The following is a 63,536-nucleotide window of genomic DNA, read 5'->3' on the forward strand; positions in this document are numbered from 1 at the left end:
AACAGCGTGATTCAATGATCCTCTCCAAACCCCCAACACCAAATTCACGGAGGAGAGGGAAAAGCTGCCAGTCACACAAGTGCGTGGAAGACGTCGGACCCGAGGTGATGCACCGATTCTGGGGGAGAGGCGCTGTTGGTGGATTCATGAGTGGCAGGTCTGGGTCGTGGATCCTCCATACGTCATGGATCTCGCTTCTACCTCAAATTCACTCGTGATTCTTCGCACCACCCTCCTGCTCGCCCCCGACAACCCACGTTCCGATGCTGTCATTCAGAGAGGGCATTGGCTTTAGACTGGGAAGAGAGGACATCCCTTTCTTGCTGAGCCGTTCGTCCACATCGCGCTTTTTGGTTGCTTTTCACAGCGTCTCTGTGTGGAACGGCAAGATGATGCGTCGTTTCTTGTATAGTCAACTTGTCTATGGCAGGCTAGCATCAGACTGAGCAAAATATCCGCACGGGGAGGATAGTGCAGGGTACGTGCGTTTGACTTGGCTGTCTGAAGAGAGCGCTAATGTGTGAGCGCTAACCTGACATGAAAAGATGGGGTCTATACTCATGGACTTCCAAGCAAAGAGCGGTCCTCTTCGGTGTTGCCAGGTCGTTTGCTCCACGGACACTGGGCTCGCGGCATTTCTATTCAATGTTTTCCTTTATGTGACCTCGAGCAACTGCTCACTACCACTTCCGCCTCTGGACTCCCTGGACCTAGCACAGCTCTGAATATGACTGGCGCTATTGGACACCATAGCAATATTGCACGGGGTAGGAGTCCTGCCGACTATTTACTGACTCGTCCGGCCCTTTACTAATGTCATACTGTTCAACAGCACATATTCGAATTCCTCGCAGGGAGAGCCGAGACCTTTGGATCATACAACAATGACACCCGTTCGAAGCCCAAGTGCGTCTCATTGATATTTATTTTGTAACCTTACTGAGATTCTTCAGGTGTTGGTGTTGGTACCGGCACAAGGTCCCAATAAGGAACAGGTATGATGTTAACTCCTTCATGCGACGTACACCAGAGCAGAACGACCCGATATGGCGACCGCGCAAAGGAGGAGTCGATACACAAGTAGTACACATTGCCCATATTGAAGCGGTTACCCCAGCAGCCGAAGACGCGAAGAACGGTGCCTAATGGTGGACCGATATACGACCCAGAGGACAAGGAAAGCATGTAGGGATTTGCCTTGATCTCGGTGAGACTCGTGCAATGAACGTACTCAGTCGTATATTGACGGTCTAAAAAGAAAGTTATCATGACCGAAGTCTATTGCCTGGCCTCTATGCCGAGGCAAATAGACACTTGGGGAATAGAACCGGCACAATTAATCAAGCCGAGATCCTTTGCCTGATTGTTGCTCGACAATTCGAACTTGTTCGTGGCTATGCCCATTGACCACGTCTCCCCAATAGACGCGTTAGAATTTCCTTGAAGCTAATATTTCCGTTTCCCTTCAACATCTCCCTGAGTGAAACAGGTAAGGTTGTCACTGGCTTTTGCGACGAGGCAACGGACTTGATGGAATACTAATCAGGGCGCTCGAAGGTGAACTTGGTCGACCTCCCCACCAGGCTGCTATACACAATATTTTCCAATATTCACGGAGAAAACGTTACGCTCAACTTAATATCTGTCTTGTTGGTAATCACATTCTTCTTTCAATTGCCCGTCCTTTATCTTTCGAGAGATAAACATTGCGTTCTCCTTACCCCTTCCTGAGATCCACCGTTTCTACTGTAATTTTCGCTCCATCTACTCTTTGGAAGTACAGATGTGTGGTGCTTCCTCCCATGGCCGAATTCCGTTCGTTAGAGGACAGATTCCTGTCGGGCAGCGGCGACTAGGTAGGTTCCTATTAGTGAACCCAATTATACAGATTTTTATTTTTATTAGTTCATCGCGATATTGAACCCTGAAAAAGCACCTCGTTTAGTTCACATCCACTTTCTTGTCGAAAGCAATGTTGATGCTATGGGTCAGATAGCCAAAAGATGTGGAGCACTCATAAAGACTCTGCAAACAGTTTTGTGGGCTAGTCAGATAACCGCAGGCTTGGAGCGAGATACTAAGGGGGGAAAATCATCCGTATGGAATCCAAGGCTTCTCAAGAACCAGCTTGGCTCGGGTTTGGGACTGCAGCAAGTGGATGGCGAAGAAAGGAGCAAGTTTTCAATATCATCCTACTCCGATACATCGGCTCATTGTAGAACATTGTTGTTGCGTATAACAGCTTTCAGGTCGCTGATAATTTATTGCAAAACTAAGGCGCTAGGACTCAAATTTTACGATTAAACCGATTCCGACTCGACCCTCATGGATATAACGATGGGCTAGTAGTCCGTTTGTCAGTTGTCGTTGAGTGAGTGTGCGATCCGCATACCATCTCCGTTCCTCTACTGCACTCGCATTCAGATGTAAATCTCAGCTGAGATTCACCTTTCGGTTCGAGGATCTCGGAAGACTGAATGTTCCGGAGCTCCTTTCGTGCATTGAGCCTAGATACTCGAGTAAGTCACCACAGAGTTCACGGATGATGGTTTTTGGTACGCACATCGCTAACAAAGAGTTGATAAACACTGTAAATAAGCAAATGTGTCAGAATCTGCGGATCTGTGATGAAGGACTGACGTCTGGGTTGCATGAGATCGATCGCAACGAATACGAGTGCATTTGGCCACATGAGAAACTGTGTCAATCATGAACTTGAGATCGGATAACATATAACGATTGGCATACTGTTATAAGAGTGGCTGTAGAGCACATGCTGCGCACCACGGTAAACCGGTTGAAAAGGTACATAGGTCGACTCTCACCTCGTAACCAACCCAGATATCAGGATCAGCCGCATCAGTGCAACCAACATCGCAATAGTACTGAGTTTACATGATGTCAACGTTGTGACCCAGGTATAAAACGTGTTAAATTACGGACCTGGGAAACGTAGAACTGGCCCGGCTTCTGTTCAGATAATAACACATAGCAATGGATATAATGAAAGTAACTCCTGTGATTGTCGAGAACACTGCGATGATTTCACTCTACTTTCAGATGAGATACATGATCAAAGAGGCGCGATGATGCTTACTTTGATAGATATTTTAATAGGGTCTTTTCTTGAGTTTCTATGGTCTCAGCCTCAGGCACAACTCAAGTGTATACTTAAGTGGCCGAATGTCAGTACACTTGAATCCCGTTGAATTTGTCACATAGCAACCTATACTATATACATTGTATTATGGACATTACACCCAGACAAGCACTTAAGCAACACACTTAAGCAAAACACTCATGCAGCCGTCACTTAAGCAGAATGCGCTCAAGTAACGATTGCTCAAGCGCGGCGCTTGAGCGGAGAACTTAATCGCCGCGCTTGAGTGGGAAAACTCGAGCCGCCGTTTCACTACACTAGATTTTTGGTGAGATCTCAGACTCAGTGCAAACGACTCCCAACGAACCTTATCACTCCCAAATAGCCTCCTAGGTCTTGGATAAACCACGATGATGCGGCCATCATCTTGAGGAGGGAGTTCGTTGCTGCTGTCACTGATTTCGCGCTAACCAAGTAAATCCAAATCGGAATGAAGGTCGTGAAGGGTTGTCGTTGCCAGAGCACGGTAGAGGCAAGGAACTAAGCAAGTCGTGCAGCAGCAGCGGAGAGCGAAGGACGTAGGGCTCATGTTGGTGCAGGAAAGAGAGAGGCCCGGTATGGCGCCAGACAATAGAAGTGCCGACAAGAGCACATTAAAAGTGGCTGACTGATCACAAGCCACTGCATTGTCATGCGCGACAGGGGCTGTGCTATGACGGGGGCCGCAGTATTATTGACCCGTAGATCCAATTGAACGAGTATTTAGATACCAAAGTACAGCTCGATTTCCTTGCGAACTATATTGTGAGTGCCAGTACGCACGCTCTTTGCTGTGTGAACCAAATATATACGAAATTACTCACGCCACTTATAAGCGCCCACCTCTCGCGGAATTTACCACCACTACCACCACTTTTTCCTACCACTTAGGTGCGAATCTCGTTAGAAACTACTCTGTAATAGTAAGTATTCTTTCCTTCGCCTATAGGCCACGCGTATTCACCCGTTTCAGATGGCAATGCTGCAACGCACCACAAAAACATCGCTCTTTCTATCAAGTAAGTGGTGTCGCGTTCAAGTGGATGAGAGTTCAACGGCGCCAACCAGATGGGTTATTCAACAAGCTCAGCAGTTCAGAGGCGAAGCAATGGCCATACCAGTTGCGTGTTCTGTCTATTCTTCCTCGTCTATCAAGACTCCATTTCCATAGGTCCATCTCAAGGGTCCGCAAGCAAAACGTTCATTGACTACTCGTACCACCGTTGATTTCAGCGGTGAGTGTTCATGCTCCTGAACATCGGAACATTGTCAATGACTCCTGCAGATTTGGCGAGCCTTCCCTCCGGTACCCACCTCATTGAATCCATCCAGGCATCCCTCCCTAGTGCATCGAGCATCAACGGCGGCGATACTGCAACCAATCAAGGCTCCGTCGACGGAGACGAGACGAGCAAAAGAACTCTGTCAATGACTCCGACGGATTTTGCGACCCATCCATCGGGTTCTCGCCTTACTGTCAATTTCGTCGACGCCCCCCTGCCTAGTGCGCGTACCATCAATGGCACTGATACTGGTGCTGATCGAGGCTCTGCCATGAGCGTCGCAATCCAGATGCAGCGTAACAATACTGAACCAGAGCTCGACGGCTTGGTCAAGCGCTTTTCAAAACGGTCGGCATTCTTATCTTTGTATGGATTACAACTGATGATATGAATGCACTTATAGAATCTACTGCAAAAAGAAGTAAAACCTCGGAAAAACCTCCGGAGGATGCGGCCCAGACCGAAGACGGATGGGTATGGATTCTATACAAGATAAGACACCCGGGCATGACAGGCGAAGACATCGAGCAATTGGAGCAAGAGGGTATGTATCCTACAGGTTTACAAGTTCACACTACTTACAAATATACCAAGTGATCGGGTAACTTTCTTCCGTGCAGAGGCAGAAAGGGATCGGTGGCTAGAACAGTGGGAAATCAAGATCGCCGAGTTCTTGAGGTGCATTCGGAGCCCTGGCCAATACGCGGTGACATGGAAGGTCCTCGCTTCGACAAATAAGTCACTCGGATTCAGGCAGTACGCTTTAGAGAAAGCCAATATGTACATGATGTTAGGAGCGAGGGCAAAGCAAGAATTCGAGACGTTGGGGTATGGGAACGTGCTGAACTGACCAGCAGATCAGACATTGGAAGATTTCATGGTAGCACAGCGACAGCAGTATGAAGATGAACCAGATGATTGGGAGGAAAGGGAAGAAGCTAGTAAGGAAATGAGGCCAAAGGTGCATAATGAGACGAAGGCAGAGGAAGAGAAGGTATTGATCATTGAGGATGCAGAGAGCGATGACGACCAGTAGAACAGTGTACAGCATTCTTAATTAGGCATTCTGTTTTCGGTAATAAGTGGCAATTGTAAAACCGAGTGGCACAATATAAAAGGATTGGGTCGGTCCATGCACTGTTGCCCTGTCGTTTCCTCCCTCCCACCATCATGCTTCTTTTTCCCTCGCTGTTTTCCCCTTCTCTAGTGGGGCCGTAATCTGGTATTCTGTAATGTGAGGTTAATTCTTTTTGCATGATATGGACAGTGACGCAAACTGATGGATGGCTGGTGGTGAAGAGATGAATGTTACTCTGGGATGTAGTGAGATATTTCGTTGCATAATTGCATGTCCCTGCAATGTCCCTGCAGCTAGCACTACTATGTTCACGAGCTATGTTGTTAGGGTGGGGTTGTAGTGAAAACGGGGAATGGGAATGGATGGAGCTGAACTACTTGAGCGCACACTCAAGGGATTCAGCACTTGAGTAGTCGTGTTTAAGTGTGCTGACTTAAATATTTTCACTTGATTCTGTAGACTTGAGCGTGCACTTGAGTGCATGTGCTCACTTCACTTAAGCGATGGTATTCGCGCAGAAGGGGTCGCAGTACATTTGGTGTTAGTTCTGGTTTTCGGTGTACTTCTATGCCAGAGCAAATTATACTTAAGCCGGCCTACTTGGGTGGCAGAACAGTCGGGACCATGAATACTTGAGATAAATCGATATTTTTATTGTTGATAGTAGAAATATCGGAGAAGTTGGAAACACCGTAGCTGTTGGAAGTGCTTGGATTATCGATGATAGGTAGTTTAATGACTCAATCTTACACTCCGTAAACTAGATCTGATGAGAAGAGGGACATGAATCGCAATGATCAACAAGAGCAGTACAAACTTACACGTTCCGGTGCCTATGGAAGTGAAGAGTCAATCACAGAGGCATATATTCAACAATTGGAAAGCACTCGAGGTTCACATACCGACATTACAAGCCATGATGAAGGCCTACGAGGGAAATATGGTTGAAAAGAATATGCGATAATCAGCAGGACGAGCTTACAAGAAACCAGGGTACAACTTGACTGAGGTGAAAGAGTTGTCGGACTGGCCATCAGCAGGTGTTAGCAAAGAGTCAATGCAAAGAGCCAATGAGCAACCTTTCCACAGTCGTACAGCATATATACTGCCCAAAGATGAGTTTTGATCAAGCAGCCAAATCTTAGGTAGTAACACATGCTTGGACTGCTATTTTGACCAAGGTCTAAACAGCATATCAATCTAGTTTTGTCTACGAGTTTAAGATTGGGGATACGCACTCCAAGAAGAATATGCAACTGCCCAGGTCAATGAGACATTAACTGCCATAGCCACAACTAGAAAGTCACGATACAAACCTTGCAGCTCCTGTCATTCCAGATTAAGTTAGGGAAACGATACAATGAATATTGAAATGTACCAAATGACATCAAGTTGATCCAAAGCTAGGAACTTGCCCACTATCCGAGTCTCGACGAGAAGGAAATATAACGCGTGAGTGCTAACCACAACATCTAGGGTATCCAGGACCCTGTACATAAACATAAGTGATCTAGGTCAACTCAGGAGTCGGAACTGCTCACCAAATGACTGCCACCTATTCATTAAACACCTCAAGCTCAACTGGGAGAATAAAAGTATATGCAATACGCACAACGAGTCGACAGATCCACCAGTCATTTGGGTATTGCTTGAAATACCAGATGGACTGGAGATTTAATATCCCGAATAGACTGCGCATCATGGTCTGGCATCAGTTGGGACAGATGGGTTTGAAGCTTACATGGCAGAAAGGATGGCCCCGATGAGAAGTATCCCAAATGTGGCACCGAGTAGCGGGATTGGTACAGGAGCTGATTCCATATGAAAAGAGGGGAATAGAGAACGAAAGAAAGAAAGAAGCTGCTGTTAAAGTAGTAGGACACGTAGATGGGATTTAAATATACTTGTTGATCATCACCCGAAGGTACAGTACAGTTGCAGACCCATGAGCTTCTGTAGATCTTTCTCATCATCACCTGTCAAGACTTGAGGATAGGCATCGATAAAATTCAGTCTCAGTTGCAAGACCGCGAAGAAGTAAATATCTCCCAGTGAGCTGGTCAGGGTTGTACTGCGGTTCAGGAAGAGGGTGATCTGCATGTTCTTGGTGAAAATTTTCAGCAGAGAAGAAAACATGTAAGACTGCGTTTCCCGCAATGATATGCCATCTTCTCCTCCACCTATTCACTACTCAGAGCTATTGGTTTGATTTCAGTGCAATAATGGACCAACAGGTGGCAATAATACATTCCTTCTGGTTCGTGCTCCACCCTTCAGAGAAGGAACACTTGGCGGTACATTATTTCGTCAAAGGCACCAATCTATGTTGATAAATTAAACCAAGATGATTGATGCATTAGGATGAAACTCACTGCTACACATATGATCGGCGAAAGCATAGAATGATTTGAAATTCCGACGTAGAAACAGCCGGTGATTGTTCTATAGAAAGATACAGTCCGTGTCGGCATGCACGTACATCGAAATAGGAAGTTGTATACCGCAAGGCATTTCTGGCGCTCACATCACTCCAACAAGCGCACCGCAGTCTTGCTACTCATCTCCATTCCAGAGGACATCATACGCACCTAACAGTCCAATGTGTGATTGATCCAAATATCAGTTGCCCAGGAGCACAGCTGGGCACAACGATTTGTTTCCTCTACATCATCATTGTCGAATCTCTCTTTGAGCCCCCGTGAGGAGACAAAGGTATCACGAACCAATATTCGTTGTTTGGTCATGTCACAGGCTCTACCAAAGGTGTCCTGTTCCCGAGATAGAATACTGCCAAGCCTGGAGCGTTGACGTGAGAATGGAAGAACCCGAATGAATGTGGAAGAAAACGGTTGAAGGCCCATCGATATCGGAACTGCTCATCCTTCCCTTCGAAGTTCGAGAAGTATCAAAGACAAAAGACATTGAGTAAAAACTATGTATAGCGCATCCGCGAATCAGAGTCGGAGACAAGGGAGAGCCAAGAGACGAGGAGAATCATGGAGCGGGCATCAGGCGGCATACTCTTCTTCCCTGTTGAGGTGTATTCCATCCAGGAGAGAAGATTGTTCGTACCGTCCAAGGAGGCGATGCAATTGTATGCAGGTGATAAAAATCAAATAATGGAAGACACTTTTAAAATCAGACAAAAACGCCAATCTGCGGGTCGAGCATTAGAAACATGTTGGCAGTTAGCATCATCTACATACCGCAGTCCAATGCTTGACAGTCCTACACAATGTTGCAAAGTGATCTAAAGAAGAGGATCAGGTATTACAAACCTGCGAGAGCGACCATACATGATCATTCCAGACTATAGAACACATACCGTCCCTCCCACCAGCGCATAGAACTCTTCCGCGTTGCATGTTCGCCGCATAACTAGTACAGAATGTCCGATTTCTTCGACATCTTCAACACCACGCTCCTGCTGGCAAGATATCGTGAAGTTTGAACCAATCTTCCCTCCTCGTCAGAAGCGGCTCATTCCCGAAATCCCAAGATGGCCAGCAATGAAAGGCAGGGAACATCTGCCCGTGATACGGGGCCAGAAACAAATGAGAAGAACTGCCAGAAGAAGAAAAAGCAATTCTAGGTGCTTCAAGGAATTACTCCCTCTTCTGAAGCTGCAAAACTTCTGGGTCGTTAGGGCTTGACCATATCTCGAGTTGTTTGAAAAACATGACTCATAGGCAGACACTATACATATTGTTAGTCTCTTCTTAGAGCCCGATTATATGCACTTACCTTTGGAGATCATATCACGAAATCCATGTATATGCAAAAAACAGGTGTCGACAACGTCTTCGTCTCTCTACGGCGCACGAAAAAGAAAAAAAAACTCGAGCTGGTGCGTCCATATTCTCTGTTTCTGGCGACGTTAAATCGCCAGCGGTCGCCTTTCCGTCAGTTGGCTGTTCCCAAGGACAATGATTCAGGAGTTCACGGAGGAAAGCGAGATCACGGTCGTTGTCGTGGTATAGTTCATACGTGTTTCTTCCTGAATCCCTTCAGATATAGAAAGGCAAAGAATACGAGAGAGGATAAGCCCGCGGGGAATGGAAGAAAGAGAATAATACTCAAGATTTTCAAATATCGTATGTCTGTCTCTGATAGTGTATCGGTTAGTACATGCAGCTAGGTTCGACTCCCAGTCAGAGCGTCCTGATAGAGGCTCTGATTTTTTGTCTTGATCTTCTTTTTCAATATTTGACTCTTGACTAGGTCCTGCTCACTAGGGTTACGCATGAAACCCTGGGTTTTGACACACCGCGGTTTCGGCTCAGTCGACCCCTGCCTGGAGATTTCGTGTCTGATCCACTGCATGTATAATCCTCTCAGTGATATGCCCCACTGAGCTCTATCTTGCTCCCGCTGTTTCTTCCTGGGCTAAGGCACAATCGACTAGTAGATGAGCACGTAGAGAGAGGGAGAACTCGCAATGTTACTGCTACCAATCCGCCAAAGAGCAGCGGAAATCCAGGGGTAGTACTTCATAAGAAAAGACATCACGATGTGAGCTATCATCACCTTCCCGTACGTGTCTCGACTTGGAGTATCCATTGATTCGGGTTTGACTAGGACTCCCGATGGAAGAGAATGAAGATGAAGAAAAGCGTGCCCTTTTTCTTCGTTCTTGGAGCTGACATCCGCCCGTCTCCTCTTGCATACAAAGGCAAATGGGCAGGACAAACCAACACCAACATCACGAAGCCTTCCAACATCACTCTGATAGAGCATCCGTTAATGCGTGCAGTGCCTGGGTTCGATCCCCAGTCAGAGAACTCAGCATAGAATGAAGTCAATCTAACTTTTCTTTTGCCTTGCGGATGAGTCTGACAATCGTTTGAAGTTTCCCATCCACCCGTAAAGTGGAGGAATGGTACCGTGTAGATTAGAACGCCTGCCTGGTAGGTAATTCGCCGATTCAGTGTAAACTATACTGTCATTACCCTACTCCTCTTTGGTGAGCATCTCTCTGCGTGGCATCGCATAATGAGAACGTAATGGTACACGACTACCCCCCTGATAGCAAAGAAGATTAGCAAGTCATCCAGAGACGGAAGCGTACTCACCCTAGTATGTCTCCATTCCGTTTTGTTCCTCAACGCGAACCATTTCCACTCTTCTGCGCACGCACTATCCGATGGCATTGGACCAGGGACTGGGAGGGAAAGTCGTACTTTGGGCATTGGTAGTACCTAGCAATCGCTCATTAGTCTTCTCTTCGACCCTCCAAGTGTGATGAACGTACGGAGACAGATGCCCCATGCCATGACCCCGCCGTGTTCTTCACCCAGCAGGACGAGGTTGATCTGGACGGCCGCAGGAGAACGTCATTCTTGAGGGCGAGCGACTCGAACAGAGACTCGCTCCTCTGCAACGTCCTGCAAATCACGCTATGGTCACGGTCCGTAGCGACACTGAGACGCGCGTCAGAGCGAGCGGCGGACATTGACATTTGGAGGACGGGGTACGATTCCGTATATTCGTCCAACCGCGAACCGGATCCAAGTCGTCCAACTGCAACGCCGGGTCCCGCCATCAAAACACACGCCACCCCCACTGATGCATTTTTCCAGACTATTCTTCCATCCAGCGAGCGACTGGCACAAAAAGCAACGTCGTCCCTAGCAAAACCAACTTGGCACCGAACTTGATAAGCAAGAGACGGTCCCGTTCGATTCGAAATGCGAGTACGTGGTTGTCGGTAGGGAACGTGGGTGATTGAAGGCGATACCATCTTCGCGATAGGAGTTCGTCCCTGCTTGGTATCCTATGAACGCTAGAGCCAGAATCGTGATGGTGTCAACGGGTGGTTGAGTGACATGCGGGTGAAAGAGACGCGACGTGACTGCTATTTTGGGAACTCGCCTCGTTCCTCCGCCTCAACGTGATCCTTAGCTTCACTGGACACTCTCCCTCACTTTCTCTTAGCCCTACTATCCTGAAAGCACCGCTTATGTGGACTGGCTATCGGTATCGTCCATAGCAGCTGCTTTCACCAGAGACTGCGTCGTCCTTCTGTATGAATTTGGTTAACGGAACAGGACCCCGATCGCAGGACAGCGTTTTCATCACAAGGTACGTGTTTTTGACTCGACAGTCTGAATAGAACACTAATGAGTGCTAGTGAGCGCTTTCCCGACACATATTACTGCCAATTCAAAGGGTAGCTGGCGCCGACTATGTGCTTCGCCGGTGTCGATGAACGAGCAAGGCCGTCGAGTCATGTATGCTCGAATCGAGATGAGGATCGGAATAGATTCGGACTCTGGAGGTAGCATGCTTGTTGCGGGCTGGTGGCTTCTTGTGCGTTAGTCTTGTCGAGGTCAGCTGAGTATCTAGGCCAGCTGCTGTTAGTGACGTCAAAAGGCTGGAAATGTAGGACAGGTCTCTTCCGGAGATGGGTTTCTCGTCTTGATCATTGACCACAAAGAATACCATCCTTATTCCAGAGAGAGAGGGAAAAAAACACATGGAGGACATTGTCTTTCATCGGGAGCCGAACCCGGACCGAAGCTGTGTAAACTGGGAGAAGGCAATGGGCCTCGAAAGTCGACTCCCGGTCAGAGAATTATACGTGTGGGGATGTGAGTTCTTGAGAGGGGCAGTAGGATAGATACCACCCCTTCAACCTTCAATAAAAATCGGGGACCCGGCAGCTGCCGCTACTGGATCTGGATCATAGCCACTTAAAGACGGTCTCGGAGTCACGGTCGTCTCAGTGATTGCAAACAACGATGGCCACCTCGCACATTCTGTCCAAAAAATCTGCACGACTAGAACGTGATACGTTCATTTTCTCGACAACGGCACCAACAAGATTGGTTCTTGGTGGGTATGACAATCAAGCCACCAGCACGACCTTTGACGAAATTTTACTTAGGACTGAATCAAAGCCTCACCCCGGTATCAAGCGCCACCCTCCACCGCTGGATACGCTTGATAGCTTGACGTGTCTCACCATTTACCTTTCATCCAGTCACCATATGCCGATTCGGTATACTGTCATATGCAATTGAACTGAAAGGCGAAGAAATCTCAGCGGCTTCTACGGAATCACTTCCCGCTGGCAACTACGCCTGGTATTGGCCAGGTACTCCGTTAACTTTTACCTTTATACATATTCATTACCAAGTGCAGATGGCAAGCAAGCCTTCCCTGAAATCACCGTGTTTACGCAACTTGCGTCATTTCCAGAAATGATGCCAGCCGGAAAGGATCTAGAGACCTTGGTATGGTTTTTCATTCACTTTATTCGTGCAAGCTCATCCTTAGGATTTGCCGCCCAGTTTGATGTGGTACCCCCTGTGGCAGAAGCTGTCATGCAAAGAGATCACCACCGGTGCTTCGTCACCGGTATTATGTCCCCAGACGACGTGGGGCTGGTATGGGTATTCCCGCCGGACTTCTTTTACCTAGCAAGTCCACCGATTCTCGTGCGACTTGGTGCTGACGGTATCGTAGTTATTCTACTACAAGACAGCTGAAGACCCGCCCCCACCCTCTCCCGAGTTCTTCAAGGTGGCATCCAATGCGGGATTCATGCACAAGCGTCTCATACCATTTTTTATCGGTAATGCTTTCAGCATTGATGTCGATGTAAGCCCTGACCCCTATTGCTATATGAACACGCGTGTACCTACTTATTTCTTCGTCAGGACGGTCATCGTGTCGTCGTCTTTCGAGACATGGGATCTGCCCAGTCACTGTTACCATCTCATATGGTCGGTAGAGACTGCGAGGGACTCCCAGCTGATAATTTTCTCAGAGAGCATTTTCGTGTCTCGATGCAGGTAAATCTCCTAGGCGGAGATATATGTGAAGATTATAACCACAATGACATCCTCGACATGATGGAGGAGTTGGGAGTTGAAGGAGAAGATTATGTGGAACCACCACCTTTGACCGATCCTAGATGGCAGACCGTGCTGGGAAAAGCAATTTTGGAGGATTTTCTGTTGTCCAAGGCTAGCGTGGCATGCCTAGATGACTTGGATGTGGATTGACGTATCATGAGCCTATGCACCCTTTGTTCTGAGTTCTATATAATACTGTATTAGCGGGGACCCTTGAAGTGTTGGATTGGCAGGGCTAATATACATCGAAACACGGTATGAGTCCGTATCTTTGGGCCACCGTAACAGGGATGGAAAAGGTTACTGCAAAGGTACCACAACAAGTATCCGCTGTTCGGTCGTATAGAAGGCTCTGTCGAAAGTGTCCTGTTCCCAAGATAGAATACTATCAAGGAGCATTGACGGCTCATTCCCGAATCCCAAGTTGGTAGCAATGAAGGACGGGAAACGTCTGCCCGTTATGCAGGGCTAGAAACAAACGGGCAGAGCTGCAAGACAGGCCACCATTCCAAGTGCCCCGCCCCCCACTCATTACTTCCCCTTCCGACTCGGAAGTTGAAAAGTGAGATTCGGGTTGTTAGGATTTGACCTTATCTGAAAAAGATGATTCATAGGCAGACACTATGCATATTGTTAGTCTTTTCTTAGGACCCAATCAGACGCGCTTACCTTTAGATATCATACCACGAAGTCCGTGTATACGCAAAGAACAGGTGTCGCCGACATCCTTGCTTCCCGAATCCCTACGGTGCATTCAAAAAAAAATCTCGAGCCGGTGCGCGTATATTCTCGGTTTCTGGCGGCGTTCAATCGCTAACTGTCGCCTTTGGATGGAATGACGTGTTGTCGAGGAAGGCGGTTCGGCAGATGCATGCAAGGTTGTCGCGGTGGTCCTACTCATACACATTTCTTCCCTTCAAGCATATAAAGACAAATAATACGAGACAAGAGGGAGGATAAACTCACCAGAAGGAATGGAAGACAGCGAAGAAGCGCTATGATTCCATAGTTGGTTTCAAGTTACTTAGTCCAAGTAGATGCACGTACCTGCCAAGGCCAACTCCCACCGACTGTTCCTCCTACCATGAGAACGGACTACTGCATCTTCAAATTGGGAGGCTGTGGGTGTGATAAAAGGAGCATCCTGGTGGTAGTGGAGCAGTTCGATATCTGATATAGACATTACTGAAATCCGGTTGAAGAAGCTCTTGTAGTGCATCAGTTAGTAGTAAATTTACTAACGTGGAAACACTGGGTTCGATTTCCAGTCGAAGCAGTTGTCTTTGGGTTCACTATTTTTGGTAGTATTACTTGACTTCTGTGCAAAATTTTATTTTGCGAGCGCCGAGCATCGTTCACCAGGGTTGCATACGAAACCCACAGTGCGGATTCGGGCAGTTAACCTCCTCAGTCGGTATTTTACCACCCCTGGACAGTGGAGGATTCATGTCTCTCAAACATAACCCTCTCCCGCCATTCCAAGTCCACTTTGCGTTGAAGAAACGACTCGAGTCTTGATGGGGTCTGGTTGTCTTTCAAAGCCGTATTCCTGCGCTAGTCAGTAAGGGTTGCAACGCTTGAAGAGACGAGACTCGTTCACACCATCCGTGTGTATTCTCGAACTTGGATTTGAGATATCGATGGGAGAGGATGTCATGGGTTTTTTTTTTTTTGGCCAGTAGATGCGTTTCGAGACCACCCATTCCTAAACAAACATTCACGTGGAGAATCCTGCGCACTGCCGCAGATGCGCCAATGGCCAATGCAGAAATGACACCTCATAAGAAAAGACATCACATTATTTGAGAAAGAGAGATGTCAGCTATAATCGTCTTTCCGTACGTATCTCGACTTGGAGTACCCATTACAGACCTTTAAATTAGTTCGGGTTCGACTCCCGATGGAAGATGAAGAAAAGCGTGCCTTTTTTCCCCTCGTTCTCCAGAGCTAGTGCTTTCTGTCGTTCGCCCGTTTCAAATTCCTCGCATAAAGAGGCAAATAGTCAGGCCAAGAAAGGAGGAGACCTGTTCTGCATCATGAAGCCTCCCAACACCACCCTGATGGAGCATTGGTTAATGCGTGCTGCGCCTGGGTTCGATCCCCAGTCAGAGAATAAGTCGGTGGACCAGATCTATCCTTTTCCTCCGCGGATGAGTACTACAATCGTTTGAAGTTTCTCGTCCATCCGTAAAGTGGAGAAATGGTAGCGTGTAGCCTGCCTAGTAGATAATTTGCCGAATGGGCGCAAGCTATCATGATACCGCTATTATTATGATCCCTCTCTGGATAACTCTTTAAACAGTATCATACGACTTAAATGTAGCGGTGCACGACTGCCCACCCTGATAGCAAAGAATGTTAGCAAGTCACCTAGCGATTCACCAAAAAGGGACGCAGCGTACTGACCTAATTATGTACCTACTCCAGTTTATATTGAGCCTGTATCTCATTTGACTATCGACCCGCCCAACAGCCATTGCCAATCCGACGATTTCGAATCAGGACTGGGAGACAGAGCCGCCCTTGGATCGTCAGTTGGCACTGGGTAACGCGGTCATTTGTTCAGCTGGTGCTAGCTCATCAGTCCTCTCTCTGAATTGCTGAGTCGCATACACGCACCCAGATGGATGGCTCAGAGCGCCCTGCATCATGATCCTGTCATTCTCTTCGCCCAGCAGGACGAGGCTGACCTGGACGGTCGCACGAGTACATCATTCTTCTTAAGGGCGAGCGACTGGTACGGAGACAGTACCATTTCCTGCATAGACAAATCGGCGCGACCCTGGTGAACGGCAGCGAGCCTAGAACACACGAAGGTGGGAACGACCCGCTCCGTCCTCTCCAATGACGTGCAAATCACGTTATGAACAAGGTCTGGACGCGTGTTTAGAGAGTGAGTGGTAGCCATCGACATTCGGAGGACGAGGTACGATTTTGTATGTTCGTCCAACCGCAAACCGGATTCAGGTCGTCCGACTGCAGCGCCAGCTACCTACTATCGAAGCATACATTGTCTCTCCATGTGGATGAATCGAGTGTGAGTGGTGGTGTTTTTGTAGATGGAAGGGTTAGAAGAAAGCGAGGGACAGTAGTGCACGTTCATGTTGAGGCGGAGGAATGATATGAGTTCCCAAAATGGCAGTTGCTGCGTCTCTTTCGTTCCGCCACGCGTATCACAAGTTTCAACCAACCTATGATCCCGTCGACACCACCACCACGATTTTCGCACCAACATTCACAGGATACCAAGGAGGGATGAACTAGTGTCTGTATCAGGAAGAAGGGCCCTGAAGGAAGCGACAAGCACCGATTCTGAAAGAGGCTGGGAGGAGGCTGGCTTTTGATTGGGCGTGGAACCTCCATGCGTCAAGCCATGGCTTCTCGCGTCAGGGTGGTTACATGCCAGCATATCGACGACGAGCATCCTCTCCTTTGGCTTTACCCATGATTCTTCCCATCTGTTCGCATCACCCTCCTATCCACGGAAATCGACAACCCATAACATGTAACACCGCGTACTCGAACGGGATCACGTCTTGGAGCTCATGAAGAGAAGGCGCTTGGGCTTCGAGAGTCGTTTAGACTAGAGGAGCCCCGGCTTCGACATCTCTTTCCTGCACTAGACGAGCTGTTCGTCCATACCGCATTGTTCGTGTTCCTCCTTCGGCACCAGGCGGGGTCCGTGTAGTTCTCCCTGGGGACAGCGTTGTTTTTCATTGAACCGGGTAGAAGGGTACGTGCATCTGACTCGGCAGTCTGAAGAGAACACTGACGACTGAGTGCTAGCCTGACTCTTTTTACTACCAATGCGAGGGATGGCTGGTGGCGACTGTGTACACCGCCAATAGTGAGGGTCTTTAGGTCAGTATCCTTCATTCCCTAGTGAACCTATTCTAACTTTCATCCGGTATCAGCACGAGGAAGAGTTATGACTACACGCAAAATGCGTCGTTTCCCTGCATGCAATGAAGAATATCGACTCGGGCGATTCCCTCGACTCTGTCAACCTTCGTCCGCACACAACTTAGCTTCGAGGAACAGGCGCCACTCGCTCCATAACGTCTGTATTGCACACCGGCATTCGGTGTTGCGTGAGAGGGTTCGACTCCCCGTCAGAAAATTCAGTATCCTTTCTCGGTAATTTTTTTGCTTTCCGTTTCGAGGTTACGGGTTGTCTCCCGCGCGCGGGAGGGCAAGATTCGTATACCTGTGACCGTAGGAGTAAAAACCTGTATCGACATGGGATGAGCTCTGACTGGGAATCGAACCCGGCTGTGTAGATATACTATCCGCAAACCTACTAGAATGGGATTGACGGACGGTACTCATCTGTAAGTCAGCACGCAGTATTATTCCCTGTCCAAACACGCTGCCTGGCTCGATATACATTCCCCTGGTTAACGATTGGCGTAGAGCCGCATCACGATTTGGAATGACTGGAGAGGTATGGAGAGATGATAGAGGCAAGGCAATTTCTGCTATCTTCTCCTTGGCTTGAAGGTGGGTTTGAGGCGGAATATGCAATGAAACGCGATAACGGCTTGCGATCTTCCCAATGCATGATGGTACTTGGAGAAGACAACTCGCTATTGAAATCGTGATGGTATTTACAAAGTAGTGGGTGCTAAAATAAAAAATACGGATGTCCAAATCCGTGTAGTGAGATAGTTCGTCTACACCACACAATGGCGGATTAACACGTCCACGAAGCCTACAACCGCCCCAGCAATTAGCACCCAACCCTCAAAAAAAAAAAAACTGAACCAAACACGCACATCTTTCGTAGCACCAAGCGTTCCAACGCGGCAAGCCAAGATACTCAGCAACAATCACGAGGTTGTAGCCTGCGCCTTGTAGGACCTCGAAAGCATGCGGGAGAATGGCGGTGCTAGTAGTTTCTAGGTGAATCACAGTTAGATGTAAAGTAAGAAGTTAGGCTGGCAACTACTCACCAACAGTCTCATGGTTCAGAGTCAAGATCGTGTTAGGCCGCTTAGCCACGGTGGATCGCAGAGTCTCCAGAATGATACGAGAAACTGAGAGGGAGAAAAAAGGAGAAATCACACTCTGATTACTTGCAAGACGTTATCGTTGGAACTGCTGAGTGGAGGTCGCATAAACGCGATTTTGACTCCGAGGATTTTCTCCAGGGTCGCTGCAAAGTCTGAGTTGGCAAATCCATTATCGATTGGCGAGGAACGTACTATGTGAACACTATCGACATCCCAAAATCAGAAATCTCATGCTATCGAGCTAAGCTAACATACCTTGGTCAGAGGGCAGCATAACCAGATCTTTATGCGATCGTGTATACCTGTATACAAAGTCAACCAAATTCGCCATTCACTGGGGAGTAGATACTCACGAAGCGACCTGATGACCCCTCCAGATCGCTGCTACCTCCGCGTCTCCGTATATACATCCACTACCCTCACAACATTTACAGTTGGTCCAATCTGGACAGTTCGGGCGTGAGTTAGATCCGGTATGAGATGGTACAGACTAACGAGGAACGTCCCCCTTGGCGCCTTTTGCCGCTTGCATTGACGATGTTCTGCCTGGAGACCCGAAGCCGTGAGTGATGCGTCGAATAAGTCAGGTGTGAACGGCGTACAAATAGATGTCGTCCTACGCAGCGTCAATGTATGGTGCGAAGACTCGTTTATATACATACCTAAGTGAGAGCAGCGGTTTTCGGAACAGATCACACCACCACCGGACTGTCGTTTTGTGGTGCTGGTTTTGGCATCGGCACAAGGTCCCAATAAGGAACAGCCGGGTCCACTGGCAAGCTTGCCATGCGCTGTGGCCACAAGGCTCGTGGGGTGTGAAAGAGCGGTAGCAGTGGCCAATGCGAAGTGGAGGATAACATCTTGAAGTAGATTGGGCTGAGGGAAGTTTGGATACGGAGACGAGGGAAGGCAATCGGGCCTTTTATTACTGCACATAACTGCTGCTCAGACATAAAAGGCAGTAATCACAGTCTAAGTTAGCGGTCAGCGCCTTTCTGAGGTCTCAGATCCCGAGGCGGTTGTCATAAGTAGCAAATATCTCGCCACTCGTGGGAGAAATCCCATGGAACTCTGACCATTTGGCGATTCTATGTCAACCGCAGAAAGGTCTGGCCGCTCCATAGCCAGGAGAAAGACATATCTGGCCCCGGGGGGTCGAAATAGAATTGGGATGTCAAGCCATCGAACCATGTTATTGCAAATCGTGATGGCCGTGCTTCCGTTTGGGCTGAGTACCTTGGACACTGGACAGGGAATGCTCAGCCTTCCCCCTACTGGGGCTAGAACCGACATCGACCTATTACCCCCCGCGCGTGTTGAGAGACAAGCAAAATTTCCCACACACGTACGTATAATTTTCTGATAGGGGGTCGAACCCCTCTCTCGCATCAGTACCGAATGCCGATGTGAATCCAGACATATAGGACTTTGCTGTGTTGGTGATGTCTGCTAGCGCTCATTCCCTGACTCAGTTGTCTCTGAATCTATGGATCTCGAGCTTGAGCTGATAGCGTGACCAGGAGAGAAAGAGGCACGGACGAAGAAGGTTAATCGTCTAAATCAGGTTGTTTCATTCAGCTGCGGTACCGTACCGAGAACAAACAGGGATTGATGTACGTTGCTTCCTCGAACTTGAAGGTGCAGCGTTGGGGCCATCATAACTCTCTTCAGCATGCTGATACCAGATAAAAGTCAGAATAAGCTCACCAGAGATATGAAGGGGACTGACCTCGACAAGACTAGTGCACAAGGAGCTACCAGACCGAAACAAGCATCCCTATCTCCAAAGTGCAATCCCATTATTATCAGAGTCTCGATTTGAGCTCGACGGCCTTGCTCGTTCATCTACATCGGTGAGGTACATAGTCAGTGCCAGAAATCCTTAGAATTGTACTAAAACCAGTCGGGCTAGCGCCCACATTAGTGTTCTCTTCACACTGTCGAGGTAAAGACATACAAACGTTGTTCTGCTATCGGGCCCTGCTGGACGATGCGGTCCCCGGTGAAAACAGCTGCTATGGATGATCTAGGTAGTAGCCAGTCCGCATGAGTGGTGGTTTCAGCATGGTAGGGTTGGGAGAAAGCGAGGGAGAATGATGCACAATGACATCAATCATGTTGAGGAAGGTGAGTTCCCAAAATGGCAGTTGCGTCTTTTTCACTCGCGTGACCGTCGTTCAACCACCTGTTGAGTCTTGAGACCAACACATTTTTGGGATTTCTCTGTGCTGTTCACACAACCCTCCGAAGATAGTCTCGCCTTCAATAACCCGCGTTCCCCATAGACGTCGCGTATTCGCATTTTGAACCGAATGGGACCGTCTCTTGGTGCCAAGTTGGTTTTGCTGGGGGCGATGTTGCTATTTACAGCTGCCAGTCTCTCGCTCGCTAGATGGGAGATGACCAGGACTCACAAAGAATAGTCTGTAAAATGCGCCAGAGTGTTGTGTATGCTTTGATGGTGGGACCCGGCGTGGCAGCTGGACGACTTGAATCCAGTTCACGGTTGGACGAACATAGCATATGCAATCATAACCCGCTTCTCCGAATGTCGATGACCGCCACTCGCTCTCAATGGTACGTGTTCAAGTGCTGCTACCGACCTTGTCCATAGCGTGATTTCCAGGACGTTGGAGAGGAGCCAGTCATTCCCATCTCTGCGTTTCTAGCGAGCCTGAGCTGCCGTTTATCAGGATCGCGCCGTACGATCTCTGTACCAGTCTGTAGCCCTCTGGAAGACGTGTGACTGTCCAGATCAACCTCGCCCTGCTAGGTGAACACTGAACAGAATGTCGAGATCATGACGTAGGGCGCTCCGTCTGGGTACGTGCATCTGACTTAGCAGTCCGGAGAAGAGACTAATGAGCGACCGCTAGCTACTACCAAGGCCCAAAGTGTGACTTTCCCTCTGAGTCCCTGGTTCAATGCCGTCGAATAGTGTGCACGTAGAGGGTTGGGAATGGAAGTTCGCGTTGAGGAACAAAATGGAATGGAGACATACTTGGGTCCGTACGCTTCGTCTCTGGATCTCTTTGGTGACTCGCTAACCTTTCTTTGCTATCAGGGGTGGGCTCTCGCGCACCATTGCGTTCTCATTATATGATGCTGCGCGGGAAGATGCTTACCAAAGAGGGGTAGGGAATCATGATAGTTTACGCCTACCCTGCGAATTACCTATCAGTGAAGCCTGCATTTTTTTGTTTTTTGTTTTGAGGAACGAAATCCAACACTGAGGAAATGCTTAATGCACGCCTCTTCAAGCAGTGTGGGACTCAAGCCAATGTTACCTGTGCCTACCTCTTGGCCGAAGGTTCCGGCGCAGAGGCTCGATACTCACTCAGTGAAGCCTTCTAACCTACACAATGCCATTTCTCCACTTTACAAGCGGGCGAGAAACGATTGTCGGACTCATCAGCACTGGCATGCGCAAGGAGAAAAACCTGGGTCCACATTCTCTATTCTCTGGCTGGGAATCGAACCCAGCATACGCGCACGCATTAACGAGTGCTTCATCAGAGTGCAGGGTGATGTTGGAAACCTGGGAATATGATAATAACATGGGATAGCGCTCGGTGGGCTTTCTCGTCATGACCATTTGCCTTGGTATTGAGTGACAAGTATGATAAAATGTACCAGCTGGTCTTGATGCTCATTTCCGGAGAACTCGGGGAAAAAATGGCACGCTTTTCTTCATCTTCATTCATATCCTACACGACGTATACCAACTAGCGCAGGGATAAGGAGAGGGAGCCAAGTTTGGAGTCGGACGTGTCTGGCAGCCTCATGACTAAGAGATATAAAGAGAGGCATTTGCTATCGAACTGGTTCTAGTCAAGACTCAGGCTGCTTAAAAAAGGTGACCACACTGTGCTTGAACCCTACCGACCTGCGCCCAAGTAAAGATAATGCTAGAAATCAAAATTTAAACGCAGGATGATGATGGTCTGACTAGTTAGGGTTGCGCATGAACCGGTTAGTTACTGGCAACTTTTCCCCCATCAGACCGGATCGAAACATACACTGAGAGAAAACTTAAGGATCGGTAAAAAGCTGTAACTTATCCCCTGGAGGTTTTGTGCGACCCAGGACCCTAGGGCCTAACCCCAGTCAAAAGTCTGGAGACGTCAGGCGATGGGTAGAGACGTGTGTCGACTTTTTATCTACCTATATATGTCCGTCGATGTTCATCGACAATGTACCATAAATAGAACGAGAAAGAAGCGTACATACGTGAACCCACTCGCAGTAATCGTAACTCTGGTCTGTTTGCGATGTTCCTGGATATTTGGTTATGCAAGTTCACTACAGCTATGTCACAGCAGTCTGCATGGTGTTGCTGTTGGTAGCCGGGAGCGAAGTTTCCCAAGTCGAAGTCAGGATTCCCACGCCTCCTATCTTCCCTCTTACCATCACTGTCGCTGCCGTTGTAGGCGTCGTATTGCCTCTTACTGTCTCTGTGCCCTCGTTTCACCTTCCATGTCAAGCGGTACTTGAGCATATGTGCGGTTTCTGCTATCATAGACCAGCAAAAGCGCGCTGCCTTCATCACTGGGAATGGATCGAATGGTATGTCGCCCAATGCCCATTCTGTTTCTGTCGGTATTGTCCATCTTACCATCCATCCTAGAACGATTATCTACGTACTGAATTGTAGTTTAGGTCGCCACTTTTTCAGTTTGGGCGCATATATGGAGGGATATGAAGCAAGTAGCACATGAAACACTGCTGGTGCGTCCTAGGTGAGTCGCTGTCGTTCAATTCATGTATAAGCTGCCACATTTTCGCATTTTTTGCAGTACAGACGTGTTCCATTCCAAATGTCCCTTCCTTGGACTTGCCGCCGTCGCTACACGACTCAAACACGACTTTGGTACCCGCTCCTTGCGCCCGGCGGCTCCCTGCCTTAGCTTCAATGCTCCAGGTACGATATCGGCCGCTTCAGTGTCCCATATCATGATACTGATCTCTTTCTTTCATTTTTGAGGACGCACACAGTTGCGCTCATCACGAGCTGCAGAAACCCTTTCCTACTCGCATTCTAAGCATGGTATGCCTCTGTTCAGCCTCTTTTTCTCATATTGACTATCTTCATTATCAGAACGACTCCTCAGTTCGAGGCCTTCGATCTATGTTCTGTTGAGTGTCGACGAATCGCGCACACGAGTGGTGGATGGAACACTGCAGCGGCAATGTGGGGACAGGTGGTCGGGCAGGAAGTGTTGTATGCATGATGTATCACATGTATCGTAGTGCATGAAATGTATATATACGTATGTGGATGTCTGGAGAGGTACACAGATGAGCATCAGTACGGGTCCATGAACAACAATACACATCAATGCAAAGGCTACGAAAAGGCCCATTTTTGGACGTCTGTTGACGTCCATGGGTAAATCATTGGATATCAATGGCTGTCCACCCACGTCTATAGACTTTTGACTGGGGCCTAACCTCCGAGGCTCCGCCAGAGTCAAGATAATGTTAAAAAGGAATATTTAACAATTCCAACGCGAGGCATCTCTCTGACTGGGAGTCGAACCCAGCTTTCGCGCGACCATCTAACATCGACTGGGTGACAGGCGCGTGTACTAACCGATACACTATCAGAGATTGTTTACTTTTTTTCAATAAAACCTAAAATCTACAGATATTAAAATACTTACACTTAAACTTCAACACGTTCCTTTCATCGCTCTCCCAACTCGATATTTACTTCCTCAAGGGATTGATGAAGATGCGGTAGTCCTCCATACCCCAGAGCTTTTATGGGAGGAGCAGAAACGGAAGAATAGTCGGTGTGGTTTTCAGGTTGTAAAAAGAGGACTCGGACGTTGAATATGTACTAGGTACGCCCATGGGTTGATAACTAGTAGGCCCAATTACTGATACTATGGAATGATAGCGCCTCCTCTCTGTCTTCCACTCCCTCTTGCGGACTTATCTTCCCTCTGGTTTCGTGTTCGTTGTCTTTATATGCTGAAGGGAGGAAACGTATGAATAGCACCACGACTATGACCGCGACCTCTTCTTCGTATACCCTTGTCGCGCGTCGTCTGGGGGTCCATCCCTGAGCTGTCGAATTGCCATCCTTGGGGAGGCGTGACTGTCCAGACAGATCGAATGCCGCCAGAAACCCAGGCTATGCGCGCCCTAGCTCTAGACGGTTTTCATCATGCAACGTGCACTGTAGAAAAGACCAGACTTTGGCGGCACGCGCTCTTTGCGCGTACACCCGGGCTTCGTGGTGCGATCTTTAAAGGTAAGCGCATCCGACATAGTTCTAAGAAGAGACTCACAGTATGTATAGCGTCCGCCTATGAATCGCCTTTTTCAACAACTCCAGATACGGTCCAATCCTAATGACCCGAATCTCATCGGAAGAGGAAGCAATTTGCCAAGTTGAGTGGGGGGCTTTTGGAATGGCGGCCCTTCTCGCAGTTCTGCCCATTTGTTTCTGGCCCCAGATAACGGGTGGTTCCCTCGCCTTCCCTTGCTACTAGCTCAATGGTTATCTTTGGACTGACTCACTTCCGATGAGGAGGGAGGATTGGTTCAGGAAATTTTGACGGCTGATGCTCGGCAAGGACGACAATGAAGACACCGGTCATCATGCATCATGGACCAGCTATTCATAGAATTGCCAGGCGGACATGTACTGAAGAAGAGTACCACATGTTTGTGGAAGGGACGGTGTGTGTTCTTTTCTCTGGAACGATCATCTATGGTCACTCTCACTGCAGCTTTTTAAAACCCCATCTTTGTCTAGATCAATATGTGACATTGCGCAAAGTCCGTACAGATCCAACGTGCTCCTCTCTCAACGCCTTATCCTATATCCTGAGCTACAAAGCACCATCAAACATTAGACTGTAGTATGTAGGCAACTATAACTGCTGGATGGTGCGTTTCTAACACTCAGCCCACAGAATTGGCATCTACGTACTAATTTAAAACCGTCTTCCATTAATTGACTTCTATTATCAGCATACAATTGCATCGCAATACGAATGATCTTTTCTCCTTGATGATCCACCTGGATGGAATACACATCAACGGGGAGGGAAAGTAGACTACCTGATGCCCATTCCATGATTCTCCTTGTTCTCTTGCTTGTCTCCGACTCTGATTCATGGACCTGCCAGACATAGCTTTTACCCGATGTTCTTGGGACCGCACACCTATTTTGTCTTTGTCTTTGATACTTTGCAAAGAGAAGGACGAACGGCTCCGAGTTTGATGGCCCTTGGTCGTTCTCTTCCACGTTCATTCCGGGATTCCTGTTCTCCCGTAAAAGCTTGCTGGCAGTTTCTATCTTGGGAATAAACGACCTTCGACAAGCCTGGTACCGTGTCAGTAAATGTTTGTTCATGGTATTAATCCATCCCCGTTATGTTGGCTCAAAGAGAGAACTTGACAGGGATGACGCAGAGGAAACCAATCGCTGTACTCCTCGATGACTGGTATTTTGGATCAACCGCAGACCGAACTGTTGGACACGGATGATATACTCTGGAATGGAGAATAACAGCAAGAGTACGGCGTGCCCGTGGGTACGATGAAACTGACTTCTGCATGCCCACATTAATTGTCTGTAAAACAAGCACCGGCTGTTTCTGCGCCGGAATCTCAAACCGAGAAGAGGGGGGAGGCTAGAGGTCAGTGCGCTATTCTATGTTCTCACCGATCAGATGTGTAGCTGAGTCCCATCCTAGTACATCATTTCATCTTGGTTTAATTTATCAGCATATAATCGTGCCTGGACGAAATGCCAAGTGTTCCTTTCTGAAGGATGACTTTTATCGACGCTCGAGAGCAACTGAAGGGCAAAGCGCGAACTAGAAGTAAAGTGTCGTTGTCACCTGTTAGTGCGTTGCTGTATTGAAACTAAACCAATAGTTTTGAACAGCGAAGGGAGGACGATGATGTTTCGTTGCGATAAGATGAAGACAGTGGGTATTTCTTTCTCTGTTGCAATTGTAACCAGGAACACGCAACTCACTCTTCCTGGTACCGTGACCAGCTTCCATGTGGTCTTGCTGGGAGATATCTGCTTCTTCGTGGTCCCGCAATTGAGGCTAAACCTTGCTGGCCTATCCCTCCAGTCTCAGCGAGTGATGATGAGAAACATCTGCGGTACCTCATGGCTCTGCAGCATGTGTTCTGTATAAGACCTTCGTGTAATGATTGGCAGATATAGTTAACTGCCTGCACTGCATCTTTTTAACAGTCATCTCTTTCTTTCTTTTTCTATTCCCCTCTTTCTGCATGGCTTTGGCACCTGTACAAATCCCGCTTCTTGGTGCCACGTTTGGGGGAATTCTCGTCGGGGCCATTCTTTCTGCTATGTGAGTTTCAATTTCGTCGGTCGACGGCCAACTGACGCACCACTGTGTATAGTCTATTCGGGGTGTCTAATCTTCAATCGCTCTGGTACTTCAAACAGTATCCGAATGACTGGTGGTTTTATCGAGTCGCCGTGCGTGCTTTGTATGTTTGTGCTTTCAAATGAAGTCTAAGGAATTTATTGAACAGGTTGCGGTCATTTGGTTAGCCGCCCGGGGTTCATATCGACCTGAAACGTCTTCCTGATAACAAAGGACAGGATCCTAGATACACTAGACGTTGTGATTAGCACTCACGCGCTGTATTTCCTTCTCGTTGAGACTCGGATAGTGGGCAGGTTCCTCACTATGGATCAGCTTGAAATCATTTGGTACGCTATATGTTTGCTGCATTGTTTAACTGATTTTATCTGGCATGAAAGGAGCTGCAAAGTTTGTATTGTGATTGTAACGTTGAGACTGGTGGTTAACTTCTCGTCGACAGTTGCATATTCTTCTTGGAGTGCGTATTCTACCATATTGAGCCCAGTAGACGAAACTAACTTGTTATACTTCTCAGACTTTTTTCAAAGTAGCTGTTCAAGTGTGCGTTACGTCAAAAATCTTAATTGCTTCATTGACTTCAAGGCTCGTCCCTGGTAGTGTATATGCAATGCGGCTTTGGAAAGGTTTTTCATTGCTTCTTTGCCCTGACTCTTTGCTAACATTTACCGATATCCAGTCGGACAACACTTTCATAAAATCGTACCCTGGCTCGTTGTATGCTCATCTCACCGATTATCAACTGTTCGTTCATGCACCTTTCTCTTGTAGGTTCTCATTACTGCGTGCAATGCCGGTACGCGAACCTCGTATACCTTAGGGTTACATTGTTTCTGCAGCTATTATTTTCCATTCACTTCTTTAGGAACCGGAATATGTAAGTTCGTACTTCTCTTGCTCTCCACGAGTGCCTCACACTCTCCTTTTCATCAGATCTAGTTCATGCGACGTAAGTTCTTGAAGTCTGACACTACTTAATTTCGAAGTCCAAGACACTTTCCACAGTTACGAGATCTCCGGCTTCTCCGAAGTCCCCACCATCAGAGTGAGCACATATCAATCATCATTTGGCTCGTATCTTACCTGATGTAGACTCCAATCATCGTGTTGTTCTCGACGAGTACAGCAGTTGATTTTATCATCGCCATCGCCATGTGTTACTATCTGAACAGAAGCAGGGCAGCTTCAATGTTCCCTAAGTCCGTAATCTAGCCAGTTCCTCTCTCAGGTTATGGCATTGATATCATGTAAACTCAGCACCATTGCGATGCTGGTTGCGCTGATGCGGCTGATTCTGATATCTGGGCTGGTTACGAGGTGAACGTCAATCTTGGTACCCTTGCGACTGGCTCACAGTGGTACGCAGCATGTGCTCTACAGCCGTTCTTATAACGGTATTCCAATCACTATGTGCAATAGAATCTCAAGCTCATGGCCGACACAGTTTCTCGTTTGGCCCAATACACTCATATTCATTGGGATCGATTTCATGCTGCCAAGATGTCAGTCCTTCATCGTAGACCCACGAATTTGACACATTTATTATTTGCAGTGTTTATCAACTCTTTGTTAGCAATGTGTGTATCAAGCGCCATCATCGGGGACTCTCTGGTCACTTACTCCAGTGCCTAGGCTCAACGCACGAAAGGAACTCCGAAAGATTCAAGGCTCTCAGTTTTTGGAACCGAACAGCGACTCTCAGCTGAGACTTAAATCTAGATGCGAGTGCAATGGAGGAACGGAGATGGTATGCGGATCGCACACTCATTCAACGGTAACTGACAGACAGACTGCTAGCCCATCGTTATATCTATGAGGATTGAGTCGGAATCGGTTTAAACGTAAAATTGGGTTCAAACGTCTTACTATTGCAATGATTTGTAACATGCAAGCTGCTACACATAACAAAGGTGTTCTACACTAGGCCGATGTATCGTAGTAGGATATTATTGGAAACTTATTCCTTTCCTCGCCATCCACTTGCTGCAGTCCCGAATTCGAGCCAAGCTGGTTCTTCATAAGCCCTGGATTCCATAAGGGTGATTTTCCCCTCGGTATCTCGCTCCAAGCCTATGGTTATCTGATTAGCCCACGAAACTGTTTGTAGAGTCTTTTGAGTGCTCCGCATCTCTTGGCTATCTGACCCGTAGCATCGATGTCGATTTCGATAAGAAAGTGGACGCGAGCTAAACGAGGCGCTTCTGCCAGGTCAAATATCATGGTAAACTAATGAAAATTAAAACCTGTATAATTGGGTTTAATGATAGGAACCTACCTCATCGCCACTGCATGGCAGGAATAGTATCTCCTCTAGAGAACGGAATTCAGTCAGGTGAGAGAGAGCTGGCACATGTCCGCGCATCCAAAGAGCATCCCAGCGCGTTCCAAACCACAACGTTTTGAGCTTTCCAGTAGAAATCTTGTCAAGGATATAGTTTATATATGGCTTGCGTAGTGGAACTAATATGAGGAGCACTTCCAGATTGGGCAAAGATCCTTTAGGGGGCATCCATATGGCCTATGAATGATTGTGAGGAAAACAGAGTTAGCTAACGGTACGTACTGCGAACCAGCTGGCCACATCGTCGGCGTACCAGTGCTCCGAAAATGATGGCTCTGTCGTTGGGCATGTCCATCGAAGATCGAGATGAGTCAAGAGATGTTGCTGCGATTCTGAAAGGGAGGAGATTCCATACAAAGTTCGCATGATCGTGGAATCAAAGGGAGTCCCTCGTGCCTCGATTATCTGCACGCCATCAACACGCGCATGTTCCAAAATGGAGCGACTGTAGATACGTTCAAACTTGACATGCTTTAGAAAAGGCCGCGAGTAGTCCAAAGAGAAGGCATTAATGTTTAGCGAACACGCTGAGATAGAAAAACTTTCGAGCGCTGGCATTTTGAGGATGATCGGGACGATAATATTGGATAAACAGTTGCAGTTATGATTGTAGTGGTCATATTCGCATTCGACTGATGCATGAGTGACACCGACGAAACGAGGGAGCTGCTCTAGTAGGATTCTGGATATTTTGATGTCTGGGAAGCCACTGCAGCGAAATGAGATAGACCTGACTGAGTCGCGGCGGTTTTCATCGGAATAGGCCGAGCAAAAGTTAGAATAGAAGCTATGGCTCTCAGGAAGGGGTAAGGAGAGGGCGATGTTTATCTCTTGAAACGTTAAAGGACGGGCAATTGTAAGAAGGGTATAATTTCCAACAAGGGCCGAAGCTAGTGCTTCCTGCCATCCGTTTGTTTCCTCTTGCAACCCATTTGCAAGTTGCAAATAGGCAGGACATCACTGAAGGAGACCTATCCAATATCACGAAGCCTTCCAACTCCACTCTGATAGAGCACTCGTTAATGCGTGCAGTGCCTGAGATCAATCCCAGTCAGAGAATAGTATATTGAAGATTGAGGTTTTTTTTTTGCCTTGCGGATGAGTCCTACAATCGTTTACAATTTCTCACCCATCCGCAAAATGTGGTATCAACACCATGTATCGAATTAGAACTGCCTGTCTCAGCTGGTAAATCACCTGGAGAGCGGGTATAAACTATGACGATAAAGCTATTGTTATGATTCCTTTTCTCATGCATAAATCTCCATGATGAGAACCCAGTGGTGTACGAGAACCCAGCCTGATTACAAAGAAGGTCAACGAGCCGCCAAAAAAAGATGAAGCGCACTGACCCAAATATGTCTCCATTCCAGTTTGTATTGAGGCTTGACTATCGACCTGCCCAACACAACCGCCAGGCCCGGGTGTACACTATTCTGCGGCATTTAACCAGTGACTCGGAGTTAGGAGTTGGTAGTAGCTAGCGTTCGCTTGTTAGTCCTCTCTTCGAACTAACAAATCAAACAGACGTACCTGCACAGATACCCCACGTCACGATCCCGCCACTTTCTTGACCCAGGAGGACAAGGCTGATCTGGACGCATGGTACAGAGATAGTGCCATTTCCCGCATGGACAGGTCAGCACGATCCCGATGAACAGTAGCTAACACGAATATGGGAACAACCTGTTCTCTTCTCCGACGACCTGTAAATCACGCTATGGACAAAAGGTTGGTAGTCGCATGAGGACGCGTGTTATTAGGAGCGAACAGATTCCGTATGTTCGAAGAACCACAAACCAGATACAAGTCGTCCAACTGCTACCTCCAGGTCGCGCCATCACGCGCACGTCTCTCCATGAAGATGGTGTGTGAGTGGGTGGTAAGGTCGGGAGAAAGCAAGGGGAGAGTGACCATGTTGAGGGCGATGAGTTCCCAAAATGGTGACAGTCACGTCTCTTTCACCCGCACGGTTTTGGCACCGACATTCACAGGATACCAAAACGAACGAACTAGTGTCTGTACCAGGAAAGGGTGGGTGATTGCAAAAATCCTGCCTACCCCAAAGTGAACGAAACTCGTGAGACCATTCTCAAGCCTATAAGCTCCAATAGGACATCGATTAACACGCCCACACGGACGAAAACTGGGTTCGACTCCCAATCAGAGCATATTATGCAACACGTAACCTTTTTTCCCTTCCTGCAAGGTCTACCATCTACGTGCAGTAGGATTGCGTATTGCGGAACAAGGAGATCATGCACATGTTTGCAAGAGACAACTATTAATATTGTACTCATTCTCTAGCCAAGATAACACCAGGGGTTCAACTCCCACTTGGGACGTACCAAGGTACCTGATGATGACTACAATACAAGGAAGCGCGTGGAGTGTACGATCCCGATGAGTGATCTATAGTGAAGGTGTGTGTTCTCGAGGGTGCCAAGGTCCTTTTTCGTGAGGGCGATGTGGATGAGGACACGACGGCATGAGAAGGAAGACACTGAAACCACTAAACAACTCGGACCTGCCCTTTGCTTAGAAGACATATCAGGTCCCACCCTTGAGCACGTCTTCTCATGGAACCTGCTGGCTCGTCGAAATGATGGATGCTCTGAACTTGGTATCAGAACCATCCCTGAGTCGTCTCTTCTCGTAAATGGCATAGAGACATATAACGGATTTAATTTGACACGAGTGTTGAGGATGATGATGAAGAGGGCCCGAGATACGCTAGCCATCTTCAACTGATCTTGATATTAGTTTGGACCTATACTGGAGAAAAAGGAGGGAAGGCAAAGAATCCATGGTATTAGCTAGTAACGGATCGGTCAGTCTAATCCACCAAGCGGAGGACGATATACTCACATGGGGATTCTATCTCCTCTGACTACCCATAGAGCGAAGTCTTGAATCAAAAGAGAAGGGGTGTCGGCTGCGAAGCGGGACTGGGATGGTAGCGAGCATCTCCTTGCACACGGATGAGCATGAGTTCCCGTGGCAATTTCGAATCACTCAACTGCGCAACTGGCTTTCCCTCCTATCCTCCCATGGACCATCATATTTCCAGGCTCCTTGTCCTCCGTGTATTGGAGCCATCTCGCCATCCAAGCGCTACTGGGCATTGGTAGTGGCTAGCACTCGCTCATTAGTCCTTTGCCGAGTCGCGTGCACATGCGACTTGGAGCACCCTACGCCATGATCCCGTCACCGAGGTTGGTTGCATGTCTTCCAGAGGGTACGCGATCGGCAGCTGGCCTGGAACACACGAAGATGGGAATGACCCGCTCCTCTCCAACGATCTGCAAATCATGATATGGACAAGGTCTGGATGCGTGTTATGAAGAGCGAGTGGTCAAGGACAGAGTACGATTCCATATGCTCGTCCGACAGCGAACTGGATCCAGATAGCCCAACTGCAACGCCGGCAATGACGTCGAATCATGTTGAGGCGGAGGAGCGAGGCGAGTTCCCAAAATGGCAGTCGTGTCTCTTCGCTTCGTGGATGAGTTGGTGTCTAGTGCCAGGAGGAGGAAACCATCAATCGCCAAAAAACCTGCGTGCCTGCGAGCATGGAGAACGACAAGCGCCAATTCTGGAGGAGACACTGTCGATGGATACGCATGCCAGGTGGGAGGCGGAGGAGCGAAGAAGACGGCCGGATTTGGATTGGCATTGCACACATCTTTCTCTGTGCTCTCCACCCCATTGCCTGGACAAAAATCCTTCGCCGATAGCCCTACCGACACCCTGTTACAGTGGCAGACCGGAACTGCTGGGTGATAATGGAGTAGGGTAGGATTCTAAGGATGTCAGCCCGGGGAGGATAGCCCCTCCAGTACAAGATATGGTGGTCTGATTCGTCTGAAGAGGTGCACAAATCGAGATGAGGATCGGTATGGACTTGTCTGGAGGTTGTTGGTTCTGCGCGCGTGGGTCTTTAGGTCAGCCTCCTCATGCATCTCTCCACTGAGCCGGCACGCCACACCACAGAAAAAGCGTAAAATATATGAACATGTATATACCAAAATCACTGTTGAGAAAGCTCATCGAAGAGATGAATGGTACTGACCTAAAGTCCCACGTGCCAGCCCGAAATTTGCACGCACCCTCCATACCGACCCTCATCTCGATTTGATACTCGACGATCATCGTAGTCGACGCCAGCCATCGTCTCGCATGGAGGGACTTATCCTCCCCGTGCGTGGACAGTCGACCATACACCGTTCCGAGCGACTGGCACAGAGACGATGTAAAAAGCGCGATGTGGACGAACGACTCGCCTACTAAGCGCGAGAAAGGGGTGTCAAAGCTGACCTCTCCTTCAGTCTAAAGCTGATGGCCTCTCCATTCGCGTACACGATGTCGGAACGTGGGTTGTTGAGGGTGAGCAGAAGAGTGGTGCGAAGGATATTCGACGAATCACGAGTGAATTTGGTGTAGACGCGAGAGGCCATGGCGCACGGAGGTTCCACGACCCCTCCCAATCAGCATACACCGTCTCTCCACGAGACCTGCCACTCGTAAATCCACCAACAACGCCTCTCTCTCAGGATTGGTGCATCTCCGACGTCTTCCACGCACTTGGGCGACTGGCAGCTTTCCCCTCTCCTCCGTTCGATTTGGTGTTGGGAATTTGGAGAGGATCATTGAATCGCGCTGTTGATTATGACGATAGGGTGCAGGGGGCTGGTTTGTGGAACAGGGTAAGCTGGAATGAGAGTGCATACACGCGTGAGGTTTGTGCTGAGAGAGAGAATGGAACGGGTGAAGGTGAATCGCCTAATCAGGTCTTTTCATTTCGTTGTATACAGCGCCTGCAGGGAAGGTCTCTCCGTGACCGTCCATCTTTATACCTCATAACTCTCCTCGTGCACCTGAAGCTGATATCAGAAAAAAAGTCAGAGTAAGCTCACAGGAGAGACAAAGAGTACCAGTACTGACCTAAAGTCCTGCCAGCCCGAAACCAGCATCCTACCTCCAGAGTCCGAGTCCACAACGACCTTCAGCAGCGTACACAGTCGACGCCAGCCATCCTTCAGCGCTAGCATCGGCAGTAAAATGAGTGGGGCTAGCGTTCATTCATTAGTGCTCCCTTCAAACCTCCGAGTCAAACACACGCACCTTGCACGGACATCTTCAGAATCCTACTCCGTTATCACGGCGCACTCCCGATATCTGACGCTGGCAGAAAACAGAGCGACGCCTCTGCTACGAACAGGAAGCCATACAAGAACGAACGTATCGTCTCCCGTTTGAGCGACTGGCACAGAGACGCTGTAAATAGCAACGTCGTCCCCAGGAAAACTGCACGAACCCAACTTGGCGCCGAAGGAGGGATACGAATGGCGCTCGCCTAGCGCAGGAAAGGGATGTTGAAACTGCGCTCCTGTTCGTCTAAACGACTCTCGAAGCCAAAGACCCCTCTCAGAGCATGCTCAGCCATGACGCGACGCACAGAGACTCCACGCCCAGTCCAAATTTATCCAATTCTCTTCTCTCTTCCAGGCCACCCATACGTCGTCTAGCTCGCGTGTTCATCAACTGCTTTTCTCCAAAATCGATGCTTGTCGTGCTCTGGCATGCTGGTTTTTTGGATCCTTCCTCTCGGTACAGTTCGTCCCTCTTTGGCATCCGAGTCTTGTCAACGTTGGTGCTGAAATCGTGGTGGTGTCACAGGCTGGTTGATGAACGTAACGGGGCAGAAGTGAAAGAGACGCGATGTGACTACCATTTTGGGAACTCATCTCGTTCCTCCGCCTCGACGTCATCGCGCACCACTCTCCCCTGCTATCTTCTGACCCTACCATCCTCAAAACACCACCCACTCGATGTATGCTTTAATAGTGGGACCCGGCATTGCAGTTGGGCTATCTGGATCCAGTTTGTGGTCGGACGAACACGTACTCCGTCCTCTAAATGTCGATGACCGCCACTTGCTCTCGATAACACGCATCCAGACCTTGTCCATAGCGTGGTTTGCAGGCCGTGAATCAGGATTCAGGATCCCGTACTAGTCGGTCACCCTCTGGAAGACATGCGACCGTCCAGATCAACCTCGGTGACGTGATCATGGCGTAGGGTGCTCTGAGTCGTGCGTGCACGCGACTCGGCACAGGACTAATGAGCAAACGCTAGCTACTACCAATGCCCGGTACCAATGACACTGCTTGGATGGTGAGATGGCTCCAATACCCAGAGGACAAGGAGCTTAACAACACGATGGTCCACGAGAGAATGCATGGTTGGGAGGGAAAGCCAGTTGTGCAGTTGAGAGAGTAGCGTGTTTAACTTTAGAGCACCCAATGCACTGTGTCGTCCGGGATCAATCACTGTCGTGTCATTGCATGTCCGAAGTTTCATTCTCACCTCATCAACATTGGTGACCCGGGAACTCATGCTCACCGTACACGATGAGGAGATGCTCGCTATCATCCCAGCCCCGTTTCGCAGCTGATACCCCTTCTCTTTTGGTTCAAGACTTCGCTCTATGGGTAGTCAGAGGAGATAGAATCTCCATGTGAGTATATCGTTCTCCACTTGTTGGATTAGACAGACGGGACCGTTACTAGCTAACACCGTAGATTCTTCGCCTTCCCTCCTTTCTCTCCAGCCTAGGTCCAAAATAGTAATCGGACTCGGAGTCTGGACAAATACGTTCTGAGCGGAAGTCGAACCCACATGTTCCTGCATCAATCAACAGAGCAGGGAGGAAAGGAGTTGGGAGGTACGCTCCATTCGACTTGACTCTGCAATGTGATTCACAGGTTCCCATGCAGGAGACCCCATATACGTCACTTGCCCAAATTCATCTCACGGACGCATTGAAAGAGAGGTTCATGCTCAAGGTTTGATATGATATCTTGACCTGCACGAGAAGAAGAAAAGAGCGTGTTTTGTGAACTCTATCGCTGCTTGTGCTCGTTTATCGTTTGCATAGGATCGCGGCCTTGTGAGTCCAATTTTAAGAAAAAGACGTTCGCTCACACATGGAGAGATGATGTGTATCTTGACGGTGGGAACCTGGCGTCGCAATTGGGCTATTTTGAATTCTCTCCTGCCACCCTCCAAGTCGATAACACGCGTTCCTCGTCCTTGTGATAAAGAGGAGCGGGCAGTTCTCATCTTCATGTAGTCGCTGTTCAGTGTTCGTCAAGATTCCGCCGACTTCAGTTCAACATGCAGTTTTCGTTCGAAATAACATTATCTTTGTATTGATTGCTTGCCTTCTGGAAGGATGTGTGGCCAGAGGATTGGAAAGAGTTGCGTGGAGACATACCTGAGTCAGTATTCGTCGTCTCTCCTTGATGAACCTATTCTGACCTTTTTTTCGCTATCAGGATGGGTTCTCGCGCGTGCATCTCTACGTTCTCACCACATGGAGAGTAATAGCAGAGGTTTATGCCGACTCGGGCCGCAACGGCTTACCTACCAGAAGGTGTCCTGAAATTTAATTTACGTGGTGCCATTTCTCCACATTGATATCATTTCACAGGTGGATGGGAAACGATTTAGGACTCAGTATATCTTACTGTCTTATTCTCTGACTTGGGGGTCGAACCTAGTATACATACGCATCAACGAGTGATGTTGGAAGGCTAGGGATATAAGACAGGTCGATGGTAAGTTTCTCACCTTGTTCATTTAAACAAACGGACGACAAAACGCACTAGCTGATCCTCATGCTTCTGCCGAAGCAAGAGGCAAAACACAAACAAGATTTCATCTGCTATTGTCTTTCATCGGGAATTGAACCCGGACCGAACCTGTATAATGGGTACTCCAAGCTGAGACACGAGTTGCAAGTGTACCAGCTAGGGGAAAGGTACTGGACAGGGGATACTTGGCTTTCTTCCTGCTTGGGCTGGAACCGAACGTCGACCAGTTACCTCTCGCGCGTGTTGAGAGACAAAAGCAAAAATTCCCACACACGTACGTTTAATTCTCTGACAGGGAGTCAAACCCTCTCGTACCCGCACCCATAATCCAGCCACATAGGAAAACTTTGCTAGCTCTGTTCGTCAGCCAACGCTCCCTGACTCGCTTATCTCTGAATCTATGATGTTGAACAAAGCGTGAATGCGTGGAGTTTGGGGGGACAAGGGCCCTGAGAGAGAGACACGGCCCACCGTTCACGGGTGAAGAAGGGTAATGGCCTGACTCAACTTCCTTCATTCGGCTATGGTGTACAGGGAAATGATGTACTTTGCCTCGTTAAAGACGCAACATCGGCTTTCATAACTCTCTTCATCGTGCTGATACCAGATAAAAGTCAGAATAAGCTCATCGGACATATGAAGGGTACTGACCTCGACAAGCCCAGCGCATACGGAATCATCGACCAAAACAAGCAGGCTACCCTCAGAACCCAAGCCCATTCCGATCTTCATCTCAATTCAAGCATACACTACTCGACGGCCTTGCTCGTTTATCGACATCGGCAAGGTACATAGTCGGCGCCAGCCATCCTTTGAACTGGCATAAAAATGTGTCGAGCTAGCACTCATTAGCGCTCTCTTCATACCCGCCGAGTTAAAAACGCGTACCTTGCGGTGAAAACAGTCCTGCGATCGGGGTCCTGTCCGGTTAGCCAAATTCATCCAGAAGGACGACACAGTCTCCAGCAAAAACAGCTGCTATAGACGATACCGATAGCCAGTCTGCATGAGCGGTGCTTTCAGGATAGTAGGGCTGAGGGAGAGTGGCCAGTGAAGCTAAGGATCACGTTGAGGCGGAGGAACGAGCCGAGTTCCCAAAATGGCAGTCACGTCGCGTCTCTTTCACCCGCATGTCACTCAACCACCCGTTGATACCATTATGATTTTGGCTCTAGCGTTCATATAAGATATCAAGCAGGGACGAACTCCTATCGCGAAGACGGTCTCGCCTTCAATAACCCACGTTTCCCAACCTGTCCTGTCAGAAAAGTGTATTTTCTCCAGTAGTTATAGTGGAACTGAAAATACATTTTCTCCAGTAACTATAGGGCTGCCTTTCTAGTCACAGCCGGTGATAGGACCCACGTGCATCGTCTCTTGATTACTTTTTCCCGTGCTTCCCGTTCCCTTTCGCAAAATCTGATCCCATCCCATGGTTCGTATAAAAATAATATTACAAGTAGATACATAGAGTAAAGGAATATATTTAGTCATTCGATATGTAGATAAAATATGACACCGGTGGGCGGGCGATATTGACGGCGGTGATCGGGAGGCATGGCCAAAAAAGGGGATCATTGCACTGCCGTAGTGGCTGATACAAGCAGGAAACATCGGGTGCCGGGATAGGGAGCGGGCGTGCGGCAGCTACCATGTCGATCGGCAGGGGCTTCCGTGATCGTGCAACCATGAATTCAGGCACGTCTGTTACGGTCTCAGGTACCCTTTCAATGGCCAAAAAGACGTGCTTTCCATTGTCGTCACCCGCCATCCGCATCCCGACCTCCCTCGCACCCTCCCGCCCTTCTGCACCTCTCCAATACACTTTATCCCCCTCCATCCCTTGGCCGCCATTTTTCGTGACTATGCTTCTAAAGACCTCCACCCTCACGCCGTTGCTGTTACCTCCCTGGCCGCCACCGCCATCGTCGTCCCGCATATGGTGAGGGAAAGAAGCGGAAAAAGAAGTGGCACAGCCACTCGATCACTCTGCGGTTTCACGGACCGGAGCGATTGAGCGAGTGGAATGAATACCGGGGATGCATCCTCTGCTCCATTCCTGCATCCCGAATGCCCGAGAATCATCGGAATGTAATGCTATTGTATTATACAGTATATTTATATACTTTCCTATATATTAAATAAATCCCAGCATTGATTAATATGCATTTTACGGTTGAAAAACTGCATTTTGGTTCATTTGCTAGCATATACTCATTGTATGCTGTTCTATACACCATAGAAAAGAATATGATGGGCTGCATATGCGAGATTATGTAGTATACTATCCAAACAAAGTGTCTGATCCATGGCGATCTTTTCGTAGAAACATCGTTACTCACTTCATTGCTTAGAAGAACTGTTAGAAATCCGCCCTCAGTGCACTTTCGTCTGACCAAAATAAAATTGTATCACGGCTTCAGGGCAGGTACATTTTCAGACATATACTACTCAGAATAGATGAAATCCATGGTTTTATTGACTCTGTATTCTCATTTGAATGTGTACTATGGGATAAAGGATGCAGAGTACTTGCATTTGATACCATAATTCATATTTATCTACAAATCAGCTAGAATGTATGGATAACTAAGCTATACATGATACATAAATGCCAATAGACACTATATATTTGATTTTAGAGGGATGGAAGAGCCTCATAACTGTACAATTGCGATCCATTGCTTGCTGCAGTCAATTTAGGGGTTGTCCGGCAAATTCCGGAAATCCACTCGAAATGTTCTTTTTTCACTAGTTCATACATGCATTAAATATAGTCATGATTGAGTCATTAGTGCACATTTTATACAAAAAAAAAACACCATATCTATCTACTATCCCCTAAATTGAATCCACTATCGGATTGGGAATGCTACTGACGTAGTTCCTGACGATCGGAGACAAAAGCAGAGCGTGATAAAAAGGGAAAGTCGAGGCACATCTATCAGGGGGCCAATGGGAGTCAAGGCGGCATACGATGGGTATACAACGGCTGAAAGTAAGTCCAAAATATATTTCGCCGAGAATATGTCAAATGTAAATAGAATTTGACAGGGCCTTATAAATTGTATTTTGACAGCTCCAGTAGTTACTGGGGAAATTGTACTTTCGGTTCCCCTGTAGTTACTGGGATAAATTGTATTAAATGGACAATACAGCCTCCGTTTCCTACCGACAACCACGTACTCGCATTTCGAATCGAACGGGACCGTCTCTTGCTTATCAAGTTCGGTGCCAAGTTGGTTTTACTAGGGACGACATTGCTTTTTGTGCCAGTCGCTCGCTTGATGGAAGAATATCCTAGAAAAATGCATCAGAGGGTGGTGTGTGTTTTGATGGTGGGACCCGGCATTGCAGTTGGACGACTTGGATCCGGTTCGCGGTTGGACGAACATACGGAATTGTACCCCCTCCTCCGAATGTAAATGTCCGCCGCTCGCTCTCGCTAACAGTGACCCGCGCCTCAGCGCTGCTACCAACCTTGTCCATAGCGTGATTTGCAGGACGTTGCAGAGGAGCGAGTCTCTGTTCGAGTCGCTCGCCCTCAAGAATGACGTTCTCCTGCGGCCGTCCAGATCAACCTCGTCCTGCTGGGTGAAGAACACGGCGGGGTCATGGCATGGGGCATCTGTCTCCGTACGTTCATCACACTTGGAGGGTCGAAGAGAAGACTAATGAGCGATTGCTAGGTACTACCAATGCCCAAAGTACGACTTTCCCTCCCAGTCCCTGGTCCAATGCCATCGGATAGTGCATACGCAGAAGAGTGGAAATGGTTCGCGTTGAGGAACAAAACGGAATGGAGACATACTAGGGTGAGTACGCTTCCGTCTCTGGATGACTTGCTAACCTTCTTTGCTATCAGGGGGGTAGTCGTGTACCATTACGTTCTCATTATGCGATGCCACGCAGAAAGATGCGCACCAAAGAGGGGGTAGGGTAATAGTAGTATAGTTTACGCCGAATCGGCGAATTACCTACCAGGCAGGCGTTCTAATCTACATCGTGCCATCTCTCCGTTCTACGGGTGGACAAGAAACCATTGTCCCGGGACGACGGACTCATCGACATGCGCAAGGGGAAAAAAGCTACGTCTAGACTTCGTACCTTCTCTTATTCTCTGGCTGGGGATCGAACCCAGCATACGCATGCGCATTAACGAGTGCTTCATCAGAGTAATGTTGGAATCCAGAGTATGATCGTAATATACTATGCCGCCGGCAGTAGGTTTTCTTGTCCTGGTCATTTGCCTTTGTACGCAAGAGGACTAGCTGATCCTCGAAAGAGGAAAAAAAACTGGCACGCTTTTCTTCATCTTCATTGTCTTCCACCGGGAGTCGAACCCGAACTCAAGGTCTAAGTGTAATGTGTACTCCAAGTCGAGACACTTAAGGGATGTGTAGCTACCACTAGGTTCCCAAAGCGAGTCTTGTTTTTCCAACCCGGCTGCCTCTCTGTATTCCTCAGGGTGCGACTCGGATTGAGGGCAGCTGAGTTGCCAAGTTTGGAGTCGAACGTGTCTGACAATCCCATCCAGTCGTTTGTAGAGGTTCAGACATAGATAATGTTTGAGAGGCCTCTTTGTGTTGAACCCGTCCTGAGTCAACACTCAAGACTCAAGCTGCAAGTTAAGAAAGGTGTTACTCTTACTCCCCCCCTCCCCTCCTTCTCTGGAGATTTCGTGCGTATTGCGCAACCCTAGCGCTGCTTGGCCCCGGGCGGCCGCCCAAGTCAAGATCAAGATAATATCAAAAAGCATTATTAGTGTAGCCACCAATCTCATCTCTCTGACTGGGAGTCGAACCCAGCTTTCGCGCGACCAAATTCTAAGCACCACGAAGATGACAGGCGCGTGTACTAACCGATATACTATCAGAGATGTTATCAATAGGTTTCAATAAGATTTAGAACCCACAGATATTTCACATAATTCTTACCTTCAACTAGTGCTGCCTCCCAGCTCGGTATTTACTTCCTCAAGGGGTTAATGAAGATGTGGTAGTCCTCCATTCTCGAGAGCTTCCATGGTGGGAACAGAAACGGAAGGGCAGTCAGTGTGGTTTTCAGTTCATGGTTGGGAAAGAAGGACATTGAATACGTACTTGGCGGGTACGTGCATCTGGTTTGATAACTGGACAATTGCTGAGACTATGGAATAATAGCACCTTTTCTGTCTTCTATTCCCTCTGATCTCATGCTATTTGCCTCCATATGCCTGAAGGGAGGGAACACGTACAAATAACACCAGGACTATGATCGCGACCTCATTCCTTGTTATATGCCCTCCCTGAGCTGCCAAATCGCCATCGTCAGGAACACATGACTCCAATCATGTCAGATGGAAAGGCGACAGTTAGCACATGAACACTGCCAGAAACGCAGACTTTGTGCACGTCAGCTCAAGACGATTTTCGTTGTCGCGCTCCACTGTAGAGAAGACCAGACGTCAGCGATACCTGTTCTTTGTGTATACCCGGGCTTCTCTGCCTGTTGGTTTCTAGCCTTAGATAACAGGTGGATGTTTCCCACTTTCCATTGCTACCAGCTCAATGCCTACGGGTCGCTTCCGATGAGGAGAGGCCAGTGGGAATGTGCTGTTGAAGATGTTGCAGAAATCGGTTGTTCTGGACCAGCTAAACATAGAGTTGTCAGGCAGACGGTTTATGAAGAAGAGCAACACATGTTCATGGAAGGTAAGGTATGTGTTCCGTTGTGCGGAACGATCATTTATGGTTACTCTCGCAGCTTTTTAATACCCCGTCTTTTTCTAGATCGATGTGTGGCATTGCATACTGTAACGTGCTCCTCCCTCTCAACACCTTATCCCGGATCCTTAGTTGCAAAGCACCATCAAGCATTGGACTTTGGTATGTAGACGGCTCTGACTGCTGGCATGTTTACAATACTCGGCCGACAAAATTGGCGTTCTTCATCTAATTTAAAACTGTCTTCCATTAATTGATTTCTATTATCAGCATACAATTGTATCACCTCCTTGAGCGGTACGAACAATCTTTTCTCCTTGATGATCCACCTGGATGGAATACACGTCAACGGGGAAGGAAAGTAGACTACCCGATGCCCGCTCCCTGATTATCCTGGTCTCTTTGCTGGTTTGCGGACGTGCCAGACATCGTTTCTACTCAATGTTACTGGAACCGCACATCTGTCTTGTCTTTGCCTTTGATACTTCTCACAGGGAAGGACGAACGGCTCCGAATTTGATGGCCCTTGGTCGTTCTCTTCCACGTTCATTCCGGTTTTCCTGTTCTCCCGTAAAAGCTTGTTGGAAGTTTCTATCTTGGGAATAAGCGACTTTCGACAAGCCTGGTACGGTAAATGTTTGTTCGTGATATTAATCCATCCCCGTTACGTTGGCTGAAAGAGATAACTTGACAGAGATGACATGGAAGGAATCACCCGGTGTGCTCCTCGGTACTAACTGGTACTTTGGATCAACCACAGACCGAACTGTTAGGCGCGGATGATATACTCTGGAATGGAGGATAACAACAAGAGTACTGTGTGCCCGTGGGTGCGGTGAAGCTGACTTCTGCTATACAACTTCTCATTTCGATGTACGTGCATGCCCACATTGATTGTCTGTAAAACAAGCACCGGCTGTTTCTGCGCCGGAATCTCAAGCCGAAAAGAGGGGGGAGGCTAGAGGTCAGTGCGCTATTCTATGTTCTCACCGATCAGATGTGTAGCTGAGTCCCATCCTAGTACATCATTTCATCTTGGTTTAATTTATCAGCATATAATCGTGCCTGGACGAAAAGCCAAGTGTTCCTTTCTGAAAGATGACCTTCATCGACGCTCGAGAGCAACTGAAGGGCAAAGCGCGAACCAGAGGTAATGTGTCGTTTCCACCTGTTAGTGCGTTGTTGTATTGAAACCAAACCAATAGTTTTGAATAGTGAAGGGAGGACGACGATGTTTCGTTGCGATAAGATGAAGACAGTGGGTATTGCCTTCTCTGCTGCAATTTGTACACCAGGAACACGCAACTCACTCTTCCTGGTACCGTGACCAGCTGCCATGTGGTCTTGCTGGGAGATATCTGCTTCTTCGCGGTCCCGCAATTGAGGCTAAACCTCCCTCGAGTCTCAGCGAGTGATGATGAGAAACATCTGCGGTACCTCATGGCTCTGCAGCATGTGTTCTGTATAAGACCTTCGTGTAATGATCGGCAGATAACGGCCATCTCTTCCCTTCTTTCTCTCTCACTTCTCCTCATTCTGCATGGCTTTGACACCTGCACAAATCCCGCTTCTTGGTGCCACGTTTGGGGTAATTCTCGTCGGGGCCATTCTTTCTGCTATGTGAGCTTCAATTTCGTCAGTCGACGGCCAACTGACGAACCACGGGTGCATAGTCTGTTCGGGGTATCCAATCTTCAGTCGCTCTGGTACTTCAAGCGGTACCCAAATGACTGGTGGTTCTATCGAGTCGCTGTATGTGCTTTATATGTTTGTACTCTCAAACCAAGTCTAAGGAATTTATTGAACAGGTTGCGGTCATTTGGTTAGCCACCCAGGGTTCTAATCGATCTGCAACGTCTCCCTGATAACAAAGTACAGGGTCCTAGATACACTAGATGTCGCAATTAGCACCCACGCATTATATTTCCTTCTCGTCGAGACTCGGATAGTGGGCAGATTCCTCACTATGGATGAGCTTGAAATCATTTGGTACGCTATATGCTCGCTGTATCGTTTCATTGACTTGATCTGGCATGAAAGGAGCTGCAAGGTTTGTATTATGGTCGTTTCATTGTGGCTGGTGGTTGACTTCTCGTCAACAGTTGCATATTCTTCTTGGAGTGCGTATTCTACCATCCTAAGTGCACTAGACGAAACTAAAATGCTATACTGCTCAGACTTTTTTCAAAGTGGCCGTCCAAATGTGCGTTACTATCTAAAATCTTGGTTACTTCATTAACTTGAAGGCTCGTCCCTGGCAGTGTATATGCTGTGCGGCTTTGGAAAGGTTTTCCATTGCTTCGTTTCGCTGGCTCCTTGCTAACAGTTACCGATATCCAGTCCGACAACACTTTCACAGAGTCGTGCCCTGGTTTGTTGTACGCTCATCCTCACCAGTTGTTGGATGTTCTTTTCACGCGTCTTTCTCTTGTAGGCTCTCATCACTGCTTGCAATGCCGGTACGTGAACCTCGGATGCCTTAGTATTACTTCGTCTCTGCAGCTATCATTTTCCATTCACTTCCGTAGGAACCGGAATATGTAAGTTCGGACTTCTCTTGCTCGCCCACGAGTATCTCATATCCTCCTCATCATCAGATCTAGTTCACGGAACGTAAGTCCAAGTTTGACGCTGCTTATTTTCAAGGTCCAAGATACTTCAAACAGTTACGAGATCTCTGACTTCTCCGAAATCCCCACCATCAGAGTGCGCACATATCATTCATCATTTGACTCGTATCTTACCTGATCTAGATTCCAATCATCGTGTTGTTCTCAACGAGCACAGCAGTTGATTTTATCGTCGCCATCGCCATGTGTTACTATCTGAACAGAAGCAGGGCAGCTTCAATGTTCCCCAAGTCCGTAATCCAGCCAGTTCTTCTCTCAGGTTATGAAATTGATATCCTGTAAACTCAGCACCATTGCGATGCTGGTTGCGCTGATGCGGCTGATTTTGATATCTGGGCTGGTTACGAGGTGAATGTCAATCTTGGTACCCTTGCGACTGGCTCACAGTGGTACGCAGCATGTGCTCTACAGCCGTTCTTATAACGGTATTCCAATCACTATGTGCTATAGAATCTCAAGCTCATGGCCGACGCAGTTTCTCGTTTGGCCAAATACACTTATATTCATTGGGGTCGATTTCATGCTGCCAAGATGTCAGTCCTTCATCGCAGACCCACGAATTTGACACATTTATTGTTTGCAGTGTTTATCAACTCTTTGTTAGCAATGTGTGTACCAAGTGCGATCATCCGGGACTCCGTGGTGACTTACTAAGTGCCTAGGCTCAACGCACGAAAGGAACTCCGAAAGATTCAGGGCTCTCAGTTTTTGGAACCGAACGGTGACTCTCAGCTGAGACTTAAATCTAGATGCGAGTGCAACGAAGGAACGGAGATGGTATGCGGATCACACACTCACTCAATGACAACTGACAGACAGACTGCTAGCCCATCGTAATATCTATGAGGATTGAGTCGGAATCGGTTTAAACGTAAAATGGGGTCCTAGCGTCTTAGTATTGCAATGATTTGTAACATGCAAGCTGCTACACATAACGAAAATGTTCTACATTGGGCCGAAGCATCGTAGTAAGATGATATTGGAAACTTATTCCTTTCCTCACCATCCACTTGCTGCAGTCCCGAACTCGAGCCAAGCTGGTTCTTCATAAGCCCTGAATTCCATACGGATGATTTTCCCCTCGGTATCTCGCTCCAAGCTTATGGTCATCTGATTAACCCACGAAACCGTCTGCAGAGTCTTTATGAATGCTCCGCATCTCTTGGCTATCTGACCCGTAGCATCGATATCGATTTCGATTTGAAAGTGAACGTGAGCTAAACGAGGTGCTCTAGCCAGGTCAAATATCACGGTAAACTAATAAAAATTAAAACCTGTATAACTGGGTTCAATGATAGGAACCTACATCGTCGCCACTGCATGGCAGGAATATTTCCTCTAGAGAACGGAATTCAGCCAGACGATAAAGAGCCGCATGTCCGCACTTCCAAAGAGCATCCCAGCGCATTCCAAACCACAACGTTTTGAGCTTTCCAGCAGAAATTTTGTCAAGGAAATAGTTTATATATGGCCCGCGTAGCGGAACCAGTATAAAGAGTACTTCCAGATTGGGCAAAGACCCTTTAGGTAGCATCTATATGGCCTATGAATGATTGTGAGGAAAACAGAGTTAGCTAATGGTACGTACTGCGAACCAGCTGGCCACTTCGCCGGCGTACCAATACTCCAAAGATGATGGCTCTGTCTTTGAGCATATCAATCGGAGATCAAGATGAGTGAGGAGATGCTGCTGCGATTCTGAAAGGGAGGAGATTCCGTACAAAGCTTGCATGATGGTGTGTTCAAGGGGAGTTCCTCGTGCCTCGATGATCTGCACGCCGTCAACATGCGCGCGTTCCAAAATGGGGCCACTGTAGGTACGTTCAAACTTGACATGCTTTAGAAAAGGCCGCGAGTAGTCCAAAGGGAAGACATTAGTGTTTAGCGAACACGCTGAGATAGAAAAGCTTTCGAGCGCTGGCATTTTGAAGACGATTGGGACGATAATATTGGATAGACAGTTGCCATTGTCATTGTAATGGTCGTGTTCGCATTCTACTGATGCATGAGTGACACCGACGGAACGAGGGAGCTGCTTGACTAAGACTTCGGACATTTTGATGTCCGGGAAGCCACTGCAGCGAAATGAGATAGATCTGACCGAGTCTCGGCGGTTTTCATCGGAATAGACAGAGTGAAAGTTAGAGTAGAAGCTGTGACTCTGGGGAAGGGGTAAGGAGAGCGCAATGTTTATCTCTCGAAACGTCAAAGGACGCGCAATTGCGAGAAGAGTGTGATTGCCAACAAGGCAGATGTTGTTGAGCGTGACATTTTCACCGTGAATATTGGAAAAGACTGCGTGGAGCAGCTCGATGGGGAGATCGACTAAGTTCACCATCGAGCGCCCTGATTATTCCGTCAAGTCCATTGTCTCGTCGCAAAGGTAAGTAATAACCTCACCTGTTTCACTCTGGGAGACGTTGAAGTGAAATATTAGCTCCAAGGGAGTTCTACAGATCGAAACGCGTCTATTGGGGGAAGACGTGGACGATGGGTAGAGTCAAGAACTTGAGCAAGTCGATCGGAACATGCCGATCAGGCAAGAAATACCTCGGCTTGATTATCTGCACTGATTCTATTCCCAATATGTGTATTTGCCTCTCCAATGCCGACGCAAAGTCTGAAGCACAGCTTCAATACACGAGTCGCCGAGATCAGGGTAAAACCCCACATGCCTTCCCTGTCCTCTTACTCACTTTCGTAATAATGAACGCAAATCTCCCGTACACCTTTGGGTCGTATATCGGTTCACCATTGCTGTCTAAGGGCACCGTCCCTCGTGTTTTCGGGTGCTGGGATAACTGTCTCAATACGGGTAAGGTGTATTTCTTGTGTATTGACTCCTTTGCGCGGTCGTAGGCTGTACGCCACATCGGATCGTTCTGCTCTGATGTGCGCCGAACGAGGGGGTTGACGCCGTACCTGAAGAAGTTCAGTGACGTGCAAAACGAACATCAGTAAGACGCACTCGGCTTCGAACTGGCGTCCTACATCGTTGGTAGGGAGCCCAGCTTTCTTCCCTGCAGCCTCATAGAATTCGAAGAATGTTTGTACGCCGCTCCAACTGTTCATCGTTATCTGATCCTCCTCGGACAGAGGTCTCGACTTCCCTTCGAGCAATTCGAATATGCGCAGTTGAACAATCTGAGATCCATGGTGAAGGACGGATCGGTAAATAGTTGGCAGACCCCTACCGAATGCAACATTGCCATCTGAGTATTGTGTCCAACGGCGTAGTCATATTCCCCTCGTCCATACAAAATAAATAATTGATGCTTATGGTTTTCATAGAATCGGAGCTGTGCTCCCAATGCGTCCCTCGGCAGAGCAGGAGGCGGAAGGTCTGTAGTTTCGGAGACTTGCAATGTTTGCAAGCTTGCGGAATTTAGAAGAGCTGGAAACTCGGAAGGATACTGTGTCAGGGCATTGCAATATGTCGCTAACAGTGAACTGTCCGCTTCCAGGAAATCAACATTGCAGGGGACTTGAGGAACGTAACGGCTTCGACTGCTGTCTTTCTCTGACATCAGTCGTTTGAGACGTGTATCTGTGAGAGACCAGCTCTTTTCGTTACGCATCCTTTTCAGAATACTCGGGCGGTCCAGTGATTCCTTGTAATTCTCCAGCTCTGTGAGGACCTGTGCATCTGTAGGAACGATAAGTGTTTCTGGCATGGCTGGAGGTCAGACAGCAAGAAATGTGAAACCAAGAAATTGCCAATACATGGCTTATCACGTGGCCGTGCAGTCGAGTGTGCAAGTTGTTAGTCTGGCAAGCCGCTTTATAGCAAATTGTCACTATTAGTAACACTGTTAGCATCACGAACATCCCAGGAGCGTCAGTGATAGGCAGGCCGAGGATGAAACTACTGAACGCCATCTGTTCAACCAAAGGAAACATTCCAGCATCGTATTTGCAAGAAAAGACTGAAAAGTTTGAAAAGTGCCAGCTCTGCTGTGCCCTGCACCAGGTAGGAAGGGAAAATACAATTGAACGCAGTGATTTCCGAGCCAACAGCAGTGTCATTGAGATAGAAGACACGCCGTGCAGCTGTCCCAGAATCGCATAAAAAGAACTTTAGGGCAGGTCACGCCGTTTCCGATTGGGTGCGGCCCCTGATCAGGCCTTTCTGGAATCTTTAGTACTGTCATCCATACTTTCTACCTTTCCTCGGTATACTTGTGCTAACTTAGACACTCTCGAACCCTGCTGCAGGGCACCGCGGTGGTGTCAAGAAAACACGTACATCTATATTAACAACTGCCGCGGATCAATAATCTGTTCCTGGTGATCTTATCAACATCCAAGTTGAAATTACGCAGTGACTAACAAAGTACGGTCATCTACTAGTAGCATAGAATGGGTTCGGTATGGAATCCCTTCTTTTACGCTTTACATCTCACATCTTCAATAACAGGATATCTACAGAGAGCTTGCTGAGCTCCCTGTTCCTGTCGGAGCACAGTTTCTTCACTCTGGCGACAGTAACTGCACTGGTAAGGCTATCTCAGCTTAGTGCTATCTCCTCTCTAGGGAATGGTACATTTATCAACACTGCACTGTCTAGGCGTCGAGATTACTACTTCGATCCGAGATCATGTTCGTAATGCCAAGCGCACTATGTCAAAGTCCATCTACACGTCACAGGGAGCCGTGCTGTCTTCCCTGCTCCAAGATGTCAGCGATGTGGTGCTTTCGTCACTTTCTCCGTCCCTAAAGTATCGTGCGGTTCTGAGGTCGAAGGACGGGAAGCGTTTCATCGAACTATGGGCCGAAGATAGGCTGTTACATCTCAAAGACGTGACGAATCTTCATGGAGATTTCATTGGAGATGGTCGGTACCCATGTTGAATGCTGATTTCGGATCTCAAATCTATTATAGAATACTTCTCGTCATTGTCATTTTCTCCGAGGGAGGATTCGGTTATTTATACTGCTGAAGCGAAGTCGCCGGAAACAGAGACCTTCCGGTATATGCCCTCGTTCGGGGAAGGGCTAGCTGCTAGGAAAGCCCCTGCACTGTTCGTTTACCGTCCAGGGAACGATACCTTATCTCATATCGCCTTTAATGACCCAGTTATTTACGGCCAAGCGCTCTTTGGCCCCTTTTCCGAATGCGAGACGCTTTTTGCGACCGGTTACGAGCGCACCGCCGACGATCGACTCCTTGGAATCAAGGGATGCTTCAATCGTCCTTCCGGTATCTGGAGAATAGAGCTACCTTCTCTGACCTCCAACGATAAAGACTCAAAAGACAGTCTTCTTACCATAAAGCCCAGGAATGTGACCAAACTTACCCCCAATACCCTTTCATGTCGATCTCCCCGTATCTACAATCAACAAATTTTGGTCTGGATCGCCAATGCGTCGGGCGGCCCCCACGCTTCATGCTCCACTCTGCATACTATGGACCTGACTTCATTGAAGGGACAGCCTAGAACGCTTGTGGAATCAATCTGGGAGCCAAAGGAAGATGACTTCCCCGGACTCTACCTTGGAGCTGTATTGGCGCGAGATCCGTTTATCCTCCATCAAGACGATCCCTGTGTAGTCCTAACCTCGATCTGGGGTTCTCGGAGCTACATACTACGCATCTCTCTATCAACGGGAAAAGTAGACGCAGCGCTTAATACCACAGACAAACACAATAGCGAGCTTTGGAGTTATAGCTTACTGGCTGCCGACGGAAAACAACGAATGGTATTCTCCCGTAGTTCACCCAGGGTTCCTTGTGAACTGATCCTTTGTGAATATGACGTCTCCGGAATCGGAGAGAGCTGGACAGATCTCGCATCCTTTGGCCCAAATTCTTCCGATAGTAAGCCATCTTCGCTAATCCTGATCCCTGATGATGATGATCTTATCGACCGCAGCGCTCCGAGCACTCCAATCTCTAGATGTCCAGATTATCAAGATACCCGATCATTTCCCCACTGAGACCATCGTTGTTCGACGCAAGGATCAAGTTAATCTTCCTTGCGTGATCAACCCGCATGGCGGACCCCATGCAACCACAACAACGGGCTTTGTACCTTCTACTTCCGCTCTAGCAATCGAAGGCTGTGAGTTTCCCCGTTCCCCGCAGCTTACATACATACAATGCTAAGCGTACTTCTCGACAGACGCGATCTCTCAGCCGAACTACACAGGTTCTCTGGGCTTCGGCGAGAAATACGTCAGAGCTCTTATGGGTCCAATGCGGCACAGTAGACGTATCAGGCTGTATTGCATCAGTGCGACATATTTTATCCCTTGGCCTGGCCCAAGAGGGCCCAGGGAAGTTATTCGTGATGGGAGGAAGTCATGGTGGCTTCCTCGCCGCTCACTGTACGTTCACACAACCGCAATTTATGACTCTTATTCACTTCCTTTGTCCCTCCCTACCAGTGGTTGGTCAGTACCCCGAAACGTTCACCTCAGCCGTCATGCGTAACCCGGTCATCTCGGCTGGCGACGTCTGGGGAAGTGATATACCAGATTGGTACTTTAGTGAATTTGGTTATGCCTTCGAGATGTCACAGTCGCCGCCGTATACTGTTGGTTCTCAAGAATATGAGGCATTACAGCACGCGTCGCCTATATCATACGTACAGGACGTGCGTGCTGCGGTGCTTCTGATGCTCGGTGGATCAGACCGTCGAGTGAACCCGAAGCAGGGATTGGGATATTATCACGCTTTGAAAGGCAGTGAGGGGAAGGTGAAGGTTGATTTGTTATGGTTTGATGGAGAGGGCCACCCCCTGGAAGGGGTCGAGGCTTCTCGGGTTGGATGGGAACGCACCCGGAATTGGTTCCAGTCTGCGTGAGTAGTAGTAAGCCGCTTTTGGGATCATTAGTGCGAGCAAATGGGTGGCTGTGACGTTTCTTGGAATTGATGGTGATTGAATAGTACCTTGCCGAGGTTCAATTATGGAGATGATGGCATAAATGTAGTAAGGGTCTCTTGTAAGGGTCACAATCTCCATGCATACGTTCATTGTACCCGTTCATGGATTGTTGCTATGCAGCGCGCTGACCTTCCTTCGGTGCCGCAGAGTCCCCACTGCCTTTTTTCCGGTCCGTTAGTAAAGTCACGCAATGGTGAGATAAATTCGAAGGTGGGACTCGGATAACCCAAGGAAAATTCCATCAGATGTACAAGCGGAGTCATGCAGAAGAACCGGGAAATATCCCGAGAACACTGCACGTAGCCCATCGATGTCTTCACAGCGTATCACAGCCGCCATATGCAAGCAACCGCTCTTCTCGCTCGATGAACCGAATTCAAAAGTTCGTCTTGATTTCGATATTTGTTAAGAACAACATTCGGAATGAGCCAGGGTAGAATGATGCCTTTCAAATACCCTTGATATTTCACGGAAGCAATGGCTGTTGGTAGAATTGGACTATACACCAGGTCTCTGCTGAGCCATACTCACATCTGACCATGTATACCGCGACATTCCAACAATTGATCTATTGCTTTACAATGTACACATTACACAAGAAGTATGGGCCGTGACATCACGCACTCGACTTTAAGCGCTCCCGTGCCCACTCTACGAAATCGTCAATGGTGGACGGCCAGGCTTCTGTAAAATTATGTCAATATTCGTAGCACATGTAGGCATAGAAAGTACTCGCCTTCAGCGTCGTACTTTTCAAATTTAGCATCGATGCTCCGTACAAAGTCCAAAAACTGGAAAACGAGAACAATCAGAGACAACCGCAATGGGACGAAGAGGCAGACAGACCATAGACCAAGTGTCCTTGCTGACACCCTTGCCACCTTTCGCTTCTAGGTATTCAAACCACCATTGGGTATATTGGTCTTTCCAGCCCTCCTCTGAAGTCGCATCCATGTCAACATCGTCTTCATCAGTGGATGTCGTATGGGACAATGCGCCACCCTTCAATCCGTGAGGTAGGAGCAGAGCCCAGAACGCCTGCGCACTATCCATAGCTACAAAAAATAGACTTCAGCGGATGGTCCGGAGATACGAATAACATGACGAAGCTTCCTGGAGTATACCTTGGTTAGCCAATCGGGTTTGAGCTTCCAAGATATCCTCCAGAAAATGCGTAGCACTGCCAGTCACAGCTAGCGGAGACATTTCGCATACGGTCAATACCAGCCGATGTAGCTGGATGACAGGAAGTGACTTCCACTAAAGTTTGCCCAAGAAGACATTCATTTCGACATTCCTTGGCCTCCAAAATAGACCGGGTAAAGTCCGGTACGACGGTGACTTTGCACCCGCCAATTATATACGCTGCGGCGATGAGACCATTACGCGCGGCCCTCGGGCATTTGGAAAGATATCGACATCTGTTAGCAATCCTTACGCATCCAGTTGGCAAACTGTTTCGGACCAGAGGCAGAATGCACCGCAGTTGAGTAGAAAACACATGAAGCTCCAGCAGCCTCGAACCCAACAAAATACGCCGGTATTATTGCGCTGAGGAAACACGACGACTTTGCTGGGGTCAAGACACTGGATCATATGTTTCTATCTGTCGTAATCGTCTCCCTTGCATCTCCATTCGACTGGCACGAAACAGCCGCGAATCTAGGGGCGCTAGAGCACGCCCATGGTGTCATCGCCGCAGCGTCAGGGCATCTTGGCATGCGACAAAACACCTGTCGGCCAGCCGTAACAGCAGGACAACGCTATCACCGCAGCGAAAGTAAGAAGAAATACTAGGAAAAGTGACGAACCTAAACTCCTCTGACCCTCTGACCTTCCGAAATCAAAAGTGTGATTGTAAACTTTGCGAAAATACTTTGGGTCCGACGAGAGTTTGTGACTGAGCTTTGGTAGCGCTGCCCTCATTGCCGGTATATTATCGCATCTATAATGGTGAAAAGAATTAAGTCAAGCACAAGGTAACCTTGGTACTTCTTACCCAAGAGTCTTCCATCCTTCCAGCCAACCTTGCCTCCCCCACTCACCCATCCTTTTCGACTTCAGCTCATATGCCACGGACAACAGCACAACGTCCTCCGGGTTGACAGAAAGGTCTTCGCAAAATTTAATAGTCCCGTCAATTGTTATCTCGTCACCGTCGGGATCTGCTCGGCGGTTCAGTGGGATCTACGTAAATCCGTTCACAACGCACCCTTGTACTTGTCGAATAAGGCATTCAATTTACTTGTACTAGCCGCGGTGACTGATCCCCCGCTACGACGCGAGACAGGGTCGTTATAGTAAGCATCCACCGCCGCGTCGAGGCGTTTGTATTTGTCTAGATACCGCTTGGCATCTTTCGCTCTGAAATGCAGCGTGTTAGTATATATATTTCGAATATCATGGGCACGCACTGTGCTCCCGTAACACTGCAGAATTGGGCAGTCGTTTCGTCTGACATCTTCTTTGTAAATTTGGTACTTTTCTGGAGCCGGAACTTGATTAGGATTATACGTGGCGAAGAGATAAAGTAATATCTACCATTCCACGTGCGTAGTACAAAATTAAGGCAAAGAGAAGAGCGACAACGACGACGATAGACGAGAAAGGCGTGCTGGGGGTAATCTGATTCGTTTGCATAGACGTGACAGTGTAACACTTGCGTGACACGGCTGAACGGTCCGAGATAACCGGCTAGTCGATCGACGAGTCTGATTCCCGGTTCTAATATTTTGCCATTATCGCACCTTGACCGAAATTTTTGGTTATGCGGTGATGGAACCCCTCACAGCACTGGAAGGGGGGGGGGGGGGTACTTTCTATTACTTGCGTGGCTCTATAATGGAGCACCTGAGGCACATAGCGCCGTCGTCAAATTAATCCTAGACTAGTAGACCCACCTGGTCGCATCTCTATGGGACTCTATGATGGATTTCCGACACGTCGGGAAACGCCTTACCTCGCCTGGTGAACACGAGGTCGGACTTTCAATTCGCGACGTTCGTTCTGTACGGCCTTCCGTCGTCAAATTGTTTTACTCTGTGTTTCCACCTGTTTCCATACTGCCAGCCTTTGGTATACATCTACCTAGTGGCACTGTATGCTGTTTCTCTGATTAGATCTATCCAACAAAGCGTTTTGGTCCGACGCTGGCATATCGCATACTACTGATCACTGATCATCATCACTACCAACACGTTGCCGAGGCGCTGGCCGCTAGCTCTTTGACGTCGACACATTCAATATGTCACTATCGTAGCAGCAGCTTTTATCGGATCTTCATTTCGCATAAGTGCATGTCTGACAGATGATGTTCGTCGTCATGCCACATATTCTTTGTATCCATCCAACTCGGCACTCAGTGGGCTTGATCCATCAATTCTCTCAGTCCGACCCCAGTGGATCCCCCTTTGGCACGGAACACATCTCCATGATACCCATTTGTCGTCGCGACCTCGGTCCGACCCTTCTCAGCGTCTGGCGGTGTCGTTAATTATACACGATCGTGTTGCATGCTGCGGACCTGCATGCCATCATACGTGATCATCTTCTGTCTCCGTATAGAATCACAATGACATTACAGGTCTTCTTGAGAGCGCACCCTATGGTCTTGCGACTTCTTGTCCAGTAACTTAAGCTCTTCCCACTTGCTCAAGCAATCTCCGTTTCAATTCATACATATATCGTCCAATCAAAAACAAGGGTCGCACACTGCCAGACGTCTACACTAGTATCCTTCTAACCCTGTGCACCCTGTGTGACAAGAGCAACTCCTACGTCAGCCTTTGTCACGTCGGCTATCATCGAGGTGAGATCGAGACACTATTTTGCCTGCCAGGGAGTTGACGTTGGCTTACAGGTAGAATCTCGTCTACCCTACATCTGACAGACAGCGTAATGTTGGTTGCGTCAAGTTCCCGATGACTGTCTTATAGCTCACTGGGGTAAAATACACGTAGATGACTTAACCCCTCATGATCCGGTGCCGAATCTAGCCATCCTCTCACGCCGTAAGCGCTGTGGTAGGGATATCTACATCCGTCACGCGTCGAAAATCCCCGATCTGAAGGCGCTCTCACTGTCTGTCTATCATTTTTCCCAGGTTCGGACCTGCCTGCTACTATTATACAGTTGCGACTCAGGCTTCCGGTACCGCTCTTGATTAACGAACTCAGGCCGCGGATCCCCAGGCTCATATCTTCTCTTCGAGATACGCACCCACGCATACCCTTTTAACCATTGTATCTTCCCTCAAGGAGTCTTTCAAGCTGCGCGATCAGCGGATTGGATTCCCTTGAGCTAAGTGAGGCTATGCCTCATGCTCTTCACTCTCCAATTCAAACAGACGGCTGTTAATAGTCAGTCCAACCTCGGACTGCACTGCATCCGCTTATTCCATGGGACTTGCCACCCTTCTAGATTTTTTTAGTTTTTCGAAACTGTCAGTCAAACCTCGGGCAGTAGGTTACTGTAAAGACGGGATGTTCTTTCAAGCGTTGTAGTCGCGTGGCTGATGAGTTGCGAGGGTCAGACATATCCCGAGTAAAAAGAAGGTATTCGTTCATTGTATACGGTATTCACTAGATGCCGGCGAATTCGCTGGTGCGGTGAGAGTGGGAACGGGAATACCGGGTATTGGGAATGGGGAAGTGGAGAACAGGGGAACTTGAGTTGAACAGAATCCGTCAAACCTGGACATTAGCGAACCCGGTAACTCATTGGCGCATTGTGGCGGGTGGATCACTTAGCGAATTCGGTCATCGGGAGAAGACATCTTAGCCTCATGGTGCGGCATTGTATGTTTCTTGCATGACAATGCATCGAGGCTCTGGAATAAGAATGACCTTCCAAGCAAGAACTGTGCTGAATCAAGTAGGTCCTGCGCGATCTGGTGGATCGAAATCGGATCGACGTAAAGCTGTCACTAACGTGCTCAGCGAGGTTGTATGATATGAATCTCCTAGTCAAGCGTGAGTCTTATCGTTTTTGTGAGTCCGCCAACAGGCACCGACCGCCGGAAGTATTGAATTGATATTTTCACCGTCTCAATAAGATCTCCTTCTATGCGGGTCTTTCCGGTAACTTTGCCCCGCAAACTTGACCGCAAATGGCGCGACCGAAAAGGGTTTCGATCATGATCTTGCGTCCAACGATCAAATGACAGTGGCATCTGATGGATAGCCCGAGTCCCTGGCGTCTTCTCGACAGTCGGATGAATGAATGCGTTATATATATGATATGGCGTGGGTATACAAATACTATAGCTACGAGCGGTGCGACAAATGGGGGAGGGATGTGGATAGCAAGTCGTATTACTAGTGATAACGGGTAGGTATTAGCAAGTTTAGGACAGCAGGTAGATAGAAATAGCTTGGCGTCATCGCAAGGTGTGTGTCATATCGGGGCATGAAGTACATGAACGAAGGGAGGCTCACTCGTAATGGAACCAATCCATTTAAAAAGAGAAGGAATAAGGATCAGAGTAGTCGTAGTCGAGCCTTGACAAAAACGCCGATATTAATGGCCCACAATGATGATGGAAGTAAAACACATCAATTCCGTACAATGACCCGTCTAGTATGTTTCCCTGCTCGCCGTCGCTCGGCGTACGGCATTGGTCGCTTCCACGATTCGTCGGGATCACCACCTTCATCCGGAAACTCAACCTTTGTCTGGGCGCCAGGAGGGGTGGGATCAGGGTGATGTGTCTTCGGGGTGGAAGACGCATGTGGAACAGGGGTGAAGGAGTTACGGGCACCGGGCCGCTACGCTGAGATGATCTGGAGGAGGGGGGATATGCAGCTGATATGACGGTGAATGATTTGGATGAGGCGGAGCGCCGACGACCCCCAGGGAAGGGCGACTGCCCTGAAGGCGGCCAAGACCTAGGGCCACCTGGGTCTCGTACCGCTGTGCGAGACTGTCATCGCGCATGGTTGCTGCGTGAGAGGGAATATCGACCTCTACATGCACACGGACGATTTCCGCCCCTGCCTGAAGCAAAAAAGGCCCGCTCCTGCCGCTGGAAATAGCCGCTAGTTGGCTTCCGAACGATGCGGAATACAGAAGGCGGTGCAAGGGGGGAACATTGCCATTAAATCATGGCCTGTAGGAGGTGCAGGATATTTACGAGAATTCACGTCTGGATGGTGAGTCAGATCTACATCTACAAAGAAAGAATCATCAGAGGTTACTTTGAGACAAACAAATGAAAAACATACCGCGTAATGAAGAGGGAGAAAGAGGACGACGCGATCGACTGGAAACGGAAGCTGATGTTGCGGCGACGGAAGCAAAAGGCCAGAGCGTGTCGAGCGGGAGGACTCGGCAGTAGGAGAAGTAGATGCAGACGATGCAGGTGAGTCATCAACAGGACGAAAGGTGGTAGGAGGCCAGGACATAGTGGAGCAAGGCAAGGGCGAGAAGGAGCACAGCTGGTCGAATACTTATAAGGGACTGGCAATGATGATCGTAAAGGAAGAAGCGGGTATCCAAGATCCAATTGAGCATTCCTAATATGAAAAAGAAATACCTAATCCGCCTACTCAGGTTCAGCTCTGCTGAGAGCTTCCGCTTCGGCTACGGTTGATGCTGCCAAGTTTCCCCACAGGCATCGGATTGAATCAGGAATCAGCCCTTGCCAATCATCAGCTACAGAAGGTCTTGTGCTATGTATCCAGGATGTCGTAAGCCCATTATGTTACCCCTGCTTGTAACGCCAAAATTGTCATTCGAATCCCATATGCCCGTTCGTCTTCGGCTCCTCCGATTGTGCTTGAGATCTTCTTGCTTCTCTTCCTACGGCTATTACATCTCACCGGCCTTTCATCCTGTGATACCCGGCCCCGTCCATATTTCCAGGCCTGACTAGGACTGACCCTCCGATTTGCAAGATGGGTCATTGCTCATCACCCTTCATCGAGGGTAAAAACACCCAAGTTCCGTCCATCTCCGGCAGTCAACTGGAACGTTTGTAGCCCGATGGAACTGACCTCATCTGCATTGCGGGATTTTAAAACCTCTGTGTAAGGCCCTTACGAGAACGGTTCACAATAGACTAAGCCAGAAGCTCGATCCTCACCTACATACAACACGAGTCCATGATATGATGCGCTTCTGTTCATCATGAACTATCGAAGAACTGACCAGGTGGACCATTTTGCAACATGTGATACCAGATTCAGCGCACCCTAGAATCTTCGTCAGCCAGCATGCCCTGATATATGACTACACAGGTCGGGAAGGAAATTCCGTTAACCAGAGAGGCTTTGGTGGCGCCGATATCATTGGAGCGGGGGTTCCGCAATTCAGGACAGATCTAGACGAAGCGGCGTTTCATTTGTATGTTTTGCGCTGAATTGGTGGATCAGTTCTGTATATCCGCCAGGAGGTCCTTTTTTCAGCAAAGGCCCAAGGGAAGAGGAAGTCTGGAGCGATCTGATCTTTAAAAACCGGGTATCCGATATAGACGGCGTGCGGCCAAGCTAGTCGATAGATTCCCGCAAGCAGTAATGATCTCGAGTGTCGTGTATCTGACTTGTTCCTGTGTACAGCGCATTAATGGATGGCGCTGGCATGATCAATAGTTCACTCATCGTATCCGAGATCTACGCGAGGGGAATAAAAGGAAAATACCAAATTTGATACCATGTCAAATCGATGGCTTGGAAGGGAGTCACAGTTAATTTGTCAAAGGGTCTTCAAGGTACGGTGGACGGACCTGTCCGATCGTACTAAGAGATTCTAACGTTATTATAAAGAGTCCGTTTGATGGAGACCAAGCCGTCGTGGCGTAATGGTAGCGCGTCGCTTTCCTACCCACTCTTATGTAAGCCACGTTAAGGCGAAGGTTGTGAGTTCGAGCCTCACCGTCGGTATTTGGATACTTTTTTGTTAAGTACTAAACAACTTCGAGTATCGAAGTTCGAAGTTCCAGAGCCAGCAGGGAACGAACGACCTTTCGTATGGTAAGAAGTGCTGCAATCATATTGGTATTCAAAGGTCATGTGGACAAAAAAGCAACGCTGGCAGCAGCCAACATATTACAACAGTTGTCCGCATCTTAGTGACGTCAAGGATCCATGAGAAACACCGTAAACCGGTACGCCCACCCGGATTTCTCTTTCTGTCATGTGGTACGTTTAAAGCTTCAAGTTATGAACTTTATTACCAGAGACTGATAATATCAACTTAGATAAATCTGATCGTTCCGGTTTCCGGGATTAGTTCGAGGAAAATTGAACCCATATCGGCGAAACTTGCAGAACCTGCCCCGGAACAACTACCGAAGTATGTATACAAAAATGCAACAGGTATTCAGATTTGGTTTCCTCGGAAGCGACTCTAGATGTTAACAATCAGTACACGGACCGACGCCGACTCACGCACGGAAGGATGATAAAGAACGCAAGGAAGTCTGCCTTAATGTCAAGCTGCATGCGGACATCCATTCTGCAGGCGCAATGGGTAACAGCCTGTGAATAAGTGATTATTGTCGCCGAAGAAATTTTCTCTCAGTATGTATAACATTCAATATTGTGTGCCAATATAAAATATTAAGGACGTTGTTGAGTGACCCCAGTCGTTCCAACACTATGTGGTACACGCGAGGCGACCACCTGCACCCTCGTCGCATCCGAAAAATCGGCCCAAGACTAGATCAATACGTGCCGTATCCCACCACCTAACATGAAGTATTATCGATCAGTTCAAGCCTTTCTCTCTTCAGCCCAATCAGCGAGCGATTCCCATGTCGGTAACACGTGGAGCGTGGAGTAGGTATGTATGCCGCTTATCAGGAACATACCGAAATGCAAACCGACATGGTGCCACTGCCAGGAGGGTATCAACCGGGAACATCCCCACGAACTCTCACGTCGGATAAGGTGTAACCACAAAGAATTTCCCTGCAGCACTGGACATTGCCGAGGGCCAACAGGAACTTGGCGTGAACGCTAAGTAAAACGCACCTACTGCGGGTGTCCCATAAAGAAATCCGAAACCCTACGTGAACAACAGAAGTGAACGTCAGACGCGTGACGAGGGGAAAAAGTTCGTAAATGGGGCACAGGAGGCTCAAGCGAAGCTTTTTAACCAGCCGCTGCACCTTGGCTGCACCAGAAGATCCCGCGCGATTCGAGGAAGAAGGCCAAAAAGGAAGGTTCACACTGTGCCTTTTCCTTTACGGGAATTGACATGATATAGTTCCGTGGGGGTAGAAGAAGAGGGCTCCCTGGCAGATCTGTGACACACCAGCGGCATCGGTGGTCGGAAATGAATCCCCCCTCCTTGCAAGACGGGTTCCAAAGTGAGAGGCAAGAGTATATATCAGAAGGAGTTGGCCGAAATTTTTAGTTTTGTGACACACCAGAATCCATTTCTCCTTCGCCGTCACCCTCGAAGACCCTCGGAGTTGAGAAGGAACAGGCAGGGAGCAGAGTCCAGACATCGAGAATGCCGTGAGCTACTAGTAGGCAGCCGGTGCGGATACAAAATTGTGCCATGGCTGGGAAAGAATTGAGGAATTTACCGGTGTTTTAGCACGTAGCTGTGCCCTTGCTCAGGGACATTGACATTCTCACCGTTAGATCAGTGAAATTTGAAGCGGCCTTGGCGTCTACCAGTAACTCTGACGGATTAAACAAGTACGCTGAGGGACACAACAGCGAATTTCAACAAAAGCATTCCAGTGCAAATAAATCACTGGATTAGTATAACAACCATTGGGTACCGATGAGTACAAGTACAGTATTGACTTGAGTAAATCTATAGTCACAGTAAATGATGATAAGTTACGGATAGATCAAGCTCCAATGTTCCATCATCCGTCCGAAAGAAAACCGAAAAAAAAGAATGGATGAATCAGAGCGGAGAAGGAGACCCTGGGATGTACTGCAGTCCTTCCACGATCGTCGGGTGTGTCTCCAGCACTGGACTCGCAGCCCCACTCCCCGCAGTATAGTAGGACATTGTACTCGTCGTTGAAGGTTGGCTCCCACCAGTACTTGCACTGCCTCGTGTATCCACGTGGTCAGCAACAAGCTCTCCAAGCTCTCCACACGCGCTCATAAGCAAGCTATTGGACCGGCTCGGAGGCTCACTCGACATTGGAAGCGTGTTCCGCGTTGGTGGTCGACTGATTGAAGCCATTCGCTCGACAGTGTGTAGACTCGACGTCGTGCCCATCTCACGCGAACCAATACTCTCAATCGTAGGCATTCGGCGTACGTATCCTCCCAGTACCCGAACATGATCATCCGGTGGATAGGGCCTTCCAAATTCGTCGTATCCAATAGCGGCGGAGTACGAGTACGAACTCGCCATGCTTTCGGAACGAGAACTCGAAGACCCATCAGGACGAGCATATTCTAGACCTTCATCGGTCTCTCGGCTGATTTGGGATACGAGTGAACGGAATTGGTCGACAAAGTTGTAGAGATCACGGTCACTGTCCAAAACTACGGGAAGCGGTGGTGTCGGAGTTTGAGGGGTGGCACTCGAACTTGATGTACGAGATTTTTCACCGCTAGGAATAGGTGTATGATGATGGACATTGTGAGTTTCCGTGGAGGATGAGTCTTCTTCCGATGGAGGGGAATCAGATATAGGAATGCTTCTTATCGAGGTATTTCGTGAACTTCGTAAGGATTTCTGCATTCGCGGTGAGGATGTGATGGTAGAAGTAGAGCATAAGTGTGGATTGGAAGACTGAGTGGTGGGCGCGGTATGAAAGGAGGCAGCCATAAGGGGAGAGGAAGACATCGACTGATCGACTGATTCGGGGTTAGCGGGGCGGTGGCGGCGGCGCCTGCGTCTGCGGGCTGCTTGGGAGGGGCGGCGAGTAACCTGATAGGCAGAAGAAGACAAGTTGTAAGGAATCTAAACAGAGTAATGATGAGTACGCGAATACGGTGAGTGTGAGAACGACTTGCAATGATAGCCAAAGTAATGAAGATGCGAAGAATAGACAAGCCTAGCCAGGATGCCCAATTGTGCGCTCTGCCCTGACACGTCGCGCTCGAAGATGACACGACCCAAACTACATCAAGGTCGAGCCCACATCGTTGTGACAAGTTAAGTTCAGGCTCTTCGGGAACACTTCGCCAAACGAATGTTAATGCAAACGCGACGATCGCAGGTCCCAACAGGAATACAGATGCAAGGAAGCGAAATATGGTTCGTGTAAGGAGGAATTGAATGCAGATGAACGTGAGCGCGTATCAACTGGGTCTGGAAGAAAGACACGATGACACGGCATAACAAAAACGTTGCGGAGACAGCTGTACTGGTCCCTAGGGCGAGAGAAACGTCCTGACCGGTGATAGACTGGTAAACAGCAAAGGCCAGAAAATATCGGACCGTGTTGTAAATGGCCCAGGCACCTACAACACATTAGCGAGACGTCACAGGCCGGCAATTGAGACCTACCCATGACCATTTCGAATACCGACACGGTTAGCTTTAGAACCTTTAAACGCCGGCGAACAGCCTTTTCCCAGTACCCCTTGCGTTCCCTTACTGTTGGTGTGTCGTCAAGGGACAACCCCATATCCCACCCTGG

At 48.3% G+C, this 63,536-nt stretch overlaps 3 protein-coding genes and 3 non-coding genes across 6 annotated transcripts; 4 read left to right on the top strand and 2 right to left on the bottom strand.

Moving 5' to 3' along the window:
- The first annotated feature begins 4,617 nt into the window (after positions 1-4,617).
- Positions 4,618-5,348, top strand: EV420DRAFT_379643 (uncharacterized protein). Its single transcript, XM_060481892.1, has 3 exons — positions 4,618-4,770; positions 4,826-4,966; positions 5,017-5,348. The coding sequence occupies exons 2-3, from the start codon at positions 4,893-4,895 to the stop codon at positions 5,270-5,272; spliced, it is 330 nt and encodes a 109-aa protein (XP_060321796.1). The 5' UTR covers positions 4,618-4,770; positions 4,826-4,892; the 3' UTR covers positions 5,273-5,348.
- A 17,314-nt stretch (positions 5,349-22,662) lies between these two features.
- On the top strand, positions 22,663-23,764 carry EV420DRAFT_1488527 (uncharacterized protein; the record flags this gene model as incomplete). Its single annotated transcript, XM_060470621.1, has 7 exons — positions 22,663-22,797; positions 22,856-22,937; positions 23,047-23,110; positions 23,168-23,292; positions 23,356-23,418; positions 23,470-23,592; positions 23,622-23,764. The coding sequence occupies 7 exons, from the start codon at positions 22,663-22,665 to the stop codon at positions 23,762-23,764; spliced, it is 735 nt and encodes a 244-aa protein (XP_060321797.1).
- A 125-nt stretch (positions 23,765-23,889) lies between these two features.
- Positions 23,890-23,981, bottom strand: EV420DRAFT_t334. Its single transcript has one exon. It is a non-coding gene; the product is annotated as a tRNA-Asp (tRNA).
- A 13,932-nt stretch (positions 23,982-37,913) lies between these two features.
- Positions 37,914-40,697, top strand: EV420DRAFT_1771003 (uncharacterized protein; the record flags this gene model as incomplete). The annotated part of the gene is made up of 4 exons (XM_060481085.1): positions 37,914-38,696; positions 40,222-40,390; positions 40,444-40,569; positions 40,620-40,697. The coding sequence occupies exons 1-4, from the start codon at positions 38,407-38,409 to the stop codon at positions 40,695-40,697; spliced, it is 663 nt and encodes a 220-aa protein (XP_060321798.1). The 5' UTR covers positions 37,914-38,406.
- An 840-nt stretch (positions 40,698-41,537) lies between these two features.
- Positions 41,538-41,633, bottom strand: EV420DRAFT_t333. The gene has a single exon. It is a non-coding gene; the product is annotated as a tRNA-Asp (tRNA).
- An 18,124-nt stretch (positions 41,634-59,757) lies between these two features.
- On the top strand, positions 59,758-59,853 carry EV420DRAFT_t332. Its single transcript has one exon. It is a non-coding gene; the product is annotated as a tRNA-Arg (tRNA).
- The last annotated feature ends 3,683 nt before the right edge of the window (positions 59,854-63,536 follow it).

The sequence above is a fragment of the Desarmillaria tabescens genome (genome assembly GCF_030435595.1).
Source record: "Desarmillaria tabescens strain CCBAS 213 chromosome Unknown EV420scaffold_179, whole genome shotgun sequence".
NCBI classification, from domain to species: Eukaryota; Fungi; Basidiomycota; class Agaricomycetes; order Agaricales; family Physalacriaceae; genus Desarmillaria; species Desarmillaria tabescens.

Excerpts from the sequence above, each read along its gene's own strand:
- EV420DRAFT_379643 (XM_060481892.1), top strand. The coding sequence starts at position 4,893 with ATGGGTATGGATTCTATACAAGATAAGACACCCGGGCATGACAGGCGA. Across the intron at positions 4,967-5,016 it reads CGAGCAATTGGAGCAAGAGG|TGATCGGGTAACTTTCTTCC; the intron begins GTATGTATCCTA and ends AAATATACCAAG.